This window comes from Mus pahari, chromosome 5, assembly GCF_900095145.1.
Source record: "Mus pahari chromosome 5, PAHARI_EIJ_v1.1, whole genome shotgun sequence".
In the NCBI taxonomy this organism is placed as follows: Eukaryota; Metazoa; Chordata; class Mammalia; order Rodentia; family Muridae; genus Mus; species Mus pahari.
The window spans coordinates 126,720,166-126,779,207 of record NC_034594.1 but is presented as its reverse complement, the minus strand read 5'-3'; the positions used below and the strand labels follow the sequence as shown (position 1 = coordinate 126,779,207).

General features: G+C 46.4%; 2 protein-coding genes and 1 non-coding gene across 3 annotated transcripts; 1 reads left to right on the top strand and 2 right to left on the bottom strand.

Annotated features, from left to right (window-relative positions):
• Nucleotides 1–9,342: 9,342 nt before the first annotated feature.
• Nucleotides 9,343–23,111, bottom strand: Rnasel (ribonuclease L). Its single transcript, XM_029538794.1, has 7 exons — nt 23,027–23,111; nt 19,864–21,441; nt 19,053–19,138; nt 16,602–16,807; nt 15,704–15,836; nt 12,918–13,051; nt 9,343–9,813 (listed from the first exon to the last, which is right to left on the bottom strand). Exons 2-7 carry the CDS (start codon nt 21,329–21,331, stop codon nt 9,642–9,644), a joined length of 2,199 nt encoding a protein of 732 aa, XP_029394654.1. The 5' UTR covers nt 21,332–21,441; nt 23,027–23,111; the 3' UTR covers nt 9,343–9,641.
• LOC115064216 lies at nt 17,933–18,039 on the top strand. The gene has a single exon (XR_003844040.1). It is a non-coding gene; the product is annotated as a U6 spliceosomal RNA (small nuclear RNA).
• A 6,307-nt stretch (nt 23,112–29,418) lies between the features above and the next one.
• Nucleotides 29,419–34,474, bottom strand: Rgs16 (regulator of G protein signaling 16). The gene is made up of 5 exons (XM_021198473.1): nt 34,317–34,474; nt 33,857–33,967; nt 33,137–33,195; nt 32,677–32,843; nt 29,419–31,234 (listed from the first exon to the last, which is right to left on the bottom strand). Exons 1-5 carry the CDS (start codon nt 34,358–34,360, stop codon nt 31,013–31,015), a joined length of 603 nt encoding a protein of 200 aa, XP_021054132.1. The 5' UTR covers nt 34,361–34,474; the 3' UTR covers nt 29,419–31,012.
• Between the last annotated feature and the right edge of the window lie 24,568 nt (nt 34,475–59,042).

Genomic DNA, 59,042 nt, shown 5'->3' with positions numbered 1-59,042 from the left:
AACCTCTGAACCTGTAAGCCAGCCCCAATTAAATGTTGTTTTTATAAGACTTGCCTTGGTCATGGTGTCTGTTCACAGCAGTACAACCCTAACTAAGACACTCTTCCAACATCATTTCCATGCAGTTTAACCACAGTACCCTTCCTCTCATCCCTCAGGCCAGAATGTCTATAACTGTCCCCACACTCCTGCTGGCCTTCCCTCCGCCAGCAAATCCTACTGATGCCTCCTTCCAAATACACCCATAGTATAACTGCTTGCAGTCACCATTTCTCTCATCCAGAGTCAGCAAACAAATCCTCTCCATGAACCAACTCACATCTCGAACGGACCTTTCTGCTTCCACCCCTGGCTGCCGCAGTCTGCTCGAAGGGAAGCCGGAAGCCGGAGTCATCCCCTTACAGTTTAAATAAATGTCAGGCTGCTCCCTGTCTACAGTCCTCCAAGAACTCATAGCCCAAACTCACCGGTTTCCAGTCTCCTTTCCTTCCCGCTGTGGGCCTCTCTTAGATGTCCTCAGTGTTTGCTATTCCGGGAGCAGGTCAGGTGTGAACTTTGAACTTGCTCCTTGATCCCTTCACTGACCTCTGTGTCTGATTCTCTTGCTTTCTTCGAGTTTTCAATTAATTAGTTCCCTATGCTGCAGCTCAGCTACCTGCCATACTAACTCTCACTTGCCCTGGCTACCCAACCCCTTTCTACTCTGATTACACTTTCTTCCTGCACAATATTTCGACCTAGTAAACCGTATCTTTACCAGCATGTCTCTCTACCGTATCTTTACCACCTCCATCCCTGCCCCACACCTAGCCAGCTTTTTCGAGGTCAGGGAGCAGAACCTGTGGTATATCTAATATTTGTAGACCAAGGGCAGAATAGTCCTGTTCTGTAGATGACTCATGATGTCTACCCAGCCACTGAGGCCCAGATGTACCAGAAGCAAACCTTCCAGAGGGGTAACTCATTATTCCTGGGACTCTGTTTAAAAGGGCAAACAAAACACTAATTGCCTCAATGTTATAAAATATACACCAGGAGTGGAGGGGGGAACAGTGTGGGACCACGAAAGGCAGCCTGTTTTGGTTGAATGAGTCTTGCTACGGTGACCTAGTAGAGATCCAGTAGGAAACTCTACAAGGGACGGAACAGTGAGCCACGTTCCCAGAGACAGGTGCCTGACACCACAGAGCCCCGAACTCCATAATTCTGTGACTATCAGTCATGCAGACAATGTCCCGAGCTTCTGGCATTCTGGCTAGACTCCACTCCCACAGTTACCTGACTATAGCCAGGTATGCTCCTCCCCACAGCTATCCTGCAAAAGCAAGTAAGCCCAGCCCACTATAAGAGGGGCTGCTTGGCCCCTCCTCTCTCTCTTTAAGCTTTCACCTTTCTTACTTTCTTTCATCACTAGCCCTTCTTCTCTCTCCCTTTCTCCCTCTTTCCACCTGGCCATGGCCAGCCCCTCTCTTTCTTTCTACCTTCTCTCTTTCTCCCTGCCTTTCTACAATAAGGCTCTAAAACCATAGACTGTCTCTGCTCATCAAGGCCTGCCATGCTTGAATGATGGGATAGGCTTTACCCTAAGGAGCCATCTAACCTTTCTGCACTCCATTCCAGCCACAGACCGGACCAAGGACTCTCACCATTGTGGGAACCACCCAGCACCCCCTCTCTCCCTGCTCTCTCCTCCCTTCGGCCCCAGGGCTGGCCAAGCTGTCCCCAGGGCCCCCATTTTGTTCTCAGCTCTTCTGCACTGTCCATCGGTGTCTGGGATGCCTGAGACTGAGACCCTGTTATCTCTGGCCTCTGTGAGGCCCATAGACCTAGGACTGCCTCTTTTCCACCCCCACCCCCACCCCCCACCAAGGGCTGAGTCCATAGCTTCCTACAGCCAGACAACCACCTGGGGCTTTGTGGAAAACACGCGGGCAATCCTCCAAATCCACCTGCCCAGAGCACCGGAACTCTGGTGAAACACGGGTTTTCTCCCATTCCCTCTATTCCCCCATGCCCACTGCCGTGCAGAACAGCACACACTTGAAACTCAAAGAAAAGAGAGCTTTTCCAGGAAATGGAAAGTGAAAAATCTCTGCACTTGTTGTAGGTTGGTGCTCTTTCCTCCTGCTGCGGCTTTCAAATCCCCTTGGCACTGCGGCTTCAATGTTAAAAGCCAATGTGAAGGCTAACACAGCTACAGTGTTATTTTTGATGCCTTAATGACAAAAATAAACATTGTTTGCATATTGTTGCCAATGGTTTTCTAGTGTCTCAGAACAACCCAGTTCCTTGTTTCTTTGTTGGGGTCTCCCAGCTCTCTGTCGCCACTGGACCACCTGCAGTTGTCCGCCAAGCCTACCTTACTGTTTACACTAATCACTGTCCTTCAAAACCCAGCCCCCTGCAGGCGCTAAGATCCACCAGCAGTAACCTTCAGATCCACCAGAGTTGCTCTGCTGTGCCTGTCTTCACCGCCTGCTGAGAAGACCCTTTGTCCCAGAAGACAACATCCTTTGGACCCGCCTACGCCTGTGGACATTCATCTGTGCCCTGATCCTTGGACCCGCCCGAGGACATTTCACCTGTGCCTTCAAAGACTGGGGGTTGGAGACTGGGGTTTTTTCCCACACTATATAAACTGAGTTCCTACATTAAACTTCAAGCCTTGATCAGAAAATATTCGTCCTGGCTCCAGTTTTCTCTCGCACATTCCATTTCAGGCCAGCCCGCCTCTCAGGATGAACCCAGACCGGATTAAAGTGAGTTTTGTCAGAATCTCACACTTCTTCCCACCCTGTTCAGCCCCTCTGTCAGAATATCTCATGTTCTTAGTCTGAGCATACAGACCCTAGGTGGCCGGAAACTGCAAGCATGGTTTGTAGAAATGAGACGTTGCACCATTTTCTTTCCTGTAACATTTATTTCCTGTGAGAGAAAAGAGGAAGTTCATAAACATGCAAGGAAGCTGTCTTGTGGGCTAAGTGTTTGGCTTTGTTACTTTGGAAAAAAGGTTAAAAGGTTCCTACAACCTGAGAAGCCAGAGTACATATCAGTTTAGGCTGCTGTAATAAAACACCTTAGATGGCGTAGCTGAAGCAGACTATAGTTCTTTCAGTTTTAGCGGTTGAAAGTCTGTTTGTTTGTTTGTTTGTTTCGAGACAGGGTTTCTCTGTGTAGCTCTGGCTGTCCTAGAACTCACTCTGTAGACCAGGCTGGCCTCGAACTCAGAAATCCGCCTGCCTCTGCCTCCCAAGTGCTGGGATTAAAGGCGTGTGCCACCACGCCCAGAGGTTGAAAGTCTACAATGAGCTTGCTGGCCATTTCATTCTCCTTGTGGTATACACGTAGTTGTCTTCATTCTGTATGTCTTTCTGGCAAGGAGAGGTAAAAGACAGTCTTTGGTATGAAGTAGGTCACAAGATCCCATCATAAGAAGCCCACCCTGAGACCTCTTCCAACCCTAATTGCTTTCCAAATGCCTCATCTCCAAACAGCATCTGATTTAGGGACTTCCTACTTCATTCAGTCCATAGCAGTGATTCGGAACAGCAATAAGTAGGCTGAAGAAATGGCTTGGTATATAGAGCCCTTGCACATAAGTGTGAGAACCTAAGTTCAAATTCGTAGACCCTATGGAAGGTCAAATGTAGTAGCATGTGTCTAGGATGCCAGCACTTCTGTGGCAGGAGGGAACAGAGAAAGAGAGTTAACACAAGCTTGGGGGACAGCTAGCCTTGGGTGCGCAGAGGTGAACAAAACACCCTGCCAAACAATGTTGAAGGTAAGGACCAACCTCCTAGGCAGTCCTCTGACCTATACATATACAAACCATGACATACAGATACCCGCACTCATAGGCACACACACACACACACAGAGAGAGAGAGAGAGAGAGAGAGAGAGAGAGAGAGAGAGAGAGAAAGAGAGAGAGAGAGAGAGAGGCAGTGGTGTCCTTGACAACCAGGCTGCTGTTGTCCAGCTATTTCCTCTGAATGAAGAGGAAAAACACTTCAAGAATTCAGAAAGTTATGGAATTTAGGAGCCTTTTCCTATGGTCATGTATCTGGAGTATATAATGGGCATGTGTTCCTGTCTCTCCAGGAAAAGTCACCAAACAGCTGCTGAGAAGAGGAACCGAGAAAAGTCCTCACACATCTGAACAATGACCAGTGAGCAGTTCCACATTTACACATTTGCAGTTCCAGAAAGACTACTGTCTAAGACCTCACCAGCTTGGATGTCCATCCTGACATTTCTGTTAACAAAGGATGTATCCTAGCAAAGGATGTATCCTAGCAAAGCATGTATCTGTGCAAAGGATGGCAACTAGCAACTTCAAGAACATCAGTTGTCTCTTCTACGTAACAGGAATGATAGCATCTTCTGGCACAGTCATGGGCATCTTTGTAGATCACACACAAAAGCTCTGGCCATTAGAAAACACACACAACATTAGAAAGTGGTAGCTTCATTACTTTCACCCTCGTCTACACTGTCTGTCCTGTATGTTCCTAACATATACTGACACCTCTTCATGGCAAGGCCAACCACACCTTGCTTAACACAGTATCTAACGTGTTCCATGTCCAACAAAATATCTGTAATGGTGATAACTGAGTGAAAAATGTCTATCAAATGGAATGGAATGAAAATAAAGAATGCATGGTGTGTGTGTGTGTGTGTGTGTGTGTGTGTGTGTGTGTGTAGAGCCCTTGCACATAAGTGTGTGTCTGTGTGTGTCTGTGTGTGTGTTTGTGTGTGTCTGTGTGTGTGTTTGTGTGTGTCTGTGTGTGTGTTTGTGTGTCTGTGTGTGTGTCTGTGTGTGTGTGTGTGTGTGTGTCTGTGTGTGTGAATGCAGACGGGTATGTGCCCTGGCATGGGTATGAAGGTCACAGACAACTTTAAATGTCAGTCCTCACCTCCCATCTCATTTCAGACAAGGGTTCTTGTTTTACTTTTAGCTTTGAATACAAAATCAGTTGTCCCACAAGCCTCTGGGAAGTCTCCTGTCTCCACCTCCACCTCCTTGTAAGGGTGGAGGGATGGCAGATGCTTGCCCTACCTTTGTGGCGCTTTCATGAGCTCTGAGAACTGAACTTAAATCCTCATGCATGCACAACAGCTGTGGATGGCCCTGGTGTTGTTTGTATTTTGATGCTAATTCTGTTTTCCCAAGACCTACTGCCTCAGAAGAGACGAGAATCTCATACTCAGGTGACTTCAAGTGAACCTTCCCCTAATGAATAAAGATTTCAAGGAACCAACCACTGGGCGAGTAGGCGGGACTTCCAGGTCAGAGAACCAACCGGACGGCAGAGGAGGAGAGGAGACTTGCCTGGGAGACTGGGAGAGTTTGGAGGACAAAAATATCGCTAGCAAGAGGCCCCTGATTTGATGAAATATAGCTAGCAAGAGGCCCCTGGTTTGATGGCGGATCCCCCAGGATTCACCAACGGAGGAGTTATGTTTAGAATAGCTTACATTAGGATGCTAATTGCTGCACCCAGCAATTGTGTTGCCATTTGATTCTAAACTAAGATTGTGTGGTGTTTTCCTTCATGCAGGGACTCAACTGTGTTCCAGAGAAATGTACAGTGGCGAGACACCCCAGCCAGCCATGGGAATTTGGAAACGTGGGGCTGGCGTGGCAACAACCAGCCCTGGGAACCTAGAGATTTCAGAGCTCTGAGACAGAGGGTCTGCCAGGCTGAGACCAGCCGGCCGGACTGCTGGTGTCCTACTGGTGCCTTGCCGGTGGTAGTGTGGGTATTTTTTAAATATTTCACATTACACACAACAAACACTTTGACCAAGTGAATCATCTTCTCAGCCTGTCCTTTTCACATTTTTAAAGAACGAGGCTGAAGAGATGCCTCCATGTGTAGAGCCTTACCTTCTACACTGTTTGACAGCGCATGTTGTTCACGTCTGGGCAATCGGGGCCAGCCAACGTCCGAGCCTGTGGAAACTCTCCTGTCCCTCCTCTCATCTTGCCATAGAAGCTGAGATTACAGACATATGCTACTAAGCACATCCTTCCTTAAAATGTACGCTGGATTTGTTTATCGTCTCTAGACATTTTCTGCCTGTCTTTGGCGTTTCTTATTACATCATCTGTAACTGGGGATAACCTAATTCCTCTCTTTTCTGCATCCCTTGATTTTCTCCACTTGCCTTATTGTTCCAGCTAGTACGTTGAACACAGTATTGGATAGGTAGATCGTGAGCAGCCCTGTCTCATACCACGTCAATGGGACTGCTTTAAGCTTTTCTCTATTTAGAATCATGTTACACGTGGGTTTCTCTAGATAGCCTTTATTGTGTTGAGATATGTCCCTTGTGGTAGCTACATGTAGTTCCCTATATTCTCTGGGACTTTTATCATGCATGCATATTGGATTTTGTCAAAAACTTTCTCTGCATCTGTTGAGATGACCATGCGATATTTTTTTTTTGTCTTTAAGTAAGTCCATTTATGTGGTTTATTACATTTATTGATTTACATATGTTAAACCGTCCCTGCATTATGGGGATAAATCCAAGACAGTCATGGTGGAAAGTCATTTAGATGTGTCTCCGTTTGCAAGTATGTCACTGAGTATTTTTGAGTTTATGTTGATCTTAGTTGATATTAGTGTCATGTTCTTCTTTTGTTGTTTCTTTTACCTGGTTTTGGTATTAGAGTGATATTAGCTTAATGGAAGGATTTTTGGAGTGCCTCTTCTGTGTCACCAACATGACCGCCTGAGCATGAGCTGGACAAGAATGCCGATGGGCATGCTAGCTCAAAAGGGGAAAACTCAGGCGGTCTCAACCTTACACAAAGAACTATATGTAACTCCTAGTAACTATGTAACTACAAGTAACTAAGGAATGGGTGGGGAATGGGAAGAACACACCAGTTGGTTGTCTAAAACCAAACCGTCAGCCCTGAAAACCTATACACAAGAGGAACATTCTACAGACTGAGCAGGGTTCAGGAATATTATATTGCTATGCATATGGCCATATATACTCATGACCTCTTTTTCATTTATTGATAAATAAATCAATTAATCATTAACTAATATACATTTGATATGTAATTGATATATATTGATATTGATAATTAATATATCCATCAATGAAAAAGAGGACATGAATTTAAGAGTGAGGAGGGGGTATATGGAGGGGTTTGAAGGAGGTAAGGGAAGAAGAAAACAATGTAGCCATGATCTCAAAAAAAAAAAAAAAAAAAAAAACTTAATGTCAAACACTGACTATTTGGAAAGATTTCTTCTTGTGCTTTTGGCAGTGTGGGGCTTTCTGGGAGAGCTGTTTGACTAAAGAATATTTAAAACTCTATTGTTCCAAAAATGGATTTCAATCCTTAAGCATAAAAAGTAGTTGTAAAGGATCATGTGTCTCTTATGAAAATGAGGTCCATTCCATTTTCAGCAGAGCCAGGAGACAGCTCCAGGAGCTTTATTTACATAGTGCACGAGATAGAAACGATAGTTTTTCTCTAACACATTCAACAGGTGGAGCTTAGAAATTTCAACCACATAACTTCTTGAAAGCCTACAAACTGAAAATTCGTAAGTAAAATGGTTTCAAACAACAAAGTTAGTAACAGGGCAATGACAGAAAGCCGGGCCATGGACTAAGTCTCCATTACTAGTCTACTCCTATGCATTTAACATCTCTGCTTTCCCTCTATGACTAACCCTCTCGATCAAAGCATAGCTATTAAAGTTCCCAGGAACTGCTGATTCTTCTATTCTATCACAAGTCACTGACAGAAAATCCAACATAATGAAACAATTCAAATTTTTATTGAGTATTCTTCACATGTGGACATTTTGATTGACGCATTCAAGTCAGGCAACAAAACTCAATTTTAAAACCTTTTTAAATATTAAATTTTAAAGCCATCTATTTTTAATATTTAAGTACTTTATTTTTTATTTTTATTTTTTGGTTTTTTGAGACAGGGTTTCTCTGTGTAGCCTTGGCTGTCCTGAACTCATTCTGTAGACCAGTCCGGCCTCGAAATCAGAAATCCACCTGCCTCTGCCTCCCAAGTGCTGGGATTAAAGGCACACACCACCACGCCTGGCTTAAAGCCATCTTTTAAGCCACGACTTTGTTTTTTCCAGTGTGCCTTGACTCCTTACAGTGACAGCCACCTATCTGCTTCCAGATGCCTCCTTTTGGAAGGAATCTAAGATAGCATTTAATTCCCATTCCAAAAGCTCCATCTTAGCCACCATGGTGATAGGTGAAAAGAACATCAGATCTCCCACCAGAAAGTCTGTCCAAATCAAGACAGTGATAACTTCATGCCATATGCCTAGAGTAAATAGAAATATTTTAGCCTCGCTTTCCTCACTGTCAAAATAAAGATCACAGTGCTCACCTTACAGTAATGTTTTCAAAACAAAATTAAATTTAAAAATACGTAGATACAATGTGTAAATTCTAAAGTACCATACAATTTATCACCATCATCATCCATGTACAAAAAGGGTCCATTGCTTATTCAGTGAAAATGTGTCAAGTATTACCACGGAGCAAACATGTTTACTAAGCAATAAAGATACAAAGGCCCTAAGGATGGGGTTTTGATTGGAGGAGGACTGGAACACAAAAGGACAAAGTGGAATGAAGCATGCACTGAGGTGACAGTGTGTCAGGGAGCTAGAGAGAGCACCCCAAATAGGTCATTGCACCACGAAGCATGGGAAGTGAGGGAAAATAAGGGCTCTCAAGTGGACACCAGAAGGAGCTGCTTCATCTCAGATCCAGCAGCAAGAAAATACACCCACGTCATTCATCTGGGGGTGTTCAATGCACTCCACAGCCCTGGGTCCAGGGCCGGCCAAGAAGTGTTCCAATCCTTTCAGACAGTCTTTCTCCACCTCAGCACCAACTGATAAGTCATCTGCCTAGTGTGGCATTGTGGGTAGCTGCTTCGTGCATCCCCGGAACGTTCGCTGGCACCGCTGGTTCCTCCTTGCTCAATGCCAGTAGTGCCCCTTCCCCTCCCCCACCCGTGACACTGATAAATGACTTCAAGTGAGGGCTATTACCTTGAAGTCATGAGACACCGGTACAGATGCTTCCAGAAGGAATGGAATTCATTTAACTAGTACCTAGGCTTATACGGTGCCCAGCAAATACTGACGCTTCTCTGGAGCCTTTTTGGCATACATAAGCCTATTCTGGAATTTCATCCAGAAGAGATGCTGTGTGTGTGTGTGTGTGTGTGTGTGTGTGTGTGTGTGTGTGTGTGTGTGTTTGGGGGGGAAGGGGGACACAACTCTGGAGTTGGTTTTCTCTTGTTACCTTTATATGGGTTCCAGGGATTGAATTCATGTTGTGAGGCTTATGTGGCAATACACACACACAATAATGTTTTTTCTTTAACAAAGTCTTAACAGAAGGCTCTCCCAATTCCATCCACTAAAATGGAGCAGTATAGTTTTGTAGTATACTGCATTTGTGATCATGCAAATGTGTAGAACTTACTGTATCAGAAACTGACACACTGGCTATCTAACTCATTGCTCACAAGTAACCAGGCTGCTTAAGGGACCAGAAATGTACAACTTCCCAAGAACTATGCTGATTGAAAAAATGGTCCCATGAACTTGCAAGACTCAGCTCTGTATGCCCCCTGGTCCCACTGCCTCTGGAACGCTGAGGCGTGGTGGAGCCTGAGGGAAGTGTCGACTGTATTCTGTTTCCTTTAGTTTCTTGTAGATATAGATTACAAGATCTGGAAAAGTCTCCTGAAAATAGCGAGAAGGGTCTCCAAGTATCTCCTTCATTCTGAAATGGAACACAAGCAGGTCAACCTAAAGGCCCATTAGCTCTTCCTCCTCCTTAGAGTCAGCCCAGCAGCTTGCTGGACTTGAGTCTAGCAAGAACAATAAGGACTTTGGAATCTGATGGTAAGATGCTTCCTGACTCTTTAATACGTATGCAACTTAATCTTTCTGAACTTGTTTGCTCATTCATAAAAATGGTAACAACACAGGGAGCAGGGAGGACCCTCGCATGGCCCTATCCCTAGATGAGGACACAGGAAAAGTTGGAAGGGAGGGGGAAGGATGGAACTTATGTAAATACAGTAGCTATGTACAAAATTCTAAAAAAAAAAAAATGAATTTAACAAAATGGTAATAATGGTAAAATAATACTACAATCCCTTATATACAATCTCTAATAATAAAGAGGAAACTCTCTGAACTGCAAAGTGAGGTGTGTGTATGTGTGTGTGAGTGAGTGTGTGTGTGTATGAGTGTGTGTGTTTGTGTGTATGTGTATGTGTGAGTGTGTGTATGTGGAGGGATAGGGGTGTGAATGTGTATATGAGTGTGTGTGTATGAGTGTGTGAGTGTTTGTGTGAGTGTGTATGTGTGTGTAGGGATGGGAGTGTGTGTATGATTACATGTGCATAAGTGTGTGTGAGTGTGTGTGTGAGTGTATGGAGGGATGGGAGTGTGTGTATGAGTGTGTGTATATGAGTGTATGTGAGTATGTGTGTATGGAGGGATGTGAGTATGAGTGTACATATATGAGTGTGTGTGTGTGTGTGTGAGTGTATGAAGGAATGGGGTGGGAGTGCGTATATGAATGTGTGTATGTGTGTGTATTTGTGTATATATTTGTGTCTGTGTTTGCAGCTAACATTTTTGACAGCAAAAGATGATTTAACTAATGTGGGACTATACTCAACTTTTGTAAGCCTACATTTGCTTTGCACAGTGGCCCTATCTTCTGCTTATTAACACAGAGAGCTTCTTCTGCTCAATAGAACTCAGCAAAGCTAAGAAGGAGGCATGTCTGCCATTGATGATAAGACTAACAGGTCTTACTGTGCAGCTCTGGCTGGCCTGGAACTTACTGTGTAGATCAGGCCGACCTCTCAGAGGTCCACCTCCCTCTGCCTCCTGCCTGGCGGAATTAAAGGCGGCAACTTGCTCTCCTTTGTCAAAGTAAGTTTTCTTCTTTCCAAGCTGACAGACTTGGAAGTGGGTTTTCTAACTGTTCTCGGTCCACGTATAACTCACATAGATGAAAGCAACACTTACCTCCTATTTTTTTTCTCATTGATGTGTTCTCCTATATTCCGGATAAACTTCAGTAGATCACCTACAGTGTCCTGATAAGGGTTTTGTCTTTTTTTGTAGAAATTATTCATTTCATTCATAACATATTCGTGGATCTAAAAAACAAAACATTAATCCAAGATATGATGACAACGTAAAACAAATCCTGATGGTACGTTAATATCAGCAGGCCAAATATAAATTCGATGCCCTCCACCGAGGAACAAAACAAACAGACAGAAACAAATGAAAGTGCATGATACACAGAACATGCTATACAACCCCATGCAGTTGTGCTGCATTTGAATGTGTGATTGTAAGTTACTAATTTCACTTTTGTCTATATTTACCAGGTTTCCAAGAAACTGTGCCTATTAGAAACCTTTGTGGGAGTGTTAACATAGTCTAACACTATGAAAATTAGTATTGAGGTTCTTCAAAAATCTAAAACTACATCTACCATAAGAACAGCTACAATTCTGCTGAGAATTTACCCAAAGGACTCTCAGTAAACATACCACAGGGATATTGAAGAACTGCTCACAGTAGCCAAGGCATGGAGCCAACCTAGGTGTCTCTCAGTAATGAAAGGGTTAAAGAAAATGTGGTTTGTACACACAATGGAATCTTTTCAACCATAAAAAAAAAAAAAAAAAAAAAAAACAAAGTTATGTCATTTGCATGAGAACTGACAAAAATGGAGATAGTCACAAACAAACTAAGTCGTTCTTGGATAAATAACAAGAGAGTTTGCTCAGATACATGAAACCATGTATGTATATTTGACATGAAAATCAAAGTAAAGCTGTCCCTAGACAACAGGGACTCGGAGGGGGACTGTGAGAAAGGGTAGAAGGGCAGAAGGCAATATGTTCAAGGTATATTACCTATGTGGTAGTTTGAATAGGTTTGCCCTCATGTGTTTGAATGCTTGGCCCATAAAGAGTGGCACTGTTAGGAGATGTGGCCTTATTGGAGGAGGTGTGGCCTTGTTAGAGAAAGTTTGTCACTGTGGAAGTAGGGCTCTGAGATCTTAAATGTTCAAGCTATGCACCGTGTGAAATAAATCCAGTCCCCTTCTGCTGCCTGTGGATCAAGATATAGAATTCGCATCTCCTTCTATAGCACCATGCCTCCCTGTACACTGCTGTGCTTCCCACCATGATGATAATGGACCAAACTTCTGAACCTGTAAGCCAGCCNTGTGAGTGTATGGAGGGATGGGAGTGTGTGTATGAGTGTGTGTATATGAGTGTATGTGAGTATGTGTGTATGGAGGGATGTGAGTATGAGTGTACATATATGAGTGTGTGTGTGTGTGTGTGTGAGTGTATGAAGGAATGGGGTGGGAGTGCGTATATGAATGTGTGTATGTGTGTGTATTTGTGTATATATTTGTGTCTGTGTTTGCAGCTAACATTTTTGACAGCAAAAGATGATTTAACTAATGTGGGACTATACTCAACTTTTGTAAGCCTACATTTGCTTTGCACAGTGGCCCTATCTTCTGCTTATTAACACAGAGAGCTTCTTCTGCTCAATAGAACTCAGCAAAGCTAAGAAGGAGGCATGTCTGCCATTGATGATAAGACTAACAGGTCTTACTGTGCAGCTCTGGCTGGCCTGGAACTTACTGTGTAGATCAGGCCGACCTCTCAGAGGTCCACCTCCCTCTGCCTCCTGCCTGGCGGAATTAAAGGCGGCAACTTGCTCTCCTTTGTCAAAGTAAGTTTTCTTCTTTCCAAGCTGACAGACTTGGAAGTGGGTTTTCTAACTGTTCTCGGTCCACGTATAACTCACATAGATGAAAGCAACACTTACCTCCTATTTTTTTTCTCATTGATGTGTTCTCCTATATTCCGGATAAACTTCAGTAGATCACCTACAGTGTCCTGATAAGGGTTTTGTCTTTTTTTGTAGAAATTATTCATTTCATTCATAACATATTCGTGGATCTAAAAAACAAAACATTAATCCAAGATATGATGACAACGTAAAACAAATCCTGATGGTACGTTAATATCAGCAGGCCAAATATAAATTCGATGCCCTCCACCGAGGAACAAAACAAACAGACAGAAACAAATGAAAGTGCATGATACACAGAACATGCTATACAACCCCATGCAGTTGTGCTGCATTTGAATGTGTGATTGTAAGTTACTAATTTCACTTTTGTCTATATTTACCAGGTTTCCAAGAAACTGTGCCTATTAGAAACCTTTGTGGGAGTGTTAACATAGTCTAACACTATGAAAATTAGTATTGAGGTTCTTCAAAAATCTAAAACTACATCTACCATAAGAACAGCTACAATTCTGCTGAGAATTTACCCAAAGGACTCTCAGTAAACATACCACAGGGATATTGAAGAACTGCTCACAGTAGCCAAGGCATGGAGCCAACCTAGGTGTCTCTCAGTAATGAAAGGGTTAAAGAAAATGTGGTTTGTACACACAATGGAATCTTTTCAACCATAAAAAAAAAAAAAAAAAAAAAAAACAAAGTTATGTCATTTGCATGAGAACTGACAAAAATGGAGATAGTCACAAACAAACTAAGTCGTTCTTGGATAAATAACAAGAGAGTTTGCTCAGATACATGAAACCATGTATGTATATTTGACATGAAAATCAAAGTAAAGCTGTCCCTAGACAACAGGGACTCGGAGGGGGACTGTGAGAAAGGGTAGAAGGGCAGAAGGCAATATGTTCAAGGTATATTACCTATGTGGTAGTTTGAATAGGTTTGCCCTCATGTGTTTGAATGCTTGGCCCATAAAGAGTGGCACTGTTAGGAGATGTGGCCTTATTGGAGGAGGTGTGGCCTTGTTAGAGAAAGTTTGTCACTGTGGAAGTAGGGCTCTGAGATCTTAAATGTTCAAGCTATGCACCGTGTGAAATAAATCCAGTCCCCTTCTGCTGCCTGTGGATCAAGATATAGAATTCGCATCTCCTTCTATAGCACCATGCCTCCCTGTACACTGCTGTGCTTCCCACCATGATGATAATGGACCAAACTTCTGAACCTGTAAGCCAGCCACAATTAATTGTTTTCCTTTATAAGAGTTGCCTTGGCCATGGTGTCTCTTCACAGCAATAAAACCCTAAGACAATATACTTGTATAAAAAATGTCTTTACTTTCAAGGTCTTCCATTTCTAAAAATTTAAAGTTTGAGCTAAAGTCTTGTAGGGGTGGTTCTGATGCTAAGCTCCTGTTCTCCAATTGGTTCTTGATCTATCAGTAAAGAAGTCATGGGCTAATTGCTGGGCAGAAGGAATGGGTGGGACTTCTGGGCCCCCACAGGCAAGTGACAGATGTAGGAGAGGAAGGGGAGTTCATCTTGCTTTGAAGAGAGAAAAGCCAAGCAGCCATGTGAGATCTCAGGCAGAGTGGTCACAGGCCATTTCTACATGCGGGTGGTTGGGGCTGTTGAGCAGCGACTAAATGTAACCTGAGCAACTAAAGTTGAGGGCAGGTGGAGAGGTGCGGAGCTAAGAGTATTGATAAGGGCATGCTTCTCCAGGCAGAAGATAAGTAGTGCCCAACAATTGTGCCAAAGAGGCAAGTTGAAATTGAACAACTGTGTGTGTCTGTGTTTTTTATCTGCGGTTCCAGTATTCTCTGGGGGGGGGGGGGTTGGTAGCTCGGTCCATTATTGGAGTTAAGGTGGGGTAGCAAAAGCTCCACACAACAAGTCTCATACACATGCATTCAGCAAAGAGTCATGGCACATATACTCCATACCAAGAGCTAGCAAGACAGCGGCTGTCTCTGGCACCAATACAAGTTGCAGACCAACAGTAAAAATATATATTAAGCCTGCAATTACAAGTGGAGACAAGTGAAGCAGAGGCCTAAGGGAGAGAAGTTACTGGTCTCAGAGACCTGAAGATCATGGATTTTCCCAGGATGCTTTAACTGTGTTTGTGGGGCACCCACCACACACCACACTTCACCATCACTACAGATACCTCAGCCCCACAGGGAACACGAGTATTCTGCTTTATGGTACCCAGACCCTGGTGCTAGCTTAAGCCATAATTAAATTTGAGAAATGTTTTTAAATTTACAATAATGAAAGTTTTATAATGAAGACTAGATTGAGATGATGATTTACTTTATAGAGCTCCCCTAAATTCAAATTTGGCAGAATTTGTCTTGAATAGAAAATATTTGAAATGTCATCTTTTCTTCATAATATGTTGTCACAACACAATGTGAGTTCCCGGAGCTGGGCTGCTCACAGACAGCAGAGGTGTCCAGTCTGTCCTAGGCTATGGCCTCATGGTGGAAAACCTCCTTGACTTAGGCTTAGTCAGTTGTTCTTATCACAATAGGACTTTTGACCAGACTTTAGGGGATGGGGAATGGGCTGGGTGAAGGCCTTCCTAAGGCAGAACTTGAATGACAGTGTCTTTGGGGACCTGAACTCTGAAGGAAGAGCAGAGACCCAAAAGAGTCAAGAGGGCTCATTTGGAGAAAAGAAAATTACCTCATTCACTTCCTGGTAGCAACAGGCTGGTGTATAAAATAAGTTAGAAATGGCAGCATATACTGTTAGACACACTCTTTTTCCTAGACCACAGAAGGTAAGTGTTCCTACCTTAGATGTCCACTGATCGAAGCTTCTGGAAGGCTCAAGTGTCTGAGGCTGCAGTAGTTTGAGAAGCTCACTCGTACTATTTCGTACTTTGATGTCAGACTCATTTCCCACATTCCGGAGTGTTCTATAGCGGCTGAGAATGATAGAATTATCATGGTCATTCTATATTTTCCAAAAGGGAGAAAAGTGATATGCTTTGATTTTTAATAAAATTTCTACATACTGAGAGGCCCCCCTGCTGCTTTCCACTTATTCCTCAGGAGTTAAAACCAGAAACCCAGGGGCTGGAGCGGTGACTAATCGGTTAAGAGCACTGACTGCTCTTCTAGAGGTCCTGAGTTCAATTCCTGAGTTCACACCAGCAACCACATGGTGGCTCACAACCATCTGTAATGGGATCCAGTGTCCTCTTCTGGTGTGTCTAAAGACATGGACAGTGTATTCATATAAATAAATAAATAAATAAATAAATAAATAAATAAATAAATAAATAAATAATCAAACAAACAGAAACCCACAGGTTGTTATCCCTCCCAAGGACACACCCTCAACGATGCTGAGGTGAGAGAAAAACGTGGGCCTGCTGATTCCCATCCCTGACAATGGCCCACATCACTTCTCCCTCTCCACAGAAAAACCTGCAGCACAGTGGTTCTCAACCTATGGACTGCAGCCCCTCTGAAGTCGAAAGACCCTTTCACAGGGATCACATATCAGATATCCTGCATGTCAGATATTTACATTGCAATTCATAACAGTATCAAATTTACAGTTATGAAGTAACAAGGAAATAATGTTATGGCTGGGGGTCACCACACCATAAGGAACTACATTAAAGAGTCACAGTGTTAGGAAGGGTTGAGAACCACTGCTGCACTGCACATCCAATTCTACTTACTTCTCCCAAGTCCAAAAGAAAGGATGGCCAAGCAGGTCTATCAGACAGTTCTTTACATTTTCTCCAGGAGAAAACAGGCAGTGAATGAGGTCCTTAGTCTCCTCATCTAGAGATATTGTAAGCAGCTCTTCATCATTCTGAGTCTTTAGTGTCTCAAAGGGGATCTCACCTTTCTTTACCACATAGAGAACCAGCCGTCCAAGATCCTGCACAGAAGCCATAAATGGAGCCAATGTGTAGCCAATCTATTTGGGTAATCTTGAACAATTGGAGAGTTAATATCTCGATTGTCAACTTCATTGGACAGAGATCTGCTCCATCAAGCCTAAGCTGAAGCCTCTGAGCCTATAATCTAAACAAACCCTTCCTCTAGCTTCTTCTCAGAGTGACACAAAAGTAGTCAGTACAGGCAATGTGGAAGTAGAAGACAGGATATTTCAAGGAAGCCTGTGAGCTGTATTCCTATGGTCTTATGGTGTCATGGTTAATTAACACCATGAACTCCAAATCTGCAGGATTCTGGGGGAGAAATTCTAAGCTCTGTGCACAAAGAGATCTTTAAGGCAACATGTGGCCCACATGGCTTAGACTTCCTGAAAGATAATCCTGGTCAAGAGTCTATGGGATAGACTCACTGGCAGTAGAAGATTCTACCAGAATGTTCTGATAGGCATAGGTAAGTCAAGAAAGGGAGGATGCTTTAAACAAAGGGGGCAGTCTTGGGACAAGCTAGGAGCTGGGTCCAGCACTATGTGAGGTGGCAGATAATGGAGTCATTCCCTGTCAAGTGGAACACAGCTCTGGCTGAGGGAACTAGGCTTCAGTGGGGCAGAGAAATAGGCGGCGATCAGCACAAGAAACAGCTACACTAGACATCAAGGGGAAGAAGTAAAGTTAGAAGCCACCAAACCCAGAACCAAAGCTATTGCCCGTTGGTTACTACCCAGGATGGAACTGCTCAGCTGTTCCTGAACAAGCCTGGAAGCTTCCATACACAGGACCTAGCTCTGTGTCCTCTCAGGAGCACTCGATGGTCTTTACAGTTCTGCTGAGTTCTGTCTCCTTGGAGCCTGAAGGCTGAGCTCACCTCTCCCAGGAATTGTCTGGAACCTGGGTCTCTGGATTTTCTCTGGTGCTCAGTGGGTGAGTTTGAATAGAGTTGGGAAGAAATCTCATTTGATTTGTCCTTCGGCAGAAAACTGTTTGCAGAAGGAACCTTTGAGGTGTTCAGATATGCCTCCTGGAAGTCTTGGAAGAGGCATCCTCTGTTTAGTTACTTATCTAGCTAGTGGAAGGAGAAGGGAAAAGTTAGAGATAAAGAAAGGGGCCACCTGCTCGCTTTGGCAGCACATATACTAAAATTGGAACGATACAGAGAAGATTAGCATGGCCCCTACGCAAGGATGACATACAAATTTGTGAAGTGTTCCATATTTTTGGCAAATGGATGGATCTGGAGGGTATCATCCTGAGTGAGGTAACCCAATCACAAAAGAACTCATATAATATGCATTCACTGATAAGTGGATATTAGCCCTGAAACCTAGAATACCCAAGATACAATTTGTAAAACACATGAAACTCAAGAAGGAAGACCAAAATGTGGACACTTCGCCCCTTCTTAGAATTGGGAACAAAACTCCCATGGAAGGGGTTACAGAGACAAAGTTTGGAGCTGAGACGAAAGGATGGACCATCCAAAATCTGCCCCACCCAGGGGTCCATCCCATCATCAGCCATCAAACGCAGACACTATTGCATACACCAGCAAGATTTTGCTGAAAGGACCCTAATATAGCTGTCTCTTGTGAGGCTATGCCAGTGCCTGGCACTTCTGCACACAGAAGTGAATGCTTATAGTCAGCTATTGGATTGGACACAGGGCCCCCAATAGAGGAGCTAGAGAAAGTACCCAAGGAGCTGAAGGGGTTTGCAACCCTATAGGTGGAACCAGCACCCCCAGAACTCGTGTCTCTAGCTGCATATGTAGCAGAAGATGGTCTAGTCAGCCATCATTGGGAAGAGAGGCCCCTTGGTCTTGCAAACTTTATATGCCCCATACAGGGGAACGCCAGGGCCAAGAAAGGGGAGTGGGTGGGTAGGGGAGCAGGGGTGGGGGGGAGGGTATAGTGGACTTTGGTGATAGCATTTAAAATGTAAATGAAGTAAATACCTAATAAAAATTGGGGGGAAAAGGGGGGCCACAGTAAAAGGTGACTCCTCGCAAGCTATTATACCTACTCCTCTGCCCCGTGAACGCTCTCCTGTAGGAGAGACAGATGGAAATGCCAGTGTCTACAAGGGAGAAAGGACAGCAGACAAGGTGGGGGAAGCCTTGGCATGTCTTTTCTTCCAGGTTAAAATAAGTTCTCTGCCTGGCCATGGGAAGTGAGGTAATGAACAAACAAGGAGGCAGAGAACAGAAAAGGTTAACTAGAGCTCAGAAATTACCTCCAAGTCGCTCCTGACCATCTGTGACTCTCCCGTCGATCGGATGCTCTGATCAAAATCTGCCAGCCGAACAGCTTTCTTGGAATCTAAGGGACAGTTTCAGAGGTGCATTATATATATATATATATAGATAGATAGATAGATAGATAGATAGATAGATAGATAGATAGATAGATAGATAGAGAGAGAAATAGTCAAATCACTTACATAAATATGTAATGTGTTATACAATCTACCTATCCTCTCTGAAGAGCAATAATAATGCTATTTGCACATATCCAGCCTCATTTGATCTTTTAGGCATCTGTCAAGGGCAGGACACACATTTTGTTTTTTATAGGGCAGACAGTAAGAAAGGATGAGGGAGAAGTTAACCAGCTCTTCGCTCCCACAGCTCCCGGGGCACAGCACTGTAAAGGGGCTGGTGGCCATAGTTCAGGTTCTATCCTATGACTAACTAACAAGGTTCTCAGTTTAAGGATGTCTTGGCCTTGACTTCTGTTCAGTTAAGCCCAAGCTACTCTGATACTTTAGGCCACCATCATGGGTCAGATATGTGCTGGTTCTGAGCCACTCTCCAGCCCCCTTTAGGACCTTCTTCCTTCTTAAAGAAGCTACTGAGTCCCCAGAAAGAGGAATGAGGGAATGATAGAAGTTGGGAATAAGAGCTAAAGGTCAGGAATTTAGCCTGCGAGAGGTGACCCCCTGCTAATCTCCATGGCTACCAGAAATAAATCTGCACTCATTACAAATCTCTTAGTCTGTGATGCTCTGTCACAGTCACACATACAAGACTGTCACAGGGCCTCACCTATTAAGATGTTTTGTGGTTGCAGGTCCTGATGGGAGTATCCATGCAAGTGTAGTTTTTGAACACCCTCAAATATAGACAATAGGATGCTTCGGGCAAACTTATCTTCCCCGTTCTCCACAGGTTCCTCTCTGGGCACCATCAGGAACTCTTCCAGTGTCCACTCACACAGGGACACACACACATATAAACAGCCCTTATGGCCCTCGCTTCCATAGAAAGCCACTAAGTTACTGTGGTCACTGCAGTCCCGCAGACAAGAGACTTCCATACATCCACGTGTGCTATCCTCCCAGAAGACTTTCACAGCCACCTCTCGATTGTCATAGATCCCTAGGTAGACGGCCCCTTCGGAAGTGTCAGCAATTTTATAGTCATCATGCTCGAAGATCTTGAGTTTGCCAATCATGGGTCGAGTCATATCGTGGAGTCTTTTTAAGCCTTTCCCCCAACGTGAACTGTGAGGCAACCAGTCTCCAGCGGGAGGGTCGGTGTCATGATTAGCTACATAAGGGTGAAGAAGGTTTGCAAGGTGATGGTTATATTTCCTCTTGGCTATCAAAATAAGATTGCCACACTTGGTATCGGCTCCCTTTTCAAGAAGTAACTGGACGATTTTCTTCAGTTGTTCTTCAACAGCAATTAGTAGAGCTGTGTTGCCCTCGTTATCCCTGTCATCTATGTTTATGCCTTCCCGACTCAGGAGCATCTGCACCAAGCCTGTGTGCTTCCTCTCCACTGCTGAGATCAGGGGTGTTTTCCCGCCTTCTCCTCTCGCGTTAACATCAGCCCCGTGTTGAATCAGGATTGAAGTAATCTCCTCCACATTTTCACAATTGCGGTTCATCAGAGTACGGATCAAGGCATTTCTGCCCATGTTGTCCCGAGCATCGACTTCCGCCTTCATTTCGTTGAGGAGAATTCTCAGGACTTCCAGGTGGCCCTTCTCGGCAGCGCTCATGAGAGCTGTAGCGCCTCCTCGCTTCGATCTCCTTTTGTCCTCCGTTGTCTGTCGTCGCAAATTCACATCGGCTCCCTTAGCAAAAAGGAATCTTAAGGCTTCAGGGTTACCATGCTCAGCAGCTTCCATGAAAGCCGTGAACCCGTTCTCGTCACACTCATTGACGTCTGCACCATGAGAGAGGAGAATCTCGAGCAGTTTCACGTCTCCATGGATCCCAGCAATGATGAAGGGGGTGGCTCCATTCTTCTTCCTCCGATGAGGGTCAGCACCATGACTAAGCAGGAGATTCACAATGTCTACCCTGCCAGCCTGCACTGCGTTGTGCAAAGGTGTCCAGCCCCAGGTGTCTTCACAGACATTGGTATCAGCCCCTTGTTCTAACAATTGCTGGACCCTGACAACATCTCCCTTGTAAACAGCTTTGATCAACGAAGAATCATCTTCGCCAACGGTCCTCTGACCACCCGCTGATGGGGTTCCACCCTGAGGTGTGTTATAATCCATGACCGTCAGTGCCCTTTCCTTGAGAAATGAACACGTGTGTTTCTTTGGGACACAATGAGAGTCTTGGGGGTAGGAATTGGGCTGATATGTTCTGTCTTCTGAGATCTCATCTGTACACAAATAAAGAGGGGAGCTTTGTCATTTCAGACAGGAAGAAAAAAAAAATCACCTGGCTCAGAACTCAGCTTTACCCATATGGAGTCTTTCTTAACACATTTACTTGCTTAACTAATAAGTTCTTAGATGTATAAAATGCACAAAATGTAGACTATGAATAAAGGTAAAATTAAAATGAGGAAATTATTGCTCCACGGACCCACCCCACCCCCAAAGCAACTGCTACATGTTTAGTCTATGTGTATGACAACAAGATCCCACACTTGGTATCGGCTCCCTCTTCACAGAGCAGCTGAAGGACCGACCGATCGCCTTCAGTGTGAGTTGGACAGCAGGGTAGCAGAGCTGTCTTGCCCTCACTATCCCTGCCATTCATATTTACACCATACCGTATTATATATACTTAGTACACGTGTACAGATTTCTCTCCAGGCTGGGCTCAGGCTAAGTGACACACTTGCATGCTTATTTCAATCTTCTAATCTTAAATATTTTAATGTTTGAAATGATAGTTTAAGAATTAAAACCATTCTGAATGATGCTGTGGGAAATGTAGCTCATTTTAATCTAGTTTTCCTATTACAGATTTCTTTTACTAGACGTCCTCAAATTTCAGGACTAGTCATGAAGAGTAACTCCTTCTCTCTCCGATATGCTATAATGGCGCTTACCTAGTAATTGGCAGCTTCTGGGTAGTGGGGAGTGCATGCAAGCCCCTTTAAGAAGAAAAGTGGATTTCTTTATCTTGGTCCATCTGACTTTATCCCAGGTGAGGCTGGTCACCCTTACACACTGTTTTTTCTGTTCGCTCTCTCCGGGTTGAAAAAAATCTGAAGTATGAACTCAGCTTTGAGTTTCTGGGAATGCAACTTTTGACTGTCACTTCCTTGTTGTACATTCATAAATGGCTGACTCACAATTTTGTTTCCTCAACGGAGGACAACAGCAAACAGGGCCATTGCAGACAGTGTCTTAGGGAGTGCAGCAAATATTCGCCCTACACCCAATCACCCACTCACCACTGCAGGGAGTGCCATTTAGCCCAGGGGCCTCACACAGCTCCAGGTTTACTCGTTCACCCATCAGGCACCCCTTGTTAACCTGAACATCTAATTAGCTGTATCTGCTACAAAATGTGCAAAACCCCCTTCTCTGAGAATCATCTGCAGAATATTCCGAATATCGAGCACCAAAGCTGTTGTCCAGAGCGTTCGTGTAATGGGCCGTAACTGCCGCTGGCTGTGAGGTGGGTTGGTATAATGAAAGGAGCAGAGGCGGAAAGAAAATCAGGGGACTCTGGGAGGGAGAAGCCCAGTCCAGAACGGAGCCCTGCAGCAAACAAGCCTGCGTTCACTTTCATTTTCTCCTTCCTCGTTCCAGAGCTGCCCCAGAAGCAGAGGGCATAAATAAACAGCGTATGTACCACAACACACCTTAGGAAGAAGCGCTGGTGACCACACAGGGGCCGGCTATCAGTCCCAGCTCCCCAATCCTCCAGACCTCTTCATCCCCGCCCCCACCAGCCCGAGAGAAATTAGGCAAGGAATGGACTCCTCAGCCAGCTCTCCTCTGGCTTACCTTCCCCGCTCCTCTTCTCAGCAGGCAGTCCTTAGGCTGCAACAACCCCGATAGGAAACACTTCCTTGTGGCGGGTTGCTGAGCCATCAGGGCGGAGCCAAGAGAGGAATGAGAAAACAGAAGAACAGAAGTCATGGGTGCAGGGTCAGTCTGGGCACAGCCTGAGCAGTCTTCACGCCCTGGAGGAAGACAAGGGCTGTCCCCTGACCTCAGAGGACAGGTATGGTAGGCTTGCCTTTCAGGTTATAGGAACCAACTTCACCCATTACTCTGTGCCCTCTCTGTTATCACAAGTCGCCTGTATTCTTGGAAGGAATCAAGGAAATGGTTACATAATCCACTATGTAGCCATCTTGTCTTAAGGTTCTACTGCTGTGAACAGACACCATGACAGAGGCAAGTCTTATAAGGACAACATTTAATTAGGACTGGCTTACAGGTTCAGAGACTCAGTCCATTATCATCAAAGTGGGAGCATGGCAGTGTCCAGGCAGGCACAGTGCAGGAGGAGTCGAGAATTCTACATCTTTATCTGCAGGCTGCTAGGAAAAGACTGGCTCTCAGGTAGCTAGGATGAGGGTCTTAAATCCCATGCCCACAGGGATGAGGGTCTTAAATCCCATGCCCACACCTACTCCAACAAGGCCTCACCTCCTAATAGTGCCACTCCCTGGAGTAAACATACTCAAACCATCACACAGCTAATTCATGGCAGGCAGAGAGTCTGTTGCCAGTGATGACTGTAAGTGCTTGGGAAACAGCAGCTTACTACAAAATTCCAAAGTTCTGTGCGGAGCTTGCTCCTGATGCAGAGGAGGAGTGTGTGTGTGTGTGTGTGTGTGTGTGTGTGTGTGTGTACATGCTGTGTGTGTTTGGGCAGGCTGATGGAGGTCAGAAGACAACTTTGGGTGTCAGTTCTCTGCTTCTTCCTGTATATCCTTCCAGAACTCAAACTCAGGTCACCGGGCTTGTCTGGCAAGCACGTTTACCTGCTGAGTCTCTATCTAAGTACATTTAAAAGAAAAAGCGTACAATAAGATTTCCAGGTATGAAGTAGTCCCTGGCAGTCCCTATTCTTATGGGCTTCATGGTGCCTCGATGCATCCCGCTGCTTCTGATCTGTCTTCGTGTGTGCTATTTTGCTACCTGAGCAGATAATAGTAATGAGGATTATGGTGGTGGTGGTGGTGGTGGTGGTGGTGTGGCAGCAATTATGCTAATGGCAGAAAACATGTGTGTAGCTATTGAGTGTCCTTCAGGAACTGTTCTGGGTGCTTCACAAATACCAACCCAGGGATGCAAATCTTGTGATAGCTACTGTTTTTCATCCCCCACTTTACAGCTAGAGAATCCAGGGAATAAAGCGGGTAAGTAGCTTGCTGCCCTTTGGAAACTGGGCTACATCACAGAGGAGGACACGCCTGCCTTCGTTATCATTGAAGCCAGATGGGGAACCACATCACCTGCATCCTGTGCGGTATCTTATGGTGAAGATACAGGGAAGAGTAAAGCCGACGTGGAGGGGAGGTTAGAGTACCGGAATGGGAGTCCCTGGGACGCAGGCAGTCAGTAAAGTGTTTGCCCTGTGAGCACCGGGAGGATGGTGTTTACTGACTTTCCCCATGACCTGTTCAGCTTGTTTTCCTTCTGTAATGGAGGACCACCTGCTCAGAGGTGACACCACCCACATGGCTCATTAATCAAGAAAACGCCCCCAGGAACATGCTAACAGGCCAAGCCAATGGGGACAAGCCCCCAGTTAAGGTTCCCTCTTCCAGGTGACTTCCAGTTTGTATCTAGTTGAGAAAAACTAACCAGCTGCCCGACCACCACAGCTCTGAGCTGGCACTCTAAAGCCGTTCTGGTTTTGACAGCCACCTGCGCCACAAGTCACTTATGAGGATTACTAATTGGAGTGCCTAAAGTGTTTCCTTTAACCGAGACTGTGTCAGCCCAGAGCAGGTGATGTTAGTTTGTCCTGAGCAGACGAAGGGACAAAGACTCCTAGAGAACACTGGCTCTCCTCTTCACCCAGAGCAGCTTGTGGGGAAGTCCAGGAAGCTTGCCTGTCATAAACAAATAAGAACTCCGCCCAGAAACCACTGAGCCTTGCTTACATACATGATCCTGACAGGCTTGGGGTGACAGGAATGATCTGGGGTTCGAGGAAACAAAGATCCGTGCGCAAGTGGATGCTGTTCGGAAGCAAGAGAAATTCCGAGAAGGCCACTTTCTCTGTTTTCTAGGAACCAGACAGAACAAAGGGGAGCTAGACTACCGCCAAAAGCAGCAGTCACTCAGGTTAGCCAGCAGAGGGTGACGTTCAGCTACTTTTGGTCGTCATTCAGTTCCCTTGTTTGTGTCTTGTTCCCCCATGGTCATGGGATGGCTACTCTAATTGTTGCTGACATCTATGGGGTTGTTTGTGTCTGGGGGAAGTAATTCATACAGCCATTGAGCGGAACTGCCTGGGCCATCTTGCTCACCTGTATGTGTGTTCCCTCATATTTAGAGTTGAGCCATAGTTGATACGTTAGAGAATAGGTTCCACTTGAAAAGCTAAGTTTCATTTCCGCATCCTGGAACCTTCTCCCCAGAGAAGAGCTTTAAACAACCCAGACCAGACCCTGGAGTCGTTGCAGAGCTAACTGATTTTTAAAAGGTAAGGCTGACGCACTTGTTTTGTTACTTTTTATTTCTTTTTTATGATTTCCAAACCCCAAATTCTTATAATAGAAAATATGCATATAATAAAATCCTAAACTATAAACACAAGGATGAGAGACCCAGGGAATAACAAAGGAAATCAGCCATCAGATTCCACCAGAAAACTCAACTCCTCCAGATCAAGACCAGGGCAGGAAGTACAAGTCCCTCTTGTGAGGAAAACACAGTAATTCTTTAGCTGTCACACCACTCACATTAGCATGGGGGGAGGGGCACCTGGCACCAGCTGCCCCCTTTGGGGAGGGATAAATGCTGGGACAGGTCTGTATGAAGGAAGATCGGTGTGGCAGGAGAGTCTAAGACAGGAACCATGACTTCCCTTGGAACATCTTGAACCAAAAGACATAGCCCAAGAGAAAGATCTCTTCGGGCAGGAGAAGAGATGAGGCCATTGACAGATCCCAGCCCCCGGGTGGGGTTTAAACTTTGAAAAAGGAATAATTTGCCAAGGGTAGACAGCAGGCCCAGGAGTGAGTGGGAAACCTGGACTGGATACAGTGAAAGGAAACACACGGACAACGCAAATGTAAGGACGTTTCCCCTCTTCTTCCTGAACCACTTCCCACACTCAAGGTGTTAAACTGCGGTATCCTCGATCCTGCTGCGTTTGACCAAAAAGAACATCAGACTTCCAGCTCACATCCAGACATGCACTTAGCTTACCAAACCCTTCTGGGAACTTGGGTAGAAGCCAGTGCGGTAACATTGTATCAATAGAATGTTGCCCTCCTCCTATCTGCAGTGTGTGAATGGTCTGGGCTGGCTTGCTATTCAGTTCCAGCTGACTGGTATCTCTTTACATTTATCTGAGTGATTCACTTAAACTTTCTGGCTTCTATGTCTTTAATGTTATAGGATTCTTACAAGGATTACAGGAATGAACATATGTAGAGCATTTAAAGCAGTGTCTGCCACAGATAAGTGTTTGCTGTTTTTGAGCATGTCACCAAGCCATCTGACACGCACTTTTCACACATTTTTTTCGTCATCACAAAAGCTCTCTGAAGCCAATACTATATATAGTCACATTTTATAATACAAAGTGAGAGTCTGAGAAATTGAGAAACATACTGATTAGCAACCTGCAGACACCAGATTAAAGTCAGTTGTGTGGCTCTAAATATTGCTCCATGCTTTCTGTGAGCTGTCCTGTGGATGGCTAAAAGGAAAATTCTCCCTTAAATGGGCGCTTGATGTAAAAAAATAAAATAAAATAAAATAAATAAAAGATCCATACATTCTTGCTTTACTCAATCAGTGTCTGAGCCTGTGACTGTGCCGGTTAGTCTCATCTGTCACCTGATTGGATAGGATATTAGCAAAGAGAAAAGGCTCAGGGTGGGTCTCTGAGAGTATTTCCTGAAGGTTTAACTGAAGGGTGAAGCCCCTTCCCTTGAGTGTGCAGCATCTTCCAGCTGCTGCCAAGATGTGAGATGCCTGCCTGCCTTTGTCCCCTGCAGGTGAATGCATCTACCTTGTAATATGGCACCTAAGCCGCTTGCATCTCTCACCCTTAGGATCAACTACTTAACATAGGATCAGATACCTAACTTCGGGCTTCTCTTTCTTCTCCTGGACCAATTTCAAACATTCTACCTGCCTTGAATTGACACCTCATAGACCCTGGGCCCCCTGAAGGTCTTTACCTAAGACCTTCCAGATTGGAAGATAAATTTTAGCCCTAAAAGAACTAAGGAGCCGGGCATGGTGGTGCACGCCTTTAATCCCAGCACTCAGGAGGCAGAGGAAGGCAGATTTCTGAGTTCGAGGCCACCCTGGTCTATAAAGTGAGTTCCAGGACAGCCAGGGCTACACAGAGAAACCCTGTCTCTTAAAAAACAACAACAACAAAAAAGAACTAAGGAAATCTTGCCATAACTCCTATAGACACTGACTGTGTTAGGAATTGTGTTAATAATTCCAATTTCATAATTTTGTATGTTCACCAAAATGAATTAATAAACAAACACATTCTAGCCATGATATAGAATTCCACGGGGAAAGCAAAGCTTGTGGAACTGAAAGAAGTTCAGGCTGGAAAAGGCAGCTCCGCTGTTAAGAATACATCTATTCTAGAGGACCGGAGTTCGGTTCCCAGAACCCACATTGAGCGACTCACGTCCACCTTTCATCCCAGCTTCAAGCGCCTACATTCATGGGCACAGAGCCACACGTCTGCACACATAATTAAACATAAATGTCTACAGAAGTCAGACAAGACTAAGACAATACATAGTTATAGCCACAGGAGGGCAGCAGAGCGCAAGGGATCGGCTGGCCTTCCTGTTCTGGCCTAGGTTTGTTTGATGGCCTTTGTGTGCTCCGTGACACACTGGCTTAACTGAAGCCCCACATCTTACGTATTCTCATCCGGGGTTCTGGAATGCTCCAAGCAGCAGATAAAATATACAGAAAACTGGGGACAAGAACATGCGTAACGCAGGAGTCTTTAGCCTGGCAAAAAGGAGGTGATGTTCCTTTGTCGTATTAAGGAGTCGCCATGTTTTTATGTGTGCTAACATCTACCGCAGTGGAAAATAGGGTCCCGGGGCCTTGTGGCTAGCAAGATGGCTCAGCAGGTAAAGGTGCTTGCTGCCAAAGCTGACCACCTGAGATCAACCCCAAAAACCCAAAAGGTAGACGCCAAGAATGAACTCCAGTAAATTGTCCTCTGCCCTTCACATGCTTGGCATGGGATGCATGCGTGCAAGCAAACACACACACCACAGTGTTTCATTGTACCTGGGCACTCCTGTCTCCCTTCCGTCCACGGTCATGGTCCTCTCTACCCATCTCACACAGACAAACGCCCCACAGTGTAACAGCTCAGATGGCCTCTGGCACCAGCTGCACCACGCATGCTCTCTCCCCGGAACCGGTCGAGCTGTTGTCTGGACGGTATGAGGTTAGAGCCTGCCTGTTTGTTCCCATATTCTTGCCTAAGCCCTCAGTGTCCGAACCCCTCCTGCTATCACCTGAGAACCCTGGATCTAGGTGTAGGGCGCAATTCTAAGGGGTCTCTACAACCAAGTACTTGAACTCCGATCACACGGAGGACTTGGGGAAGAACTGAAACCCAAAAGCATGTCAGATCTGTGTATAAGCAGATATCTATAACACCACATAATTTCTTTTTTGTTTGTTTGGGGTTTTTTGTTGTTGTTTTTTTGAGACAGGGTTTCTATGTCTAGCCCTGGCTGTCCTAGAACTCACTCTGTAGACCAGGCTGGGCCTCAATCTCAGAAATCCGCCTCTGCTTCCTGAGTGCTGGAATTAAAGGCGTGTGCCACCACTGCCCGGCTATAATTTTTTTTTTTTCTTTTGAATCAAGATCTCACTATGTAATCAAAGGCTATTCTCAAACTCACAATCCTCCTGCCTCACTCTCCTAAAAGCTAGGGCTGCAGGCATTCACTACTGTATGCCTGGGCAAGGCTCTTTTTAGGCAGTGAAATCTCAAACAGCAGGATTTCAGGACTGAGGTGACCCAGAAGCCGGTGGCGGAGGGACCCTGATCCTTGTGGACTACCCTGAAAGCTGTTCAAACCCAGCTCAACCCTTTTGTGCCTTCAGCCACCCACCCCACAGAATTGCCAGAGCTCTGTGACACCACAAGCCCTCTATACTCCCCTGGACCCTCATATCATCCATATTGTCCTTGGAAATATTGGGATATTATTTTTGAGTTTTATTTTCATTTTTTTACAAGAATATAACATGCTCAAACAGAAAAACAGGGATCACATACACTGCTGATAAAGGAACCCAGCTCCCTTTGTTGACAATAAATAAATATTAACACAGTGGGGAGTCCCCCCCCCCCCAGCCCTCAGTGGTTCCCAAGGCTTTCGGAGGTAGAGTCTGGTGGGGGAGGCAGTAGTTCCAGCTGAGTTTCTTCAGTACAGGCAAACAAATCACAATAAATAACAATAGCAGCGGAGACAATCAGCACAACACAACAGAACAATATATTATACTTAAAAGAGTTTTCTCCCGGAGAAGCCTCAAGTGCAGAGGGAACAATGCCGGCAACCCAGGTCTCCGTCTCAGTTACTGGTGCTGGAAGTCCCAACTTGGAATGTTTGTTCGGTAAGACTCAGAGGTGATAGGCAGGCAGGTTGGTTTCCCCAGCCCCATCCTTCCAGGCACCCCTCCCCGCACATCTGCAATACTCCCTTAGCTGCGCTAACTTCTGTTCCAGAGCTTTCTTGGTCCCTGATGGACTTCTCCCCTAACTACGGTGGGCATCTCATGTCAACAGGAAAGAAGCGCAAGGCTCCCCTTCCACCAGGGGTCGGGGGTAGGGGGTATCTTTTTCCCATTTTCATACCCACAAAGAGAGCTGATATAGTTCTTTCAGCTAGTCTTTTGGGCTCCCCCTACAGATGGATTTTTCGATGACTTCTCTCCCTTGCTAAGCCGCTGGACATGAGTGCTGGCCCCGGTGCTGGATGCCTCCTTCCTCCCACCTCCCTCCTTAGACCCCATCTTCCAAGGAGTGCAGGGCCCAGTAAGACTTCTCAGCCGGCCCTGTTCACAAGCAGACCCTGCTGCAAAGGGGAAGTCAGGGGGCCACCTACAAGAAGGCCATGGAGAACACCCAGCCTAGGGTCCCATGAGCAAAATGGCTTCTTTTGCAGGGCTCATTATTGACCCGGAAAGGGGCTCAGCTCACAGGCCAGTTTTTGAGGTATAGAAATCTCATCTGGGGCAAGAATCAGACAGACTCATTGTCCTACATGAGACAGCAAGAATGAGCACAGGAATGTTAAGAAGCCTCAGCTAGGGGGCCCTGGGTGTCCCTGGGAAGGCAAGGGGTGGGAGATGAAGGTTCCATACATACAGCCTTTTTTAGGCCCAGCCCAGGAATGAGGAGATCAAGTCAGGGACCAAAGCCGACTGTCTCTCTGGTTCCTGTTCTCAGGGTTCCCAACCACTCAGCATCCCTTTGTGTGTGCCCTGGTAGAAAGAAAGAACATAAGTTCTGGGCCACCCTCCCGGCCAGAGCGCCTCACGCTGCCTCGTCGTTAGCCCTCAGCCACAGGTCCTGGAAATGAGGAGTCTCTCCTACACTGGCCCACCACAGTGTCTGGAGGAGAGGGAGTTCTTCACACTCAAGCTGCAGGGATGGGTGTCCGTCTGTCCCTCCACTATCCTCTCACACTTGCTGTGCAGGATCTGCCTCCAACACAGGGCAGCTGCTTCAGGGACGGGTGACTCCACCTCTCTTCCCGCCGGCTTCGAAGTTGCTGCAGAGGCTCAAGTGTGTGAAGGCTCAGCTGGGCTGCTGCTGGGTGCAGAGGTGGAAGTGGCCGAGGCTTGGGCAGCCAGGTCGCGGTAAGCTGGTGACTTGAGGAAGCGCGGATAGGAGTCCTTCTCCATCAACGTGCGGGTCTTCCCCTGAGCCACGTCGAAGCAACTGGTAGTGGCGGCCTGTAGGTTTGTCTTGGTCAGTTCTCGGGTCTCGTGATCTATGTTCACCTGTGGGAAGCAGGGCAAACAACAAAGGTGAGTGGGGTGGAGTGAGGTGACCAGGCAAGGCAGGGCAGGGCAGGGCGGGGAGTTTGGTGAACAAGTGATGTCACTGAAAGAGTACCAGATACTAAATAAAGGGGTTTCCTTTCATATACATATATAAGTATATATGTATATGAATATATATTATCTGTATATATATGTGCCTGCATAAGTGTGTGCACCACATGTACATAGGAGCCTCTAGAGGTCTGAAGATGTTGGATTCCCCAGAACTGGAGTTAAAGGAGGTAATATAGGAGTTCTGCATGTATAGTGTGGGGTGACCTGTGTCCTCTACAGCAAGTGCTCTTAACCACTGAGCCGTCTCTTCAGCCCCACTCGCCAGCTTCCCAGCTCTGGGACAGTTCCCACTTCAGACCCAGGGCTTGGTCCTCTGACCTCTCAAGACTAACAAAAGGCTTCTTATGCTACTACTCCTCTGCTGGTCCCAGTCACCACCTCTGAGCTGGATCTGTGCAATAATTCAGCTTTTGCCTCCCCTCACTCCCACTGTCTGTCTATCCTCATAGCTGCTACACTGAGCCCAGTCCGTCTGGAAACACCTTCTTTTCCTCTCCATGTCATTCAAAGGAAAAGCTAGAATGGCTGCATCTGGCCACCAGCCATGTGTATGACCTCATCTGTCCCCCTGTTCCCTGTGGCAGGATGTCCGTCCTTCCCCCTCTCGATCCTTACAACTCTCAGCCTTGTGTGTTCTTTCACTGCCCCACTAGCTCCCACTGTGTGCTCTGTTCACATCCCTGGCCTATACTGAATTGGTTCCTGACATCTTCTCCCGTTAGAATAGAGTTCCACTAGAGATTTTTTTCAGTGCTACATCCTCTAAGATAATAAAGTTTCCTTGCATGTTAAGTGATAGTTATTAAATCGTTACAGAGTAATGTAAAATAAACAGAAGCAGCCAGAAAACAAGACACAAACACACAGCATTGCATGGGTGTGACCACCAGGTGGCGCCACTGCTACCGTGAATAGCCTTCCAGAGGGGAAGGCTGAATTGAAAAAAGTTCCCAAAGGGTGGCTATAGATCAGAATCAGGCTATCCAAAGTCTTTTGCTCCTCCAGTTTCTTTGCTGAGTTTGTTGTTGTTGTTGTTGCTGTTTGTTTTGTTTGTTTTGTTTTTTAAGAACTAATGTACAAATGTGGGTGTGGAGAGAAGACCCCCTCTCCCCTCCCCAAATTCTTGCTGTCCCTGTGCTATATAACACCTTGTGTTACAGTTTAGTGTCCAGCCACAGACTCCCTACCCTTCTCTAACCGTGAAGGCTGCTGCATTGCAAAGCTAACTCTTCCCTCATGGAACCTAGTTCTCAGTTGGGAAGGAGCCGATAGGGACTGGAAGGAGTCACAGCCGGAGCCAAGTGCAGGGGCACTGGGACACTGACCTCTTTAGGGGCTTCGCTGCGGATGTACTCGTCAAAAATGTGATGAGCCCTGGACGCCAGTTTGGTGGCTGATCGGATCTTCTTGAACTCCTCGCAGGCCAGCCAGAACTCCAGGTTCTCCTCACTGAACTCCGTCTTTAGGAAGGCGTGGAAGGCAGCCACCCCATCTGTGGGAAGGGGAGAAAGGAGACAGGTCAGACTAGGGGACGCTGCGAAGAAAAGACGAAAAGACAGCAATCGGCACTAATGGCTCTATTTTTAGAATGTAATTTTCCTGAACAAGGCTCTGTCTTTGTGTTCCAAACAGAGGCTGGCACACTGGAGGACTGGGGTTATTATTACTACTACTATTATTTTGCCCCGTGTTTTTTTTTTTTTTCTTCCCAGCTCTGCTGGGACAAGCTCCGAGCACATGAGCACACACGTGCCTTTCACAGACAGACAACAGGGCCCTACTTACTTTTACTGTTCAGCAGCGAATCGAAAGACTCTCTCCATCCCAGCACATCTGAGAAGCTTCTGGGCGGTGGGGGGAAGCACAGATTTTTTAAATTAATTTTTTTTAAATCAATAAACAAAAGCATAGCACACATCCTAAGCTGAAGTTATCGATTGTCAAAACTAAGCCCTCAAGCTCCCATGAAACAAGTAGTGAGTTATGTAAGGGGCACTTGGGCATCCAGCAACCATTGCCAGGAACCCTTTAGTCCTCAGTCAGTATCCTTAACGTCCCCCTTCTTCTGTAACCAAATGGATTCTATTCCCAAGATTCTCAACTTTGGTTTGCACACCTCGCCAATGAAGCAGGAGGGCTGGGAGAGTCTCTCTATTTACCTACGACCCCAAAGCCTAGTATCACGCCTGGCAGTCCATCAAAAGAGGCTTCTAGGCAGGGTGCTCACTAGACAGATGCAGACCCTGCCCTAGCCCTGTATTCGAGTGTTATGACAACCTCAGAGAAACAGGGATGTATGTATGTCCTGCACTCGGGCATCTGCTGGGGTTGGCAAACCTGGACTCTGCCACCTCCACAATGGGGCTCCACAGCCACAGCACAGCAGTAAAGTCTCACTCAAATCTCCAGAGAGAGGCTTGGGGCCACCTAGCTTGTCTGCTCCTATTTCCCTCTCAGGCCTTCTCCCCTCTAGAGCCCCAGCGCTGGACAGACAATGGGACTTACCTCTCTTTGTTATGCTTACTGGCCCACTCGAATTTGCCAATACCCCCAGTATCGGAGCTCAGCTCGGATTTATGAAGAAAGATCCCCAACCGCGTCTTGAACTCTTTGGCTCTGAAAGAAAAAACATCGGCGTGTAAGGATTCTGTTTGTTCTGCCAGCCCTGAGAAGTTGGGGGAGGAGGGCGTCCCACAGAACTAACTCCACCACTCAAAGTTCGGTCCCAAGAGACCTGGGGACACTTGACCATTCCCAAGGCCCTAAGCGCCTCTCTCACTGGAGTCTTCAAGTTCTAGGCCACAAAAGCAGCACTTGGGCTATGCCCTGATAGGTCTTAACACTTTGGGGTCTTTATGGCACTACAAGTCCTGCCCTGCTGTCCCCGTTTCCCCGCGTTCCCAAGGCTGAGGGTTGGTGGATTCGGGACTTTGTCGTCCGGACTGCTAAAAATAAATTCTCTCACCTCTCCAGGCAGGTGTTGGGGAAGGTGGCGAGGGTGCGGCACATGGTTGCGGGCGCGGGACAGCACGTCGTGGAGAGGATGGTGGAGGACCGGTGGGCGAAGAAGGAAAAGCGAGGCTGTAGCAAATACCAGGCTGGGCAGAAGAGGTCGGGAGAGCGGCATGCGCCGGACCCGTGCCTACTAAGGCTTTTATCCCCGTGGGGCGGGGCGGGGACGAGCGTCGCCGACCAATAAGAGAGTGGGGCTGGGCGTTGCGAGGGAGGAGGCGGGGAGGGGAGTCTGATGGGGTGGGGCCCGACTGTCAGCCTCCAGGGCCTCCTCTCGAGCGCACGGGGCTGTCCCCACCCCTGAGGTAGGAGACTTGGGGTGCCAGGAGAGGAAGAAGGCTTGAAGACCAGACATACGCCCACAGCTTGCCGGCGGGGGGGGGGGGAGAGAAAGAAAGAAACGCCGACCTCTAGTAAAAGCAGGAAAACAATTCAAAAGTGACAGGAGAGGTTTGGTAGGAGTGGAGAGCTCATGGAGGACAGGCGCGCGAGGTGCATTCCAAGAAAATGTACATCACCAGTATACTGCACTCTCTCTCAGGTCAGAACAGGCACCATCCCATGGGCTCCGAAGGTGACCAAGAGCCAAGTGAGCTATTCACCCCCACGGTCATTACCTCCACTTTGAGATGAAGGATCAGAAGATCAGAAAACTAGCGATTTGGCCAAGATCAGCAGGTGTGGGAGGAAACATTTACTTAGCACAATTATAGCAGAAATCTCTGCAACCATGCTGAAAAAGCTTAATTGCTCTAACGCTCTGTAGTTATAGGGTGAGTCTTGGTGCCTCGGTTCAGCTTTGAATTTACCGTTGCTCCCACTGGAAAGCAATAGTGACAGCTCTGTAACTGGTAAGTGATCCTGGGGCTAAGCAACTGTGAGTTCAGCTCCTCACCCTGCCTTAAAGGCGCCATTGTCTTCCCTGCCGGCTCTCAGGAGCTCCCTTTGAGATTGCTACTAAGAAGCAGCAGGTAAGGTTAAGGGTGGATATTTACAGAGTTTCAAATCATGTTTCTGCTGCATAATTATGAGAGACCTTAGAGACTCCATCTTTCCATTTCTTTGTGTCTGGGGTTTAGACAGCACCATACTTATTTCGTAAGGTGTGGTGGGGACTGAAGATGTTTTCAAAGAGCTGGACTTCCCCAGGGAACATTCTGTAGGGGTAGCACGCATACTAGGGCTAATTCTCAGAAGTGAAATGGGAGAAAAGCAAAACAGACTGCACACAGAGAGGGGTGATGTCTCACCACTTCAGGAGAGACCCCCATCCACCTCCAGAGGGTCTTCAAGGATGTTCTAGAGCTGTGTAGACCTTTGCAAGTGTTTACTTCTGAAGCTGAGCAGGCCTTAGCATTACCCGTTTATTGGACTCTGCTGTGCTGAGATGCCTGACCTGCCTCCAGGTGATGACTCTGTCAAGAGCAACTCCCAGCGCCTATAACAGAGACCATACCACACTGGTGGTGTCCAGGAAAGGGGAGCTGAGTGGCATGCCAAAGGACCCACATCTATATATATACAAGGCGCTTGGAACAAGACTTGGCACACAATCAAACAGATTGGCAAACAGATAGACTGGAATTCTATACAGTATGGAATTCTACGCAGTAAGGAAAACGAGGTTTTGTGACTTTTAGAATACAGAATTCCATCTCATAGGGGGCTTCTCCAGCAGTAAGGCCTGCTCTATGCTCTGTGACGTAAAAGGTCAGGAAAGGAAGAAAGGAAGAAGGGAGGGAGTGAGAAGGAGGAAAGGAAGGAGGCTGGAGATGCAGCTCAGTGGTGGAACATTTGTCTAGAGAAAGGGCACTTGAGAATGTGAATGCACAGAGAGAGAAGGAGGAGGAGGAAGAAGAGTAAGAAGAGATCAAAATGCCTGAAGAGGCATTGGGGGAAGGGCAGCCCAGGCCCTGGGCTGAAAGTTCAGAGTTAGGGGCAGGGTATGCCAGGTGAGACTGAGGGATGCTGGGAGAACCTAGAGGCCAGGTCTGCTTTGATATGTAAAATTTGCACCTCAGGCCCTTGTGCCTGTCCAGTCCAGTTCGAAATCAAACATCTGGGACAATAGTTCAGGGAGACTACCCTCACTGAGCCAGGTCCTATGAAGGGTGACCCAGTTAGTCAACCTGATCCACCGTCCCCAAACTCCCATGTTCTCAAGGCAGAGAGGACAGGGCACATTCCCGGGCACACTTCTACCTCAGATGCAGTGAACACCGAATCCACATGCCCGTCTTGCCAAGCTCAGCTCTTGAGGGCTTCCTACCTCACAGCCCGAGGGCTAGACTGGGGTTGGGCAGTGGCGTGTGAGCACTCGGTAGGTGGATGCCTTGTTGGGCAGCTGTGTATCTCAAGTCTCCATCTACACGGAGCAGCCGGCCAGCCCACCAGGAGTGCCTTCTGGATCTGCGGGAGAGGTGCTCAGCTGAGCTGAAGATTTTGCTTTGCCTGGTGCTCCTCATACCCACAGACACACTTTTGTCACACAGCTGCCAGGCACAGATGTGGGTGTTATCCATGGCACAGCCGTTCTCCATGTGACACGGATGGATCAAACCCTAGCCTCACCGGCACTCTTGCCCATATTGGAATCAACCCAGACAGAGCCACATGACAACAATACTGATTTCTGCAGAGGATCCTCTCAAACCTCCCTGCCCATTCTGCATCCTTGTGGGGTCTTTAAGGAGGTTTGAAATTTCCATTTGGCGGGCAACAAAATAGCAGTGCCAGAAGGTGTTTTTCATTAAACACATCCAGGCTGAAGCCAGGGCTGTCTCCGGATTCCTGGGCTAGTTTGTTCTATTTGACAAAGCAAGCGGAGACAAAGGAATTGATACAACCGAAACCGCACACAAGCAGATCAGAGAACTCACAGCTCCCTGCTGAGGATGAAGAGCCCTCCTCTGAATTCAGCTTGCCTCCCAGTTGCCATGGTTACCTCTCTGGTTTCCAGACAGAAACTTTCTGAAGTTCACAATGTATCCCGACTTCTCTTCCCAGCAGGTCAGTTCCTATCTGTGATTTCAGAAATGTGATTGACTCCACAGTTGCTGTGAATCTAGCCCATTGAATATGCTGGTGAATTGCACTGGCTCTGACAAAACCTGACCTCATTTTTGCCCAGCAGGTTTGGCACAGCTGCCATCGCTTTAACGGAGGGTGTGGGGACAACAGCTTTGTGGCCTGGGTCATCTGGGATCAGCAATCTGGGCAAAGCTGGGGGTCAGGATTAAATATCCCATAATGTCTCAGCCTTTCTGTCCTTCATCTCCTTCAGCCCCCATGGTACATCACATTACCCTTTCTGTGGTAGCAGAAGTCCAGACGGGAGCTTTGTCTAGTGTAAATGGTTTGGTGGTGAATGACTATAATCCATTAACACACCACACTACACACACACACACACACACACACACACACATACAAATCCTGTGCTCTGGATCCTTCTAATTCAATCATCAGTCTCCCTATAAATATTCATTTAAAATTTACTGGGTTCCCAAGTCTGTGGGAAAACACTTGTTAGACTCCCCCTTACCATCGGGACCTTATAATTTAGGAGCTAGGGAGATGGGTTGGTGGGTAAAAGTGCCTGCTATACAAATATGAGACCTGAGTTTGGGTCCCCAATGCCTACCTAAAAAGCCAGGTGGTGGCCACATGTCTATAATCCCAAGGCTGGCAAGGGAGGGGTGAAGGGGATATGCTGGGGTGCGATCAACAGAACCCGGTGGGTCCCTGATGCTCACTGCTCGACCAGTATAGCTTAAAAAACAAAACAAAACCAAACCCCCACAGGTTCAGTGAAACACCCTATCTCAAAAACTAAGCTCGAAGTGTCTAAAAACTAAGGTGGAGACTGCAAAGTCAGACACAGACAGGCAGACAGACATGCACACAGAAGAAAAGACTTCATAGTCAAGCACTGGGGTTTAAGCTCTGAGCTAACTCCAGAGCCCACATTTCTGAGCATTCGCCACATCGGCTTTTCTGTATGTGTTCTCCAGCTCACACTTGGTTCATGATGAGAAAGCCTGGGGGAAATAGCAGGATGCTGCACTCACCCTTCCTGTCTCCTGCCTCCTCTCTCTCTCTCCCCACCCCCCTCATTTGCTCGCTCCATTCCTTTCTCCCCACTCACATTTTCCATTTTCCAGTCCTTGCCCTTAGCTGTGGTGTCGTCACTGGCTCTGGACTTTTCTGCCTTTTTGCTTCCTGGTCCCTTGTGTAGCCGTGGAAAGCCCCTTCCTCCACTGAAGTCCCCTGGTTCATCTCTGAGGTCTTCAGTCCCCTGCAACCTTTCTCAGCCCATGCTTCTCTGTCCCCTGTTGCACTCGAGAGACCCTGATTCCCACTTGGGGGAGTTCAGGGTTAGTGTCCTGTAGTCTTTGAGTTGCAAGCCCTTCTCTGCTGAATTTCCTTCTCTCCAGGCAAGTTTCTGGAAATGGGCCTCAGAAGGGTTCGATTATGCAGTGAAACTCGGCACTAGGCAGGCTCCTAACGTGGACAGCCACTGTAGCTTTCGGAGTTTCATGAAACCCAGCAAAAGGAGCCGACTCTGGAGGAGGGGCAGATAGCAGGGCCGGAGCTAAAATCAAGACAAGAAGCACGCCTGGAGCTTGCGAGCATTCTCCTTGTCCCTTTAGTATAAAACTCTCAGAACATCTCACCTCTTTTGTGTCCCCTGGGGTGGGGGTCGGGGGAGGGGCATTCCTAAGATATCAGGATCCCAGCCAACTTGCTAGGAAGATTTCCGTGGCACTACCAGAGTACTCCAGATTCTGTCTTGGCATAAGGAAAGCTGTTTTTAGGGACCTCCACTACCCACCACTTAACTCCCTGCTTTAGAGACACCCTGCTAAAGATGGAAAGACAGTTAAGGGTAAGAGACCACCTACCTGTAGTGACACACCCAGACTACAGGGAGGTCAAAACTGAGCCCCCAGAGGTGTCCAAAAGATCCAAACCCAGAACTACTCAATGCTGACCTTAGAGCAGCTTGGGGCTAGGCCCTGGGTGTGACCTGATAATGTGGTGATGTCTCCACACTATCCCGAAGTACTCCTAGGCCACGGCTGGGGCAGGAGAACAACAAGCGCCAGCATATGATTACCGATGGCATCTTCAGACATAGTGCCAGAGGCACTGGAGGGCCCTGCCATGCCCTGAGAGTTAGGGACCCTTGTAGGACACCCCCTCCATTTTGGAGCCACCCCTCCCCTGACAGGGAAAAGTGGGACCAGGGATGAAGAGGGCTGGCCCACGGTGGCACAGGTTTCACAGGAAAGCAGAGGCTCCCCACACAGCCCCTGCGCTGGCCATGATGCTGCGACCAGCTGTAGGCAAACGTGCCTCTCTTGATGCGCGCCCACAACACCTGAGCAGAGGGAGAAAAAAAAAAAACGTGGATCGATGTGTGAGCAGCCGGGAGGCTGGGTCTGGCGGCCGGGGAAGGGGAGGGCGGGAGTGAGGCACAGGAACAGGTGGGCCTTTTACCAGCTCCCTGGCCATCCGCCCCTGACAAGGCAGCTGTCCCAGAAACAGGCCCAGGTGGACAGGGGGTGGAGGAGCACCGCAGGGGGCCCATGATGTTTTGCAGAGAAAGAAATGAGCTTTCCATAATGGGCCCCACACATCTGAGCAGGGGCAACATGACACGCGGGGAGCTGTGTGACTGAGCCTCTCCTCCCCACCCACCAGCAAGCAGCTGGCTCAGCTGCTCCAAGGCCACCAGGGAACCTTCTGGGTCCAAATCCCCAGGCTTCTTAAAATGCCTGGCTACAGTATTAACAATGGTGACTGTGAGCTTTTAGTGAGCGGTCCATCTGAGTTCTCCATGCCCTGCTTCTCATAGTCGCACAGATCCCTCCCCCAGCTTCTGAAGGAGGCACGGGGATTGTGGTTTTCAGGTCAGGGAAACTGAGGCATAGAGAGGTTAATTGAGGAACAGACAGAAGGACCAAGCTATGATCCCAGGCTGTCTAATTGCAGTATCGTCTCAGGGATCCCCTCTGCAGATTGCCCAGCCCCCATGTCTTACTGTTCCAGAAAGTTATTTCTTGGGCCGAGCTCCAAGAGGATTCCTGCAGTAAATGTTTTCTTTCACATACTTACAGCTGGTCTTCACTTCTCAGAAGGGGCCAGAGAGAGCTGAAGAAACGAGCTTTCAATTTCCCAAGTGTGGTATACAGAGGGCCAACGCTGTTACTCCCAGGAGTAACAGGCCTTGGGGCAGCCCTGTTCATCCTTTAGAACAACCATCTACTCCAAACATACTTCACTTATCCGAGCACTTTGAAGCCCTCAGTTGGGAGTCTGGAATTTCACATGCACTGGCTCATCTAATGCTCATTAGGACCTGCCCGCTAGGACTGGTCCTCCATCCCCCATCTGAGTACTTTATTGATAACAGCCCAAGACTGTGACCTGGACCCTTATCTCTGCTCCTACTCTGGCCTCTACCAGAGTCTATCTCTGTTGTTTCCACCACGGCCCATAGGTTGATGAATCCTCTGCTCCAGTTCAGAACCTGTATTTCCACCTGAAATTTAGATGTCTTCATATGTAACTTATCTGAAGTCGATTCGATGACTTACATGTATCTTCCCACATCCGACGTCACTGGACCGGTGGCATTAACAAACAACATTCGTGCTTCTGTTCGGCTGCCTTTGAAAACCATCTGGTTTTTTGAAAGCCATGCTTGTAAGCCCAGCTCTCTGCAAGTGGGGACAGGAGAAGCTTGAGGTCATTCTTGGCTCTGTCTGTCTGTCTGTCTGTCTGTCTCTCTCTCATACACACACACACACACACACACACACTCATACTCAAGAGCACATGCCATGGTACATATATTATAGAGGTCAGAAGACAACCTCAGGTGTGGCTTCTCGATTGCCACCTTGTTTGAGGCAGTGTCTCCTTGTTGTTTGCCACTGTGTCCACCAGACTAGCTACCCCTACAAGCTCGCAGGGGTCCCCCTGTCTTGGCTTTCAATCTCTTTGTAGCAACAAAGGGACTGCAGATGTGTCCTACCATGCCTGGCTTTGACATGAGTCCCGGGGATTTGAACTTGAGTCTTCAGCTTGTACAATAAGCATCTTATCAGCTGATCTATCTCCCAAGCCCAGAGGTGAGTTTCATGATATCATACTTCTTTCCAAATGCTTCAGCTATATGTCTAAATATATTTATACATTGGTATAAATCTATATCTGATATTCTATAGTTCAAGAAAAAGAAAGGGACCAATATGCAAAATCTGGGGGAGGGGCATTGTTGAATCTAAGTAATAGGCATTTATAATTATTTTTCTACTCCCCTGCATGCTTGAAATTCTAATAGAAAGACTTCCTTCCGAATGGCCCCCTGGCAATGCAATTTACCTTTCTCTCCTTCCCTAATCGTATATTAATTAAGTGCTTAGAAACCTTCTACAGATCATTTCCTCTCACGAGGCTGTACTTGAGGAGAAGCAAGCCAGAGGATGGGGACTCCACCAGGGTTCCCCACAGTCAGCCCTTCCTTGCTTCATTCATGGGCACAAGAACAGCATCTTGGCAGGATAGTAAATCACTCGTGACTGAGTTGTGAATGAGGTAACGTGATATAAAACACAGGAGAGCTGCATGCTGGGATTGGTCTGTGATTAAGTGGCTGTGTGGCCATGAGCAGTCACTAACCTCTCTGTGCCTCAGGTCTTCTCATTAGCAAGCAAGACTTAATAATAGCTGTTTCCATCAACAAATGGGGGAAAGTGGTTGAGAGTACTCTGAGAAATGAATCTGTGTGTTCACTTTATTTTTGTTATCAAAATAAGAAAGATGCCCAATGAAAGATTCCGAGTCAGGGTGAGTGTGTGGGGGTGTGGGGGAGGGTGCCACTTTCCTTCCATGAAGGATGGGAGTTTCCACTCAGCTGGAAGTGGCGGCACACTCCTGTGGCTCCTGCCTTCAGCCCCGCCTTTCCTTTTCTCTAACCAACTGACAAGTGCTGGGAAACACAAAGAATCTTAAAATAGAGCAACGGATCTCTCCAGCTCACAGCCTAGGGCTTGGCTGGGCTGTGGACTCAACAATTGGCTCACATGGCCCTGTGGTCCGGAAGAGCCAGGCCTTGAAAATCAAGCACATGCCTTCCAGTAAAGGACCATCATCCAGGATGCCGTGTTTGGTTTGGCTGCCCATCTGAGGCCCTGCTGCCCGAGATGCTTTGGCCCGGAGAGTCTTGCGCCTCTGGGGACCCAGCTTACAGAAGGATCAGCTCTTCCTGGAAATGGTAGCAGTTCCACTGGCCCTGAAAAAAAATGGGGTTACAATAAGAGGCCCCGGAGCAGGGTTGGGGCGAAGGGTCCAAAACTCCTTTGTTTGAAAGGTACTTGACTTCAGACTGAGGATCAGATAAGGATAAGAAATGCTTACGTAACTAAACATAAGGATACACTGTGGGCAAATGGAGAGCCACCTTGAAGAATGGACCCAGTGGGTCCTGAGTAACCAATTGGCAAGCTTTCAACCTGACTCTTAGAGGAAAAGTCACTACGTGTGTGTGTGTGTGTGTGTGTGTGTGTGTGTGTGTGTGTGTGTCTATATGTGTCTGTATGTGTGTGTGTGTTTGTGTGTATGTGCCTGTGTGTGTATGTGTCTGTCTCTGTGTGTGTGTGTTAACCTCTCCACCACCACCCTTCCCCCTCAAAACCCCAACTGTTCTGTCACCTGAGTGTCAACTAACCTGGTAAGGCAGGAGCACAGTGCCAAGCATTCCCTGGGCACATCCGTGCCTTTGATCCTCACAACCACCAGGCACAGAAAATACTTCTTAACTTGCTTTACTGATAGAGGAGCTGACACACACACACAGCCCCACATCTTCCCATGACAGAGCCAGGATCCAAAGCCAGCTGCTGGCTATAGCTCTTGTGGGTGCCACACACAGCTCTGCCAAGCAGCGAGCAGGCCCTGACAGAATATACCTGTAGACGGACCGGCATTCTCACAGTGAGGTTGGGACTGAGCGGGACTGAGGAAATGTGACATATCACTAATAGTGATTAATACTGTAAAGAAGGTAGAAGTTGAAGGGAGAAACCTCCCCCACGCCCCCAAAAATGAGGCGTTCTGAGGAGGGAACTGATGGAGTCGCTGAGGGTAAAGAAAGACAGGCCTTCCTCTAACTCAAAGAGAAATATGTATGAGTTTGGGATAGGCCACACATTTTTCAGGGTGGTTCAGAAAACAGACAAGAGCAAAGCGAGGCAGTTAAAAACCCCTCCACAAAGCCACTTTGATGAGGCACAGCAGGTCCTAGGTCTTTGGACTAGACACCTAAGCCTCCTCCACAGACAAGCAGGACTCCCCAAGCGTCCCCGTAGCCTCGGCTGCCCCTAGAAACCGGATGTTGTAGCTACCTCTGTCCACAAAGAGGATCCTCTACCATCCCTCCTCTTTGAACCACCAAGTCCTGATTCAAAGGCCCAGAGGGGTCGTCTGCCTTATTACCATCCATGCTGCTGTGAAATCCATGTTGGATAGACACACAGCTGCGGGAGTTCCCAGTCCACTGAGAATGAAGGGTGGTAGGGCATAGAGGATACTGAAAACTACCCACTCTTTTCATTCATTCATTCACTCACTCATTTATTGGTGTGTGTGTGTGTGTGTGTGTGTGTGTGCGCGCGCGCGTGTGTGTGCACGCGCATGCTTGTGGAAGTCAAAGGACAACCTTGGATGATAATCTTACCTCGTTTGAGGCCAGATCCCTTTCTTTATCACTGCACAGACTACCAGTTAGCTGGCCTGTGAGCTTACAGAGAATTTCCTGACTCCACCTCCCACCTGCTATGGAAGAGCCCTGAGCTTAGAGACATGAGCGCCACAGCTTTGGGCGGGTTCTGGAATTCAAACTCAGGTCCTCATGTCTGCACGGCAAGCACTCTGCCCACTGAGCCACTACCCAGCCCTACTTATTTCCCGAGGTAGGGTCTTCCTACATAGCTCAGACTTACCGAAATACTGAAATACCATCAGCCTTCCAAATAATGAGATTAGGACCAAGGGCCAACCCACCTGGCTCATCCACTCTACTCTAAACTACATACTTACGGACACACCCTATTTTGTCTAATGTAGCCTTTTCCCTTCCCTGGGCTGAATTACAGCCTCTTGTCCAATAAAAATAGCAGCTACTGATTTTGAGCCCTTATTTGATGCAAATCCTTCGAGATACGGTGCAGCCTCGGTGTTCTCCATTTCCAGATGCAGAATCTAGGGTTTTTGGAGACAAAGGAGCTTTTGCCCAGTCTCTGTGACCCAACAGACAGAGATTCAAAACCAACTGTGCTAGATAGCTTCATGGTCAACTTCACAAGCTAAAGTCATCAGACAGGAGGGACCCTCAATTAAGGAAATCCCTTCATAAGACTGGGTTGTACACAAGCCTGCAGGGCATTTAGTTAATTCGTGATTGATATTGGAGGGCCTAGCCCTCTCGGGTGGTGCCACGCCTGGGCTGGTGATCCTTAGTGCTACAAGAAAGCAGGTTGAGCAATCCAGTAAGCAATACACACACACACACACACACACACACACACACACACACACACACAGCCTCTGTACCAGCTTCTTCTGCCTCCAGAATCCTGCCCTGTTTGAGCTCCTGTCCTGACTTTCCTTGATAATGAACAGTGATGCGGAAGTGTGAGCCAATAAGCCCCTTCTTCCTTAAGTAGCTTTATGTCACGGTGTCTCATCCCAGCACTTAACACAGCACATTACCTTAACTAGGACACCAAGTCTGGTTTGTACTTCTCTTAGCATATGCTCCCTCCCAAGGAGCTGATAGGAAAAACTGAATATCAGCAGACAGAAGTGACCTCACCTCCTCCCCACCCGGATGTCTGACCATGGAACACAGGGAGAAGGGAGAAGAGTTCACTCCTCTGGATTTAGGGCACAGATTCTACAGCCCTTCCAGCCAAAGTTCAGCACCTACTACTACAGACTCCCAGACAGCTGGACTCCGAGTGTCCAGCATCTGCCTCTGAACCTGGCCCCCTGGTGTCTGTCACTGAATGGGGCTCAACTGTACGCAGAGAGAACATGACTCCCAGCTAATGACTCCCAGCTACTCTTGGGTCCCGTGGCTGGCCGTTTCCACTGCCATTGTTGCTCTCCATCGACTTTTCAGCCATCGTTGACCCCCTGGGTGCTCCAGATTGATGCTGTGTTCTTCACCCCTTCCCTTCTTAGCAAGCAGAGACAGATGTGCCAATAGCTCAGTGGGCCACGGAAGGGCAATACCAATGGATTCCTAGGGGAAATCATCTTATAAAGTGAAAAAACACTGTTTGATAGGAAAGATTATTCTCTAAAACATTTCTATCGTGGACTGGATTTTTTTTCCTTTTGCTTTTTATTAATAATGTCGCATGCATAGCCACCTAGTGATAACCAGTGCTTTAAAATGATTAATTTGGTCAGAGACAATGGGAAGAGGAAAGTACGGTGAGAATGGATGACGACTTCTAGTTCTTTCTATTTCTGGGTAAGTAGCCCATTTCTTATGACTCAGTTTCTCTCTTTGCAGTACAGCATAGTCATTTGTATTTTTGTGAGGTGGTGGTGAGATTTAGATTAAGCTGTCTGTTTGAGGCCCTGTGGGAGCTGCACAGATATTAAAAGGCCACCTGTAGGCACCTGTAAAGAGAATCGACTGTCCCTGGGTTGTTATGCGGAGGTCGCCACCCTCACCTGCCAAGTGCCCTCCCTAGGACTAGGTGTCTATCTTCCTGAAAGTGCCGGCGCTGAGCAAGGAGGGCTGGCGCAGCTGCGCTCACACTTTCTCTAAGGCCAGAGAAGCAAAACAGGCAGATGGTTACAAGGCTGAAGACGCTGTCCCCGGCTGCTACTGAGAATCAACACACGAGTGTTTCCCCTGGCAGCAGACAGCTGCTGCGTTAGGTGTGAATCAAACGTGCAAACCTCTGGAGATTTCTCGCTTGCTCGCTTCTATGAGACACAATTTAGCAGAGCTGCCGAAAATATGGTGACACATTGCCTCAGCTCAGAGGCTCTGAGGGCGATGGAGGAGGGGAGCATGAGCTGTCTCCCAGCAGGGCTCAGAGTGTCCAGTCCTGTCAGTGCCCTCCTGGGTGCCTCCCTGTCGGTATGCCATCTCTGTTACACCCAGGCACTTGGCTAAGACTCTGACTAAATCTCCAGACATACTAAGTCTCCACCTAGAGATCTCCAGGTAGACTGGAAGTGAACCTACTTCTCACATCGCTCAAGATTTCTCTCAGGAGGCAGAGGCAGGAAGATCTCTGTGAGTTTGAGGCCAGCCTGGTCCACATGCTCCAGACATGAGAGGGCTACTGTCATGGTTTGAATATGCTTGATCCAGGGAGTGGTACTATTTGGAGGTGTGGCCTTGTCGGAATAGGCGTGTCATTGTGGGTACAGGCTTTAAGACCCTACTTCTAGCTGCCTGGAGGTCAGGCCTGTAGATGAAGTTGTAGAACTCTCAGTTCTGCCTGCACCATGCCTGCCTGTATGCTGCCATGCTCCCACCTTGATGATAATAGACTAAACCTCTGAACCTGTAAGCCAGCCCCAATTAACTGTTGTCCTTATAAGACTTGCCTTGGTCATGGTGTCCGTGCACAGAAGTAAAACCCTAACTAAGACAGCTACATAGTGAAACCATGTCCTTGGGGGAGGGAACGACTCCTAAGTAACTGTACCTGGGGTGCAAATACACACACACACACACACACACACACACACACACACACACACACATACACACACACATTACATCCTGCTGAGTTAGAAATCTGTTCCGTAAGTGCACATGGGTACCCCTACATGTAATTCCTAGCCTGAACCCACTGACATCCTCTCCATAAGTTCTGCAGTTTTTGCAACATTTGCCCTCCTTTCAGTTGTAGGACCAATGTGTGACTTCAGGAAGTAGAAACATTGTCCAGAATCCTCCAGTGGCAGACACAGGCTAGACCAAGAATGTAGAAGCTGTGGGCAGCTGGGGAGCTTACTGCTAATAGCCCATCCAGAGCCCACTCCTCCCTGTTCAGCCCTGGGAATTTCTTTCACACCATTGCTATTTGATGCACTTGGTGCTGTTTATATGTAAATGTGCATATACCGGTTATCAGTCTCGGCACATGACTATGTTTTATTTCCTGAAGCTCATCTTAATTTCTCAGTCAGAGCACTTATTTCTACAGAGCACTAGTTCAAAATGAGAAGTCTAACCTTTTTCCTCTGATACTTCCCCATGAATGACACCAGGGTCATAATGCCAAGACATCAATTGCAGGCAGGCGCAGCCCTGTAGGGTCTTTGATCTTTCCTTCCCTCTATTTTCCACTGACATTCTGTCACAAGTGCTTTGAGTTCAGTGTCCTCCACTGCTCATGACTTTAGCAGTTCTCTTGGTCAAAGGCGCCTGTGCTGTCTTTTGCCCTCCGACCATTCCTCTGAGGGATGTTGTTAATCCCTTGAGGACACTGCCCAGACACAGGTCCTACCTACCCCTGCTTTGGTAGCTTGTTATTCCTTCCTGCCCCAGCCCCAAGACAATCTCTTTCCAAGGAGGCAAACCACTCCAGAGAAGATTCTTACAGGAGCTGAAGTTGAGGGTTACTGGTGGGAAAACGAGCCAATGGTCTGAAAGTCACACCCTCTTGAATATTGCAGACCAACTAAGGGTCACCAGGCCTTAGAGCAGAGCCTCAAATTTAAAGAAAAAAGCTAAAGAAAACCAAGGTTAGAATGAGAGCTCAGGGTGGGGGTGGAGGTAGAGCTGGGGCACAGGGGAAGGGGTGGGGAGGGACAAAGAAACAAAAAAATACAAGAAACAGAGTAAAAAACAAACTAGAAGAGAACAAAACTCCTCTTTAATACCCAGAAAAACCAGGAGAAAATAGTGAATTCATAAAAAGAGTACAGTATTTTGTTTTCTAACAAAGCAGGGGAAAATATGAGTTTTATTTTGGTTGATTTCAGTTTATTAATAAAATACAGTCTTAAACTAAATTTTATTTGAAAAGAAAATTGTATATAGATATTTAGCAAACAACATATTAAGGAATATAAATATATGTTATATATAACATATATAGATATAGATATATTCATACATACGTACACATAGTGGGTCAGTCTGCAGGAAAAGGGTTTTCATGATGCAGAGGGGAAGGCCTCTGGTTTGTTTTCCTATTGGTTCTAAGTCACAGTATGTGAAACTGTGCTAATGTTCACTTGTTATTGATAGTTGCTTCATTCACAAAAATCATTGCTCAGATATGCTCTTTACTCATGGCAGACTCATCTTTTATCTTCAGTTTCAGTGATAATAGCCCACCTTAGGGTTACTTTTAATATGAAGTCTATTTTTCCATCATCTTTTAGGTCCACCTAGAAAGTTTTTGTACTACTATGTTTCTTCTATCTTTTGGTTTTTGAGTTTATAAATATAAGATCTTTCAAAATTAAGCTCACCAAAAATATATTACTAACTATTTTGATTGGAGAATATAAATGAAATCCAATTATAGTCTATGAAATCTGTAGTTGTCAAACAGAATATATCATTACACCATTCTAAATCCAATATTTTTTGACACTTGGGATTTCAGATAAAACTGCTTGAAGACATATCTGGAAAAGAACTATCACCAGTCCATTCAGAACACAGGCACATGCAGCTTTATCAATGACTATATTGATAGCAGTATTAGGATTGCTGACAAGGTCTTTTTAAAAATAGAAACCAGTTCCTTGTTTTGGTTCACAAATGCATGAGACAGTCTCATCCCAGGAGAGGCAAAAGTGCAGCCTCTAAACGCTCGTCAGCCTTATTGTGATCACGTGACAGCGCTGTTGCATCCCCACCACCCCTTTGTCCCCCTCCACCCAACCCCACACAGCATCCCTCACCACCATCTGACCAGAAGCCCATCGATTCCATCAAACTCAGCTGGGCGTGGCAAGGGCTCTGTGCACCAAATTACAAAGTCTTAAAAACGAAAAGTTATCACGCACCCATCCCAACCCCCACCGGGAGTATCCAAGGGTAGGGAAATCCCACAGGAGTTGAAAGAAGATACAGACAGATCACAGATGCTGTGACTCTAAGGGGGGTGGGAGTGCTTAGCCTCTCTGTCACCTCTCTCCACCGCAGACAGGCTCCTCAATGTGACCTTTAGAACGCAGATGCCACCTGGTTGGAAAGGGTGACTGGATGCCCTCCCTGCCACCGCCCACACGTCCAGCCAGGATGGCTTGTGATCTCACTTTGCTCCTAGGATAGACAGTCCCACAGCATAGTCACCTCGGAACAGGGTCTTAACCACTAGCCAGAGACCCCTCTCTGTATATGAAGTAAGGAATCTCCTCTGTGGGCTATTGAATCTCCTACCCCAGCTTCTCTCGATTCGGGTGGCCTGCGTTACTAAAGGACAGCTCACCTGAAGTCCGCTGCCATGCTTCTCTGTAGAGCATGGGAAGAACTTGACAACGAGGGAGAAGAAAAGTAGACAAAACTTAGGAAGTCTCATTTCGAGGGACAGCAATGGCTCTGGGGGTAAAGGAACTTGTCACTCAAGCCTGACGGCCTGAGTTGAAACCCAGTGTGCAAGGAGAGAACTGACTCCCAGAAACTGTTGTGTGACTCCGCACACACGCCAAGAGCACAAACTTCCTGCGCACACACAGTACGGCTGATAAATGAAAACATTTTAAAAAGAAGAAGTCTCCTTTCTAATGAGAATTCTGGGGATAGGATGAGAAAAAAACAAAAACAACAACAACAAAAAAAACAAAAAACAAAACAAAACCAGAGCAGCAGATGTTATCAAAGAGATAAAGGAGAAAATATCATTCCGAAGTGTAAATAAACCACATACTGAATGTAGAAATCCAACGTCATTGCACATATAGAGTCCCGGGACACAGAGGGGATCCTGAAGGTTTAGAAGCCAGTAGGAACCTGGAGGTTGGGGACACAGACCCCAAAGAAGGCTGGGAGTCAGTGTGGCATCAAGAATTATACTGAAAGCAGATGGCAAGGTAGAGTAACATTCCAAACTTCTAGTGAGGATTATAAATCAACCACGGCAAGAGTAAGCAGAGAATGAAGAGGTTTCTGACTGGTTGGCTGGCTGGCTGGCTGGTAGGGGTGGGGTGTTTGTTGTTGTTATTGTTGTTTCTGTTTATCAGAAGAGTTTTAAGAAGCTGAGGATGTCGCTCCACTGAGAATGTTGTCTCTCGTGCGTGAAGTCCTGCGTTAGATCACCAACCCCATATGAACCTGGCATAAGGAGGCTTACCCCTCTCAGCACTGGAGAGGTGGAGGCAGAAGGATTATCCTTGGCCACTCAGTGAGCTGGAACTCAGCCCTGAAGTCCATAAGATTCTGTCTCAAAACAAAACAAAACAAAAAACAAAAAAAACCTCAGAAGCAATTATCTCTCAGGCATCCCGTCTCAGAAACTACACTGGAAATTATGCTCTGTTGAAATATGGCAACAAAATAAGACAGTGAGATGGAGTCAGAGATGGGAGAGATAAGAATTCTCAGGAGCTCAGCAAAGGAAAAGAGCAAGAAACTAGGCAGCTGACCAAGAGACCGGCCAACTCTGAATATAGGGTCAGAGGACCCAAGAGGATGTCTGATTGGGAAAGTACACACCCGATGGGTTGGTAGTTATCAGTGGGGTGAAAGCTCTGAGCAGTGTTTCAGAGCTCTGGAGACATGGGAGAGAGTTTGGCTGTTACCAGACAAACAAAAGCCCCCCAAAGAGGCAATCATTAGCTCCAGGAGAGACAAGAAAAATTCTATTAAGTGTAAGGATTAATGTGTAATTAGAGAGTATCACTCTGCTTAGCAGTAAACAGTATTTATGCAACCGTTGCTTCAGAAAACAATAGTGCAAGAAAACAGGCTGCCAAAGGCAGGGAGAAGCAGCAGGAAACCAGACTGAGGCAGGCACTCTCAGGACTGTGTTGTGTCAAATGCAATTCATCAGTGAGGACCGAAGTGTGTTTTGAGTAGCAACAAAACACGATCTCCACTGCCCAAGGCAGGAGGGAGGGGACTCGCCAGTGAGCAAGGCAGAGTAGTCTAGAACCAACTGAAATAGGCTTGGCCTTCTTATCAGGCATCGGCTGAGAACTCACTGGTGTCATCAAGCATGGTGGTGCACACCTGCCATCCCAGGTCTTGACAGACAGAAAATTATGAGTTTGAAGCCAGCCAGCATCTCAGGGAGAAGGAGGGAGGCCAAGATGGAAGTGGATGAACAGGAAGAAGAACCTGAACCAGCGTGGCTTTAATTAGCCGCAGGTAGTTATGATAGGAAAGATAGAATCATTGGTATATTTGTCTAATCTAGGTGGGCAGCTTTTATCATTATCAATTGGTTCTGAAATTATTGTATTGGCATCCTGTGAATTGTGAATTTATTGATATATAAATCTGTTTGGTTAATTATAAGCCTCTATAGCTCTGTTTTGACTGGGTCGGTGGGTGGACGGCCGTTGTGTGGGGCTGGTGTGGTAACAATCCGATCCACCAAGGGACTCAGGAGCTCTGGCGGAGTTGAGATCACTCGGCGTGGAGCCTTGTTGTCCACCGTTTGCTGGCGGTAGCATGGGAAGACTGCCGGTCAGTTTCCCATAACACTAGACTACATAGCAGGTCCCAGATAAGTAGTGCCTATGGATGGGTGTGTGTAGAGAGAGAGGGGGCAAGAAAGACATGGTGTGGTTGTACACACCTTTAATCCCAGTACTCAGGAGTTGGGGTGGGGGTGGGGGTGGGGGTGGCCTGGGACGTAAGCAGACAGAGAGACTGATACAGAGAGACAGACAGAAGAAAAGAAGAGGTAGAAAAAGAAGAGTCCGGGCCCGGGTCATCTGCGGCCAGAACAGAGCTTTGTCCTACAGAGCCCTAAGGCCATCTGGTAGGTGAGAAAGTGGTCGCATCCAGGATGACAATAGCTAAGTCAAACCGGACCCCTATAAATCACCAAAATTAGAGCTTCATTAGCCAAGCAGAGGAGGAGCATGGGGCCTAGAAAAGCAGGATAGAATGCGTGTGAGTGTACAACCCTCTTTCCAGGAAGTGGAACTCAATTAACCGATGTTAAAAGCTGTGCCAATCAGCTGAGTACTCTCAGTCACCTGAGCCGAGAGAATGGTCTTCCTCCCAGTTTCTTTGTATTGATACTGGCATGTAGCATGGTGCTATTGGCTAATTTTCATCGTATGAATGAAGATAGAGACAGGCGGACCCATGAATGGGACAGAGAACCCTGGTGAGAAGAGGCAGGGCTCTGGCTTCACTAGGCCTCTCATCCATTTCTAACCCATCTGGGCTGCTTCTCTGGCCAGTGTCTATGATATACAGTATTCTGGCCAAATCCCCCTTCTGCCAATGCTAATTTGACTTGGATTTATGTCTATATCAAAAGTTCCCTAATAATACCAGGTTCCTCCCCCACCCCCAACTTCTCACCCCCATTTAAAGCATCAGGAGAAAAGATCTGTCCATGTTCCCAGGTCTGCTGAGACATTTGATAAGCCTAAGCCTGGAAAAACCCAAAGGAATCCCTAGGGTTGCATCAAAATGTAATCTGGCTCTAAACCTGGGGCAGAGCAGTGTCATCTTGCTCAGGGGATGGGTTTGGACCATGGGACATTAGTGAATGACAGCAATGGCTTGCCACGGACTGGGCTCATTGCCCCCCCCCCCAATCCGTGCGAATCAGAGTCTTGGCCAGATGGGCATAGAGTCAGTGAGTGACAAACAGATATGACAGAGAGAGAGTGTGTGTTGAATCTGAGTGGGTTTTCACAAAGTGAACACCAGTCTTATATAATACAGAAAACAAAGAGGTAGGATGTCACAGCAGGCAAAGTACATTGAAATTATCTGACATAAAACAAAGGAATGACTTCAAAGGACTGACAGGAACCAGGTAATGTTTACAGTAAAGATAAAACAGCCCTGCCTAGGGACAACTAATGACAGGTAAGGATTTCACACCCTAGTCACAGTTTGTGCTACTCCTTTGAGCCTTGTGAAAGCTGGACCTTCTCACGAATAATACAGTACCACAACCCCCCTATTTCCTAGGCCTTGGAAAATACTTGCATATGAAAGTAATTTGGCTGTAATAAAGATTCTAAAACTATACTTTGCTTTGCTTGCCCTGAGATTTCTTAACTCTTATCCAGTAAAATACTGTAAGAAAGCCTGCAAGACCCTCCTCAATATTGCAAGGACAAATCTGGGGCATTCTAGCTATGGGAATGCCAAGGTTCCAGGAGGCTGAGTTTACTTGAAACTCTTTGCCTCAGGACTGCTTCCAAGTTTCTAAACCTGTAATGCGAGTCACTACTGGAGTGGATGTAGCAGTGGCTGGGGTCCTAGGTTTCAGTCAGGTTAGTGAAGGCATCTGGAGCTGGAGTTCATTCAAGCTTTCAGTGCAGAGGCTGCAGCAAGCAGACAGGGCAAGGAGGCTTAGGAGGACCTGTAGTCATGGCAACAGGTAGGCCCTTCTTTGCCACTGAGGCAAAGGAGAACTAGACAAGGGGAGAAGCTAGACAAGGCACAAGACCAGTCCAACAACGGGTGGCATTTGCCACCCACTGATATTTGTCATTTTCTGTCTATTTTATTTCAGGCAGCAGCATCTTAAGTGAAGGAATGCAAGGTTTGCTTTTCAGGAATCTAGCTTTGTAGGTGAGTGGCATAATTACGGAGTCTTTCCTCACCACTCCTGTAGGTGGGCATGGCTCAGGAGCCTCCAATCTGCACCCTTCAAAACTACAACTCCAGTTCTCCAGGAGGCGGTAACAGAGACCATTGCTGGATTAGGAACTTGAGAAGGTTCTACAAATGAGGAGGACCTTGAAAGATAAGCTGCATTTAGACATACGAAGACCAACCTTTGCTGGATGTGATGGCACGTGTCTGTCATCCAAACACTCAGGAGGCTAAAACAAGAGCAACATGAGCTATAGGCCAGCCTGGGCTATATAAAGAGACCCTATCTCTCAAAAAAAAAAAAAAAGAAAAGAAAAGAAAAGAAAAGAAAAGAAAAGAAAAGAAAAAGAAAAAGAAAAAAAGAAAAAAAGAAAGGAAGGAAGAAAGGGGGGAGAGAGAGAGAGAGAGAGAGAGAGAGAGAGAGAGAGAGAGAGAGAGAGAGAGAAGAAAAGGAAGAAAGAAACTTAAACAAAGAGCAGATTTTCCAACGCCCAGCAGCTAGACACTACTCTTCAGTGTAGCGCTGCCTCTCATCCTAACTCAGCAGGCTCACATGCATGGGGCTTAACTGAATCAGAGTCCAAGCGTTTGGAATAAGTAAAGGCAAGGAATGAGAAATGGTGTGGTATATGTGAGTTGGGGGTGGGAAGGCTATTTGTGGGTAATAAAAAGTACAACAGGCAGGGCTGGAGAGCTGGCTCAGCAGTTTAAAGTGCTAACTGCTCTTCCACAGGACCTCAGTTCTTTTCGCAGCACCCTATCAAGTGGTTCTCAGTTGCCCATAACTCCAGCTCCAAAGGATCCAAAGCCCTTCTCTGGTCTCCATGACCACCTGCACATAGATGGCACAGACACAAATAGACATAGAAATACATATTTGAAAGGTAGAAGAAACCATAAAATACAAGTTGAGGAAGAAATCCAAGTCAGAGCTTTAATGCAGAGCTCCTGTGTGTGTTGAATTTCCCTGAAGACAAAGCCATGGCTTCATCCTGGCGCCTCCCTGGTGATAGGCTCAGGACCAGAGGCACAGTAGGCATGGGAATGTGTCCAGTGAATGAAAGAGTACAGAAAACTATCTCATTAATTAAATGGTGAAGAAGTCGCCATTGAGTTCCCTTAAATCAAACATTCCTTAATCCATTGATTTAGGAGTCAATTCGTAGAAAGAATACTCTCTCCAAAGAACTTTTAAAATGAAGTCGTCTTCGTTGCCTTTCCTATTGCTGGGATTTAATGCTCTGACAACATTAACCTGAGGGAAGAAGGGTTTGTTTGGGTTCATAGCCCATCGTGGCGGGGAAGTCAGGCTGGCAAGTCTTTGCAATGGCTGGTCACACTGCAGAAGCAGAGAGCAATGGATGTCCATGCACATGTAGTTTCCTTTGTATGCAATCCAGAGCCCAAGCCTAGGGAATGGTACCACACCGTTTAGTCAGTCTTTCTACCTCAATTAGCCTAAAAACAATAATCCCTTACAGGCTTGGCCAGAGAGTGAATAATCCCTTAAAAGTATGTGTGGAAGCTTGTTTTTTAATGATTCTAGGTCTTGTCAAGGTGACAATTTTAAGCACCAGAGAAGCCCACCCATACACTACATCCTTTGGTAGTAAACGGGGTTCTGACCCTAGCACAATGGTTAAGGGAAACATTTCTTTCTGGTTCTTCTGTTTCCACATTAACTGCCCTGAAGTAACACCTGAACCTTTCCCTAATTTAGTCAGCCCTATCCATGCCCATGAAGCCACAATCCCTAATGGCCTATAAATTTAGTGGAACTTCAGGAGAAGCCGGCAATTTGAGCATCGCATTCAATTCAGGAGAATTATCAGATTCATTTGGTGTTGTTAAACTCTGAGCCAAACCCTCCAAAAAGCTTTTATTAGTAACCAGCTGACATTTTCATCACCATCTGTCTGATTTCGGTGTCAAAGGTTAGACGTCAGAGGGTAGGGGGTGTTGGTCATTGGCTCCTTCAAACACCAACTCTTATTGGCCTGAAATTTTCTTAGCAATGAAATGGCTATGATGACAGTATCTGCCTCATAGAGGCACAGAAGATAATGTGTTAGAGTCCCACCATGTGCAGATTGACATGCATCTTGACCTCCGTCTCTGGTGCCCTCTTCTTTCAGCTCATCTGCAGGAAAGGAAGCTCTATATCTAGCCTGATGAGTGAGCCTTCCACAAAGGTTAAAAGGTGGAGATGATTGTAGCAACTCTCAGTAACCTGTTTAGATCTATGAATATTTTAAAATAGATTTGTTAAAGGACAACAAAAAGTACAAGAATTTGTAAATTGGTAAAGTAGATATTTGATAAATTCTGACTTAAGTAAATGCCAAGGAAATCAGCATAATCAAAACAGTGAATACATACAATATTCCAGAGATATTCTCTTTCCCTCTCTCCCTCTCTTCCCCACCTCCACCCCCTGCCTCCCCACATCTGTTTGTAAGTGTCTTAGTTAGGGTTTTACTGCAGTGAACAGACACCATAACCAAGGCAAGTCTTATAGGGACAACAGTTAATTGGGGCTGGCTTACAGCCAGCGGTGTAGTCTAAGGCAGGAACATGGCAGCATCCAGGCAGGCATGGTGCAGGAGGAGCTGAGAGTTCTGCATCTTCATCTAAAGGCTGCTAGCAGAATACTGACTTCTAAGCAGCTAAGGCAAGGATTATTAAAGCCCACATCCACAGTGATACACCTAGTCAACAAGGCTACATTTCCTAATAGGGCTACTCCCTGTGCTGAGCATATACAAACCATCACATTCCACTCCTGGCCCCTATAGGCTTGTTCTATATACATGAGTCTATGGGGGGCCATACCTACCCATAGCATAATAAAAAATACATTTAGTCCAGCTTCAAACGCCCTTATAGTCTATAGCAGTCTCAACAATGTTAAAAATCCAAAGTTCAAAGTCTCCTCTGAGATTCATCCAATCACTTAACTGTAATCCTCAAAGCAAGACAGGAAACCAGCTTGACAAAGTCCAAACTCTGCATCTCCACGACTGATGTCAAAGTGGTCTTCAGATCCACTCCTTTTTTATCTTTGTTGACTGCAACAAACTTCTTTCTCCTGGGCTGGTTCCACTCCCTGTTAGCAGCTATCCTCATCAGATAGCTAGCCTGTGGCTTTGGCATCTTGAACATCTTGGGATCTCCAAGGCAACTTCAATGTTACAGCTTCTTGTTTCAATGTCTGGGATCCATACATGATCTTCTGGGCTCCTCCAAAGGACTGGTACCACTTTTCCAGCTCTGCCCTCTGTAGCACTCTAAGCTCAGGTTGATCCACTCCACTGCCAATGCTGTTCTTGGTCATCATCCCATGGTATTGGCATCTACAATACACTGGAGTCTTCCATTGCAACTAGGCTACACCAATAGCCTCTCATGGGCACTCTTCATGGTGCTAAGCCTTAACTTCTTTGCATGACCCCTTCAGTCCTGGGCTGTCAACTGCAACTGAGGCTGCACCTTCACCAATGGATCTTCCATGGCTTCTCACAATGCCAAGCCTCAGCTGCTCTTCATGACCTCTTCATACCTTTAAAACCAGTACCACCTGGATGACTCTTGGACATTATCAAGTCCAGCTGCAGCACAGGGAACAACCTTGGCTATCACTGGAACACAGCTCCTTTGTGCTCTGAGAAAACACTTTCCAGACGATGTCACCTCAGTGATGCTGGTCTTTTCTTAATCACCACTAATTTCTTAGCTCCAGCAAACCAGCATCAATTGTCCCAGTAGTTTCTTTCCCCTCTTGACCAAGCCAGAGAACCAAATGACCCAAGCTTCTGAGTTCTGTTGCTTCCTGGGGCTGGAACATGCTCCTCTTGTTCTATTACATTATTACCAGCTTTCTGTTTTCCAACTCCTTCACTGCCTAAGCTTAGCTGTCCCGGAACTTGCTCTATAAACTGACTTTGAACTCATGCCTATCTCCTAAACACTGGGATTAAAGGTGTGGTCCACAATGCCTGAGTCTAAAACTTGCTTTGCTCCAGGCTGACTTTGAACTCAGAACTGCTTGCCTCCGTCTCCTAGAATTAAAGGAATGTACTACCTTGCATGGTCCTAAACTTTGCTGAGTGGAATCTTGCCCCAAGGTCCCTTAATTCAACTTAATATTCCTGAACACAGGATTCATCTCCATTTAACTTTCTGGTGCCCCTTTAATACTCAAACCATATTTTTTATATTTTTCCTTTCTCAGCTTGCTATGCTTGTTCAAAATGCTCTTCATGGACTTAACCAGAAAACAAAGTTTCTGCTGGACTTTTTTTTGAGATTTCTTTTGTCAATGCAATTAATATAAATCTCTTTACCTTAGCCTCATGTAGACTCTTCAGATAAAGGCAGAAAGTGGCCACATTCTTCACCAAAATACCACAATAACAGTTTCTAGACCACGTACTTAAATTCTCCACTGAAACATCTTGGGCCATTTCCACACAATTCAAATCACTCTCAGTAACAAAGTCTTCCATATTCCTACTAGGATACCCCTTAAGCCCCCATTTAAAACATTTCATGGCTTTCAAACTCCAGTCCCCAAATCAACATTTTTCCAAACAAAAGCATGTTCAGGCCTATCACAGCAATATCCCACTCCTGGTACCAACTTCTGTCTTAGAGTTTTACTGCTCTGAAAAGACACCGTGACCAAGGCAAGTCTTATAAATGACAGCATTTAATTGGGGCTGGCTTACAAGTTCAGAGGTTCAGTCCATTATCATCAAGGCAAGAACATGACAGCATCCAGCCAGGCATGGTGCAGGAGGAGCTGAGAGTTCTACATCTTCATCTGAAGGCTGCTAATAGAACACTGACTTCCAGGTAGCTAGGATAAGAATATTAAAGCCC

Coding starts and splice junctions, on each gene's coding strand:
- Rnasel (XM_029538794.1), bottom strand. CDS start 21,331: ATGGATTATAACACACCTCAGGGTGGAACCCCATCAGCGGGTGGTCAG. Junction 19,139..19,863: donor ACCACAAAACATCTTAATAG/GTGAGGCCCTGT, acceptor ACTGTCCCTTAG/ATTCCAAGAAAGCTGTTCGG. Junction 15,837..16,601: donor TTCTTTTGGACTTGGGAGAA/GTAAGTAGAATT, acceptor TATCATTCTCAG/CCGCTATAGAACACTCCGGA.
- Rgs16 (XM_021198473.1), bottom strand. CDS start 34,360: ATGTGCCGCACCCTCGCCACCTTCCCCAACACCTGCCTGGAGAG. Junction 33,196..33,856: donor AGTAAGCATAACAAAGAGAG/GTAAGTCCCATT, acceptor CCCACCGCCCAG/AAGCTTCTCAGATGTGCTGG. Junction 31,235..32,676: donor GCAGCGAAGCCCCTAAAGAG/GTCAGTGTCCCA, acceptor TGCTTCCCACAG/GTGAACATAGATCACGAGAC.